Below are 72,089 nucleotides of genomic sequence, written 5' to 3'. Positions count from 1 at the left end.
AAGTGACTTAGCATGTGTAGTGAGATAATAGCTCAATATCTCTGTTAAGCCCTGGGGGTTCCATTGTCCTGAATGTTGTAATAACTTGTAACTCAGCAGTCTCATCCTCTCTACCCCTATGTGTAATGGCTGAGGAAATTCTGTTTCACTGTATCTGAAGTCATGTGCTTGCACATGGAAACTTATACCCAGAATAAAATTTTGTTCATCTTAAAAGGTGCCACTTCTGGTGTATAGCACAGATTGCTTCCAGCAATAGAGTCCTGGGTTCAAATACCAGGTTACAGTCCAGGGTTCAGACTACCCCTTACCACCTTGATCCATCTGTTTCCACAGGCCTAGGTTCCTGCACAGTGTTTCTTAATTGTAGCCTTTAGCCACCATGCTTACCACAGGGTTAGGCTTTGAGGAAGGTAGGTCCCAAGAGTACAACACTGCTCTCTTGGCCAGGAATGTCACAGCCCTGCTCCAGAGAAAGACACAGTCCTTTCTAACTTCTCAGGCCCTGCCAGCTTCCTGCACTCAGGAGGCTGTTCCCCCCCCCCCCTGTATTCTCCTTCCTCCTGCCATTCTTACTCCTTGGACCTCTTGACTTACACTTGAGTGCACCTTTGCTCCCAAGAAAGAGATGAATACTCCCAAGGCAGTTTTTACACAAAAACTAATTTAAAACTATTTATTTTCTGCAAACAGACCTTTTGCGGAAGAAGAAGTGCACTCCATGGCACAGACCATCTAGGGAGCATGGAAGTCATTTGTGGGATCCAAGTCTTTACTGAGAACTATATGAAAACTGAGAAAGATGCAAACAAACCCACAAAATGGCAGAGCATTTTAGAGTAGGAGGTATAGTTTTTCAGATACCCTCTTTGATTTTCTTGTTTGCTTGCTTATTTTGCAAGTTAAAGATGCACCCCCACAATATTTGAATTCCACAACAGGGAATTGTCAGCCTTTACAGAAATTTCTTTTTAAAATACAAATCACTTCCTCCCTTGTCAAAAATGAAGCAAGTATGGAGGAACTGGAAGCTCACATCACTTATCTCCTGTAATGTTATGAGCACCTTCCAACAGATGTCTGTGGAACACAATGACATTGTATCCTGCTCACTAACACAATGGAAGTGACTGCTGGGAAAGAATGCATTTTTACAGTGACCAAATAATGTATTTTGAGGGCTGGCAACATGAGATATCTTTACAACAGAAGTTCCTCCAAGGAATACTTCTGGATCTGCTACAAAAAAGCCCTGTCAGAAACAGTCCTTGTGCAGACACAGTATAGTGACATTCCAGACCTGACCAGAATTGTGCCACATGCAGTCTGGTCTAGATATGTACCTGTTTACTTGTCTGTAAACCTTTCTGAAATGTGCTTCATCCTGGGCTCATAAACTGAAAGCATTATGAAAGAAAATCTTATTACATTTTGGTCATTTAAGTGTATCAAGTTGATATAATAAAACAGAACAGCAATGGAGAAAGAGAGAATGAGATTTAGAGCATCATAAAATCATAGAATCATGGAATCACAGAGTTGGAAGGGGCCATACAGGCCATCCAGTCCAATCCCCTGGTCAATGCAGGATCAGCCTAGAGCATCCCTGACAAGTGCTTGTCCAGCCGCTGCTTAAAGACTGCCAGTGTAGCTGATTCCACCTTTGCACAACTTTTACTGTAAGAAAGTTTTTCTTAATATCCAGCCAGTACCTTCGCGCCCTTAATTTAAACCCATTATTGTGAGTCCTATCCTCTGCTGCCAACAGGAGCAGCTCCCTGCCCTCCTCTAAGTGGCAGCCCTTCAGAGACTTAAAGAGAGCAATCATGTCCCCCTCAACCTCCTCTTCTCCAGACTGAACATTCCCAAGTTCCTCAGCCTTTCCTCATTGCTCTCCTCTGCACCTGCTCCATTCTGTCCACATCCTTTTTGAAGTGAGGCCTCCAGAACTGCACACCATGCTCCAGGTATGGCCTGACCAATGCAGTGTACAGCGGGACTATAACATCTTGCAATTGGGATGTTATGCCTCTGTTGATACACCCCAAGATCACATTAGCCTTTTTTGTTGCTGCATCACACTGGCTGCTCATATGTAACTTACGGTCCACCCGTGCCCCAATATCTTGTTCACACACACTGCTACGAACCAAAAAGGGCTAAGCTAAACCATATATATAAAAGTACAAATATTTATTAAGGTGTACACATGTTAAAACTTTCCTGATTAAAAATTACTTTGTCTAAGATCAGACTATAAAAGCTTATCCACTATACATACATATGATGGGTAAATACTTTACAACTGAAGACCAAACACGTTCTGGTCCCTAAGGGAAGGCCTTTAGTGGTCACTATTATCTATATATTCTAGACACACATTCAAAGACCTGTTACAGAGTTTTAGTACACATATAATTAAACCGGATGTTGTTTCCTGAAATTGTTCAAAGAAAAATAGAGGGGAGGAAAAGAAAGGAGAAGAAACTTCATTATTCTGTCCAAATGTATAAAAGAAATTATTATTGAACAAAAAATGATTCTATCAAAGATAAAGTTACCTTGTATACTTATAATTGGACTCTGGTATTAGTGATGGGCCATATGTATAGCCATATCACCTCCACAACTTATTCTGAATTAAAAAGTGAAATGAAATTGTAAAAAAAAAAATGGTCAGTCAAATTGTATAATTAATTTCACCCAAATTGAAATGAAAATTATTACATTGGCTAACAAACCTGGTAACAGCAGTTTTGTAGGTCTGAATGTGTGTCCCTTCATCAAGGTGAAAATTCTATTATTAGCTGCTGCACTGGCTGCAATATATATTAGTGAAACCAGGGTGATGCAATCACCAATTAGCATTGCACAATGCCAGCCAGGAAAAGTACTAGATGGGAGGGGGTACAAAGGAGAGGGAGATAAGGAGCAGCATGGGGGGGGGGGAACAGGTCAGCATACCGAATAGACAAAAAACAATTACAGATGTTCACAAACAGCAAGTCCAGTCAACTTCCTCATTCAATCCAAAAGGCGCCCATGTTTGTAGTTGGTAAATCCAAAACAGCTCCTTTCTCAGGAGCACTCTGCACATGTTCGGGTTGGTAGTCTGTACAGTCTCGATGATCCAAAATGTTAGCTGTTTATTCGTATGTCCAGGGGTCATTTCGTAGAAAAAGAGGTGCAGGAGCTCATTAGCATAACTCATTAACATAACTTATGTGCATGTGCCACACCCCCTGACATCACCGGAAGTGTGTCAGAAGGCAACACCCACCGCTCAGGCTCCACTGGACTGTTTTGGATTGCTAGCTATTGGGGGGGGGACATGCAGATCTGTCCTTGCAGAGGGAGAGCTTGTACCTGAATAAAACTTGGTCTTGAAGGTGCCACTGGACTGTTTTGGATCGGGGGGCTGGGGGAAGCTCTGCAACTTACCTGGCTGCTTCTTGCTCCTCGTGGCCTAGGGCTGCTGGGAGCAGGGAGTGGGGCTTGTTGCATGTGCTCGCCCCCTGGGCTCTTTACTGCCGGAGCTCCGCTCCTGTGCGCTCCTGCAGGAAATGACCCCGGCCTATGTCCCAAGTCCAGAAAATGGTTTACTAACGGTGCAGAACATTTATGCAATCTAATGCAGCTTCGGTGTTCACATATTCTGACTTTTACAGGTCTAGATGTTTGACCCAAATACAATTTACCACAAGGACATTGGATACAGTAAATCGCTCCTTTGCTTTGACAGTTGCAAAACGTATTAATAAATAAAGTTTTCATTTTGGCAGTGTTTTGGAACGACTTCTTAGCCTCAGCACAGTTACAGTTAGAACATTTACCACAAGCAAAAAAACCTTTAGGAATCTGCCTCCCCCTCATACAGCTGGTGTCCTTGAAATTTTTCCAAACCCATGTCAAATCCATGAACTGAATGGCGACTGTATGATTATGATCTATGCCAATAAAGATTTTGAACTTGAACCTCCCTCCATTCAGATGGAATGCCATTGACAACTGAGTGTGGTTCTCCAACCAGTTCTCTATCCACCTAACTATTCTAGAGTCCAGTCCACAGTCCTCCAGTTTACTCATCAGAACATCATGGGGAACCTTGCTGGAAAGCCAGTCAAATCCGACTCTAGGGTTGCGGTGCTCATCTCCGTTTCAAAGCCGAAGAGCCAGCGCTGTCCGAAAGATACCATAGAAGTATAAAAATGTCACCTGGATTTTATAGGAAAAATCTGGAAGTGGGAGACTGGATGCCTGTCTAGTCACAGATCCTTCCTGCAAAGACCTCATGAGGTTTGCATGCCTATACATTTCTTTGACGGACAAACCTCTAAGGATTATTCTTCCATGAAAGAAAAAGCTTGCATTCAGAATTGGTGCCAAGTTCTATATTCAAAGACCCACAGATGCTGGCTAGAACTGTATATAATACAGATACATACTTATGCACACATAGTTGTAGGCTTCTATAGCTCTCCCTAATTTACCACTTTCTCAGTTATTGGAAGTTTAAAACAAAATGTGTCAGCATCTACTCATTAAGTCTGATAGGTCTGAAAGCTCCATTATCACACCTGTACAGGGTTGCCAGGTGGGGGGATTCCTGATCCTTCCTTGAATTTTTCTGGTGCACGTGCAAAGCGTGCATGCCACAATGACATTACCCGGAAGTGACATCATTGTGTTTCCAACGTTGGGGGTGACGCTCTAGGTTTGGGGCAAAACTCTATGGTTTTTTGGGCCTCAAAACCATAGGATTTTGCCCAAACCCTGATGTGTTGCCCCTGATACCAGAAACAAAATGACGTCACTCCTGGGTGACGGGAGTCCCCCGCTCCAGCTAAAGGTAAGACTTGGCAACCCTATGTGGGGAGGGGAAGGGAGAGGAGTTTGTAAGCTGCTCTGAGACTCCCTTGGGTAGTGAAGGGCAGGGTATAAATCCAATCTCTTCTTCTTCTTCCACACTTCTCTGCTGTTTCAAAACTCTTTAACAAGATTTAATGCTGGTATGATTGGGTGATGAAGGAGTAACTAATTCACATTAGATGACCTTGAGCATATGTCTAGGGCAACTACATATTAAAAAGAAGCAAGTCCCTGTACATTTCAAAGTTGCCAGAAGACAGAATTTTGTCCAATGAACCTTATGACGTACTTAAGGTGCAATCATAAATATATATGCTGAGAAGTAAGTCTTATTAAGTTCAATTGGACTTACTCCCTAGTAAGTGTGTTTAGGATTACAGCCTTAATCAGCCTTATTTGGCTGTACAAGAATGAATAGGATCCTTTTCTGTTTTTCATACACCTTTTGCTTACAAGTGCATTCTGAATGAATGTAAACATTGAAACTTTAATTTAGTATGTTGTGTACAGATAATTTTGGGTGGGGTAGTCGTAGAAGGATCAGGGGTGGGGTCAGCGGGTGGGGCCAAAATCTTTTATCTTTAAATGTTGGCAGGCATGTGTGTAAAGCTAATCAAAGTATCTGAACCTAGAACTGTGCTATCCATAAAATAGACATACTGTATATACTGTGTGTGTTCCAGTTGCTAACAAAGCACCCATGTTATATCTGTTTCCAGGGGTGGACTGGCTATTGAACTCACAGCGAAAGTTCCTAGGGAGCCACTGGTAGACAGGAGCAAGCAGAGCTATAGCCCAGTACCTCTGCCAGCATTGTAGAGACCACTCAGCTAAGACCAGGTCAGTGATGCCCACACTGGCTACTGGTTCACCCGTCAACGCCTGGTGAAGGGACAGGAGAAGGCGATGGGTAAGCTGACACCCCTTTTGGATGCTGCTGGAAAGGTTCAAGATGAGTCATCTCTACAGTACTCACTTGTAGCATCTCAGAGGCTACGCAGCCTGGTTTGTTCCTGGGGCATTTTACTTCTCAGGCCACCAGTGTCTGTTTCTGTGGTTGGATTAAAATGTTTCAATGAACAACTATATATATATATATATTTGCAAAAACAAAACAAATTCCTCCCAAATCCCAAACCTTGCTACTCCAATAATCAGTCAAATTAGGATTCTAACAGTACTGGGTCAATCATGTAAACCTGCACATACACACTGAAAAAAGTTAGCCACCAACCATTTCTATTTCTGTACATATATGCCAATTTAGGGAGTCATTTTTTAAAAAACCCTCCAATTTCATTATGTTCCTTCAAACAATCAGAAATCATGAAGGAGGAGGAGGAGGAGGAGATTGGATTTATACCCCGCTCTTCACTCGGAGTCTCAGAGCAGCTTACAAACTCTTTTCCCTTCCCCCCCCCCCCCACAACAGATACCCTGTGAGGTAGGTGGGGCTGAGAGCGCTCTTTCCAGAACTGTCCTTGAGAGAAGAGCTCTGACAGAACTATGGCTTGCCCGAGGTCATCCAGCAGCTGCAAGTGGAGGAGTGGGGAATCAAACCCGGTTCTCCCAGATTAGAGTCCATGCACTTAACCATTACACCAAGCTGGCTATGTTTGGGCATTAATAATATTTTAATGAATAGCAGCCCTTCACATTCTCTGTCTGCATAAATTTTGTGGGGATTAAAAGGTCTTCCAATACAGAACCTATGTAAAGAAAATAATATTGGACACAGTATTAGCTTGGCAGGAAGAAAAGAACAATCAGCAGTATCTGTTAAATCAGTGACATGGCAAATGAGAGAGAAGGAAAGCAATCAAGTCCAAGTGTAGCAATCGCAGCTAGCTCATTTGAACTGTGATTGATGCTGCAACTGGTTAAATGGACCAACCAATCAATTAATTATTGCAGCTCTAATTCTTTGTGTTTTGTTTTAATAAGATTGATCCTTTGAATTAAAAGACATACATGGCTGCCAGTGCCATCCATTGATTACTTATTCTGAAGCAATCTAAGTGAAACCAATGGAACTGCTCTGGGTGCACTGCAGCCATTGTCCTCAAAGACCTAAGGCAGGGGTGTCAAACATGTGGCCCGGGGGCAGATCAGGCCCCCACAGGGCTTCTATCAGGCCCACAGTTGAACTGGCTGTCGTCTTCTTCATCTTTGGTGTACTTTGGTGTAGTGGTTAAGTACACGGACTCTAATCTGGGAGAACTGGGTTTGATTCTCCACTCCTCCACTTGTACCTGCTGGATGACCTTGGGCAAGCCATAGTTCTGGCACAGCTGTTCTTGAAAAAGAGCAGTTTCTGTCAGAGCTCTCTCAGCCCCAACTACCTCACAGGGTGTCTGTTGTGGGGAGGGGAAGGGAAAGGAGTTTGTAAGCCGCTCTGAGACTCCTTTGGGTAGTGAAGGGCAGGGTATCAGTCCAATCTCTTCTTCTTCTGCTGCTGCTGCTGCTGCTGCTGCTGCGTCATCGTAGGTTTGCAGCTCACAGATACACACCTGAACAGCATACTCAAAATTGCAACAGCACAGACATTTTGATGCAATAATTCAGAGCAAGAGGTGTCAGTTCTCAGACACTGTTAAATAAACAAAATGTTGCAAGAGTGCTAATGTTTTAAGCATGTTTTTATTTTAAGTAAAAAAAACACTTTATGTTTGTGTCCTTTATAAAGTTTATATCTCCACTACCTGGCATTACATTTTATGACACACATGGCCTGGCCCAACAAGGTCTCATTTTTGTCAGATCCAGCCCTCATAACAAATGAGTTTGACACCTGTTATTCGCTAAAAGCAAGCTGCCCAAAAATGTAAACATTTTTATTGTATCCTGCTCATAATCCCTAAGGTACTAATTATTTCACAGCCTTGAGAAGACTACTACTAAAGGGAATGCTTTAGTTGTGTTAAATAGTGGGTTCCATGGATGAACAGACCACAAGTCTAGTGATCAGCTCTACTTTATTAGTGATTTCAGCAAGAACAAGACTAAACTCCCGGGCCACAGCCCTGTTTAAATAGTATGCAATTGCCACACCCAAACACACCCCACTCCCAACATAACATTACTTCTTGATTGGTTACTACCAGAGTTCTGGTGGGCTATTGTTCTTGGTCTCCATACTCAGCCAGTCTCAGGTAGAACAGTCCTGGAATGTTTCAGTCCCAATACATAACATCTCTCCCACCCCCCAAATTCCAAAGCACCTTAACAGAAATAGTCTTCAGGGTACACTGGTTTGCGTCGTTCCCTCTGAGAACACCAGGGGATGGAGACGATGCCAGAGCTGGGCTTGGTGAGGCAGGAATCGCTCTGGAGTCCTGCGAGGCAGGAACAGAGTCTGGAAGGTCTATAGTGGCCTGTGCAGGCCTTTCCTCTTCCTGGCAATCCGGCTGCATGCTGCTGTGGGGAGGGTCGCTCTCGATCAGCAGTGGTGGTGGCGATGGTTCCAGGGCTCAATCCTCCTCCTTGGTGGAGGACAATTCAGGCTCCTCAGGCAGCAGGTGGTGGCACAGCTGATATATGTGCCTGCATAGAAGCTGGCCCCTGTCCATCGATGTCCGGTGTCCGGTGACTTGCGTAACCCTTGCCAGGATCCACACGGGGCTACTGGAATAGTTCTACGTGAAGACAGGGTCACCCAGACAGAACCCACGAGTGGCCTCCTGGCTCACTGGAGTTTGGCACAACTCAGGGGCTCGGTCCGGATGCAGATGGTTCAGCCGTGTCGTGAAGAGGTGGCCCATTAAGAGTTCCGTGGGGTTGTGGCTGGTGGACACACTCAGGATCACTTGATGGCCGAACAAGAAGACAGCAAGCTGGCGGTCCCAGTCCCCGTGGGTGAGCCGTTATAGCACATCCTTGGGAGTCTGCACCATCCTCTCAGCTTGTCCACTGGTAGCCGGGTAGAAAGGAGTGGACCACACATGCCTGATGAGGTTCTAGTCCAAGAACTCCTGGAACTCTCCCAAGGTGAAGGTGGTGCCGTTATCGGTCACAACCATGTCTGGTAGACCATGGGTGCTAAAAATCTGTCTCAGGGCCCAGGATGAAGTAGATGCAACTGGCATGACTTCCAGCCACTTGGTATAGGAGTCCACCAGGAGTAAGAGCAGGTGCCCCTGGAACAGGCTGGCAAAGTCCAAATGCACCCATGCCCACGATGTGTGGATGGACTCCCACTGGTGAACGGGAGCCCTCGGAGGTTCGGGGCACGTCTCCTGACAGGCCTGGCAATGCTGTACCCAGGCCTCGATTTCACTGGCCATTCCTGGCCATCATACGTAGCTCCTGGCCAGCGCTTTCATCCTCACAATTCCCAGGTGGGTCTCGTGCAGGGCTACCAAAACCCGTTTACACAGCGGTGTGGTAATCACTACCCGGCTACCCCATAGGAAGCACCCCTTGTAAGCTGATAGCTCATCCCTGTGGGACACAAACACTGTGAATTCCGGGGCCACCCGACCAGTGGGCCATCCACTCCCCACCCAGTCCAAAACACGGGAGAGGATGCGATCCCTGGTGGTGTGGTGGGAGATGTCTGCTGCATGCAGAGGGCGGTCCAGCAGGTCCTCCATCATCAGGATTTGGTGCGTGGGGGCCGGGTCGACGGAGCTGAGTGGGAGGCAGCTAAGAGCATCCCCGTGTCCCATAGACTTCCCTGGCCAGTGTTGCAAGACGTATTGGTACCCCCTCAGAAATATGGACCAGTGCAGGACCCTGAGCGACAGCATCTGTGGCATCTGGTGGTAGGAGGCGAGGAGACTGAGCAGGGGCTTGTGGTCAGTTGCGATGGTGAATACAGATAATCGTGGAACTTCTTCACTCCCGCCACAATCGCAAGGGCCTCTTTGTTGATCTGGGAGTAGTTCTGCTCGGCTGACAACAGGGTCCTTGAGTAGTAGGCCACTGGTACCTCTCTCCAGTCTGGCAGGCGATGGCCCAGGACTACATCAATGCCATAGGAAGAAGTGTCACATGCCAAGATGACTGGCAGCATCTCATCGAAATGGGCGAGGACATCGTGTGAGGTGAGTAGCTCCTTTACGGCCTAGAAAGTGGTGGACTTCCACTGGCCCCACACCCACGGGGCCTTCTTGTTGAGCAGGCGGTGGAGTGGCTCCACAAGTGCGGCTTTATGGGGCAGAAAGGAGTGGTAAAAGTTCAGAAGTCCCAAGAAGGCCTACAGCTTGGCCTTGGAAGTGGGAGTGGGTGTGTTCGCTATGGCACGAACTTTGTCAGGGGCTGGATGGATGTCATCAGCATCCACGGAGAATCCCAGGAACTCTACATGGGGGACCCCCAGGAGGCATTTCTCTTGCTTCACCTTCAGCCCAGCAGTTGAATTGCTGCAGCACGATATGTAGGCAGGTGGCAAAGTCCTCTTCCGTGGGGGCGGCGATCAATACATCATTGGAAAATGGCTGGACCCCAGGGATGCCTTTCAAAAGAGAGTCCATTAAGTTCTGAAAGATTCCCGGGACCACGCTCACTCCAAACTGCAACCGCTTGATTCTGAAAGCACCCAGTGTGTGATGATGGTCTGTGCCTCAGCTGTTGGCTCGTCCACTGGGAGCTGCTGGTATGCTTGGGCCAAGTCCAATTTCCTGAAGACCTTGGCCCCCGCCAAAGTCGCTAGGACATGGCTGACTACAGGCACTGGGTAAGCGTGGTCCTTCAGCGCCTTGTTGATTGTACATTTGTAGCCAGCGCAGATGCGGACGTCCCCATTTGGCTTAATTGGGGTTACGATGGGGGTCTCCCAGGTGGCATGGGGAACCGGCTCTAAAACTCCTTGCACCACCAAGCAGTCCAGCTGCACATCAATTTTGGGCTTGAGTGCGAGCAGAACTCTCTGGGCCTTGAGGTGGATGGGCCACACATCGGGGGTAAATTGGAGCGATACAGGAGGACCTGTGTATTGGCCAAGGGTCCCATTGAAGACAGCAGGGAACTCTACACACACATTACTGAAGTCTGAGGGCTGCATGTACTGCACCCCCGTTACTCTGAACCCCAGGGGCACAAACCGGGACAGTCCAAGCAAGCTGGTGAGCCATCCCTCAACCACCAAGAAGTCCAAAATTCCCTCAAACTGTCTGTATTTCACGTGGAATTTGCCCCACCCCTTAATGACCACCTCGTCTGTAATATCCTGGGTTCGAGATGCATATAGTGATCAGCTCACAGTTTATTAGTGATTTCAGCAAGTAGAAAGAAGACTGAGAATCCCTGACCGAAGCCAGGTATTTATGTATGCAAAAGATTACACCCCAAACACACACACACTCCCACGATAGGCTATTTACACTACATTGTTATTCCTTTGGTTTACTCTAAGATCCCTGTCTCCCTACTGGTCCATTCTAGGATCCTAGTCAGCTATTGTTATGGATCCTCAAGCTGTGTCCGGATTCAGCATCAGCCGAAGTATGGTCTAGGCTCAATACATTACATCATCCTTTTGAAAGTCCTGGAGAGTGAAACCAGCAGGTCGAAGGCAGGGACCCCCCCTGTGGACAGAGCCTCTGGAGAGTCTCTTCTGAGATGATGGAGATGGAGGACCCCGTGTCCAGTTCCATCTTGCAAGGTACCTCCTCTATAAGCACAGTCACTTTAATTTTATCAGGGGCGTCCTGGGGCAAATTCAATACCTGATGTTGGTGGGCGGCGGTGGTGTGCAGATCTGCTGATTCCTGGTATGTGGCCGTGCATCTCCAGGCTCCCTTGGAGCAGCAGACGTGGGCGATGTGGCCTGTCTTGCTGCAGGTCCTGCAGGTAGCATCTCAGAAACAGCAGGAGTGACGCTCGTGGGCTTCTCTGCATCTGGCGCAGGGTGTCGATGTGACGGTCTTCACTGGACGAGCGGCGGCGGCAGAAGGTCGCGAGTGGGGTCGAGTGGGGCGGCGAATCTGATGGGTCTCTTTTTCATCTGACGCCTCAGAAGCCGAGGGGATGGAGGCCTGGTGTGCAGCGAGGTCTGGCGGTCTCGCTGAGATTTCTTGAAGGTGCTGGCCTTGTGTAGTGCCTTTGCTAGTGTGAGGTCCTCATGGCCGATCAGCTTTCGGCATAGTTTCTTCTCTCAGATGCCCATCATGAACCGGTCGAGGAGGGCATCGTTGAGACTTGGGAACTCGCATGTGAGGGCCAGTCGGCAAAGATCCGCCATGAAGTTGGCGGCCATCTTGTTGGACTTTTGCTGGCACATGTAGAAGTCCATGTGGCGTGCCATCTTCGTGGGCTGAGGTGCAAAATGGCTGGTGAGCGCTGCAATGAGGGCATCATAAGTGGCTACCTCGAACGTGGTGGGCGCGGTGAGGCCCTGGACTAGCCTCAAGGTTGCGATTCCACAGGAACTGAGCAGGAGAGCCTCCTTCTTCTCTTCTCCCTCGATGTCCTGGAACAGTATGAAGTTTTGTTACACTTTACTTTATCAGATATTAATCTGAATTTGCTTTGCCCTTGAAAACCCAATGTGCAAAATATTTGCTTTCCCAAAAACGTACAGCTTTCAGTCAACTTGAAGGTAAGTCTAACTTTGTTCAATGATACTTTTCCAAATAAGTGTACATAGAATATGAGCTTCAGTTATAACAGAAACCAGAGGGAGAACAACTACTTGGAATCTCACAGAGGACAGCATAAAGAGCAATGAGCTTTAAAAGATATTAGGAGATAATGATACTAGATATACACTAGAAAACATATTCTAATTAGCTCAGGGCCAGACATCAGTTAAGAGCACACACTTCAGATGCTGAGAATCTCAGTTTTATTCCCTGGCACTTCCATTTAAAGGATCTTGGGAATCAGGTTTAAGAAAGACCACTGCCTGAAGCTCTAGAAAATCACTGCCCAACACAGGAAATAGTGAGCCAAATAGGTAAGGTGCAAAGAAGTTTCAGCCAAAGAACAAACTGACCAAGGAAGCTATAGAAGCTCCTTCATTAGATAACCAGGTGTCTTGTGGTGCTCTAAAGGCCAGCAAATGTTTATTCCAGCATAAGCTTCTGTTAGGGTTGCCAGGTCTGGGTTGGAAAATACCTGGAGACTTTGGGGGTGGATCCAGGAAAGGGTGGGGTTTGGGGAGGGGAGGGGCCTCAGCATGGTACAAGGCCATAGAGTCCACCCTTCAAAGCAGCCATTTTCTCCAGGGGAGCTGATCTCTGTCAGCTGGAGATCAGTTGTAAAAGCGGGAGATCCCCAGGCCCCACCTGGAGGCTGGCAACCCTACCTGTTTCATCCCCATAGGCCCAGGCATCCTAACTACAGGCCATATAAAGGAAGATCTTGTTAAAATAATCCTGGTCCATTTGTGACTTCTAGTAGAACTTGACCCTGCAGTCTGTATTACAAAGCCCGTGTTCTTTTTCATTGATACAAGTTGTCATTCTCTGATTCTTTGTAACAAGATATTATGATTTGAATACAATCCTTTCTATTCAGCATAGTTACACCTATTTAGTTTCTAAACCTGCTGCATACCATAGCTTAATTTATAGTAGAGTTTAAGAGAGTTGAAATGCATACAATAAGGACGGAACATTATTTTACTGAGTTCTCAAATTCTGTTCATGTTCTTGATAGGTGTGTATATAGCATGAGTTTACCACATGTGGTATTGAACTAAAGCTGATGTATCTTACAGCAGACTGGCAGTGACTATAATTAAAACCTCAGGGAATCAATGTAGACACTGCTGGCTGTTAAGTTTGAGCAATTCAGACTGCATCATTTTGAAAGGGGGGAAATACTCCAGCTAATATTAACACAGTACAAAAATGTCAAAGATAGGAATTCATGAGGGGGCCATTGTGGTTGCTACTTGTTGGGCCAAGTTAATTCAATTTCCTACCTTGAGAAGACATTCCATATTTATAACTTGACTGGTAAAATCTCTAGGGAAGAAATAACTGAGCTTTGCTAGTTTTCTTCAGATGCTAAGTGAATTATGTCTACACACACTAGGGCTGCCAGCCTTCAAGTTGGGCCCTGGGGGTCTCCCGCTTTTACAACTGATCTCCAGCTGACAGAGATCAGCTCCCCTGGAAAAAATGGCTGCTTTGAAGGGTGGACACTATGGCCTTGTACCATGCTGAGGGCCCCCCCCTCCCCAAACCCCACCCTTTCCTGGATCCACCCCCAAAGTCTCCAGGTATTTTCCAACCCAGACCTGGCAACCCTAGCAACAGGCCAGTGTGGTCTTGTTCCTTGATCAGCAGATGTTTTCCCATAGAGATTAACAAATAATGTTTATTCTGCAAATCACGTTACACTTAAAAGCTCAAATATAGTTGTTGATTTAAAAGTTTACAATCATAGTTCACTTCTGCTCTCCGCTTGTGGATAGTGCCTTCCTGACACACTGAGCTGAATCCAGATTAAATTACTTATGATGAATGGTATAGTCCTTTGCCGATTTAGATGGGAACAAAGCTGAATGGATTTCTGAGAAATATGCATAAAACTGGGCCTGGCCATAAGTCCCACTGAAAAACTGAGTTTCAGTGAGTCTTACAGCACAATTATATGCATTTTTACTCAGAAGAAGGCCTCACTGTGCTCAGTTGGGTTTACTCCCAGGTAACTGTGCACAGGCTTGCACTGTTAACCACAGCTCATTAATCCCAGATTATCACTGCTAGCATCCAGCAATTCAACTACAACAATAAGAAGTTAACATTCTGGAGACACGGCCCCAGTTGTGCAACTAGAACAAAGCATGCAAATTAACCGTGTATATATATATATATATGGATAATATATTCCTATAATGAAACAGAATTATATGAGCAAGCATGCTTCTTACATTACTGCTCAGTCCCAAGAAGAAGCCTTAAGAAGCAAAGAACAGTGCCTGAATGGGGAACCACTTGAGAACCTAAGTGTACAGGATTAAGCCCCTCAAGCCAGTCCAGGGGTGAGGGGTAATCCTATACTTTTACAGTACATTAAACAACCCAAGAGGTAGGCTATACCCTTTCAGGTTTTCAGAACAATATGCCACCAGAACCTCTTTTCACTAGTCCCTGCCTTTCCTAAGGGAGAGATTCCAAACCCTTAGTTAGCATCTGGGATTTAACACAATAGCAACTCACTCAGAGATGCACACTCTTACCAAGGTAGCATATGTGGTCAGGGTTAGCCACCAGATTTAAACTTGGAACTCAGGTACAACATCAGAGACCATTTAGAAACAAGAATAATTTTTTTATTCAGTACAGAGCTTTACACAGACTACCAGAGTTTACCAAAATAACAACCCTAAAGCGATTTGTCTTAACTACACAGTAAAAGATACATATTTACCAAGTTCAGGAATATCCAACAGTCCAAGGGATTTTGAAGGCAAAATCCATCTTTGCTCAACCATGTGGTCCAATTCACAAAGCCAGTCCTTTGTCCCTCAAGGGCTGCATTTCAGGTGCAATAAAACAAGTAGAGACAGCAGGAGCAGAGAGCAAGCACACGGCAGCTCTCTCATTGGGATCAAACAATTATAGTCCAATTCCAGTCACGATCAGCCGTCGCCATGCAGCCAATCATGAGTGGACATAGGTGTGTCCAATTGTTGGTTGCCATAGCTGCAACACAGTTTGGAGACTTCACCTGTAGTCAGGTGACCCAGCTTCTAGCTACTTCATTTAGTACGTGACTTGTCGCATATGGGGCTAGAAAGTGTAGCCATGAGGTCTGGCGTTTGGCATGGAAGTGTGAAAGAATGTGGGTTTATGGCATGGCTATTGAGGCCATTCGGCTTCAACAGGAAACAAGACACAGCATGTTATCAGAAAGACATCACAGGAGAAGGCATGGATTTTTAGAAATCAATATTTCTATACACTAAGTAAGAACATAAGAGAAGCCAATGTTGGAGCAGCCCAATGGCCCATCCAGTCCAACACTCTGTCACACAGCGGCCAAAAATACCAGGTGCCATCAGGAGGTCCACCAGTGGGGCCAGAACACTAGAAGCTCTTCCAATGTTGCCCCCCGCCAAGCACCAAGAATACAGAGCATCACTTGCCCCGGAGTCCCTATCTTTACCTTGTGGCTAATAGCCACAGATGGAACTCTGCTCCATATGCTTATCTAATTCCCTCTTGAAGCCATCCATGCTTGTAGCTGCCACCACCTCCTGTGGCAGTGAATTCCATGTGTTAATCACTCTTTGGGTGAAGAAGTACTTCCTTTTATCTGTTCTAACCTGACTGATCAGCAATTTCATTGAGTGCCCACGAGTTCTTGTATTGTGAGAAAGGGAGAAAAGTAATTCTTTCTCATCCTGCTCTATCCCATGCATAATCTTATAAACCTCAATCATGTCACCCCCCCCAGCCATCGTTTCTCCAAGCTAAAGAGCCCCAAGCATTTTAACCTCTCTTCACAAGGAAAGTGTTCCAACCCTTTTATCATTCGAGTTGCCCTTTTCTGCACGTTTAGTTAGGAAATTAAAAAAGTATTGTTGTTTAAGAAAGCAGCAAGGTTATTCTTAAAGTATTTCAAGGGTTCTAAGAGGCACTTTTTGGGGTTTCCCAGGAAGTATGAATTAGGTTAGTAAGGAGAAGCCTGGGAAGAGCTCACTTGGAGTTTACAGCTACTTTGGTCTGAGTGCTGATACTCCAGCAATGGCAAGTGGAAGCTTGTTTGAGGATCAGTGAAGCTAGCTGGGATCTGAAGTACTCCTTAAGCTAACAGTGAATAACTCGAAGCAAAATGTAGACGATTGGAGAAGTTCAGCATTTAAATCTGTTTAAGGAAAACTGAACTGAATTATGTAATTCCTGGGGGTTGGTATTTTATTACTGATAATATTGTTTTTGGGTGGTTTATTCATTTTACTACCTGTTTATTGTTAATATAAATTATTTCAAATAAAATTATTTTTGGAATGTAAATGTGGTGTCCTTATAGTTTTCCCTAGAGTACACATGAGGTTTATATTCTTCCAAAAGGATTTGCACAGGAGTCTTTGTGTTTCAAGATTTGTTTTTACAATTTTGAGGTTTTTGATTCCCTACTTGGGGACAGGAAGGTATGTTGGCTTAGACTGGTTGGCTTAGACTGAGTCAACTGAAACTGAATCTGACGAAGATGGAGGTCCTGTGCCTGAGCCGGGGTGGTCTGAGGGTAGGGACCCCACTCCCAACCTTCGATGGGGCACAGTTGGTGCCAGCGTCGGAGGTTAGGAGTCTGGGAGTGCTCCTGGATGCCTCTTTAACAATGGAGGCCCAGGTAGCAGCCACAGCCAAGTCAGCCTTTTACCACCTTCGGCTGATCAGGCATTTGGTTCCCTTCCTCAATTGCAACAACTTGGCAACAGTGATCCATGTGATGGTCACCTCAAGATTAGACTACTGTAATGCTCTCTACATGGGGCTGCCCTTGCCCCAAATCTGGAAGCTGCATCTGGTGCAAAATGCTGCGGCCAGGATGTTGATGGGTCTCTCTATGTGGGAGCATATCCAGTCTGTGCTGAAAGCATTGCACTGGCTGCCAATAGCATACTGGATTCACTTCAACGTGCTGGTTTTGACCTTTAAAGCCCTTTATGGTCAGGGTCTGGCATACCTGAAGGACTGCCTTTTCCCATATGTTCCCCAGAGGGCACTGCGTTCAGGGGCCCAAAACTAGCTGGCCCTCCCAGGCCCCTAAGATGCTAGACTGGCGATAACCCAGTCCAGGGCCTTCTTGGTGGTGGCTCTGAACTGGTGGAATGAGCTCCCAGAGGAGATCAGGGCCCTGTGGGACCTTTTACAGTTCCGCAGGGCCTGTAAGATGGAGCTCTTCCACCAGGCTTTCGATTAAGAACATAAGAACATAAGAGACGCCAATGTTGGATCAGGCCAAAGGCCCATCCAGTCCAACACTCTGTGTCACACAGTGGCCAGAAATACCAGGTGCCATCAGGAGGTCCACCAGTGGGGCCAGGACATTGGAAGCCCTCCCACTGTTGACCCCCCCCAAGCACCAAGAAGACAGAGCATCACTTGCCCCAGAGCCCCTATCTATGCCTTGTGGCTAATAGCCACTGATGGCCCTCTGCTCCATATGCTTATCTAATTCCCTTTTGAAGCCGTCCATGCTTGTAGCCGCCACCACTTCCTGTGGCAGTGAATTCCATGTGTTAATCACTCTTTGGGTGAAGAAGTATTAGGAGTTGCCTTAAACACCAAGGAGTGACCCTGTGCCCTGGTTTTACCACCTTCAGTCCATATCACTGCATAAATTACTCAAATCAAATTGAGCCGGTTTTTAGAATACCACCAGGACTTATCACCAAAGTAGTGCTACGGTTGGATTTAGGAATCTCTGCTCTGCACTTTGTTTCCTGCACTTTTGAAAATGGATACTGATTGTTTATGGATGTTTTATGTATGTTTTTAATTATATTTATATATGCATTTTATTTAAGCTGCCTTGGCGGGAAGGGCGGGGTATAAATTGAAAAAACAAACAAACAAATAAATCAATCAAATGTGAAATCAGGGCTTCTGAGGCATGGATGGAAGTAGCGTGACAAAATTCCTGGGGCCCTATCACAATGAAGGCCTATGGAGCTGGAAGGGTCATGCAATTTGTTTTCACAGGGTGTCTAGGGTGGGTTTGGGTGGTATAAGGAGGCCCCATAAGGAATCTATCTGGTGGCTCTTGGCAGCCCTGTGTAAACTTCCTCTGTAATAAAAAGTACTTCAGCAAATAGCTAAGGCCATTTTAGGTGAGTAGCCATGTTATTCTGTAGCAGGGAAATAAAACAGGAGTCCCGAGGCCCCTTAAAGTTATCCTAGCATTTGAGAGTTAGAGCTCACTGAATCAGATACATGAAGAAGTACATCCATTAGGTTATGCTACCTTTTGTTAAACCTGGCTGAAGTAAAGTCAATTCAGACTTTGTATATGGTGGACTATATTTAGTAGATTCTTACCAAACAGCACAGTTCTAAGAATTTTTACTAAGAAGCAAGTCTCACAGAGCTTAATGGAATTGACTCCCTCAGAAGCAACTTCACCAATCCATTTGGTAAAACACAAAGTATGGGATACAGGCAAGTATATTTGATATTAAGAAGAAAATGGCATTGTTTACAATCTACTTAAGCATCTATCTTATTTCAGGTAAAAAAAGTGTCCTGGAAAGGTGGTATTTTCTTATAGATTTTACATTCATTAATGAAACAGAACTGACACTCTTCTATTGTTCATATCATTTTATTCTGTTCTATCAGTCCCATTTTATAGGCTTTGCCACATCTGATCCTTGATGTCGTTGCTTCAGTGTTTCAAAGATGCAAGATTTTAAAAATAAGTTTACTCTGATATGCTGTGAATTGTATACTTGTTGGAGAATTAATGTGAAGTAGTATCTGAGCAGGGCTTGGGAAGACTTGGGTACATCCCCACTTAGCCATGAAGTTAACTGTAACCCTGAGTCAAGCAATCTCTTGTGGAACCTACTTTACAGGATTGTTCTAAAACTGAGAGGAAAACTATATATCACCATACACACACATATATAACTCCTGAACTCCTTGGAAGAGGGAGAACATAAGAATTATAGTGTTTAAAATTACTGTTTAAAATGAACGTTTTGAGGTTTGCTTTTTTCTGTGTTTCTAGTTTGGCAAACTTAGTGATGTCCTGGTATAGACATGGCTTTGGAGCAGATGGTCTAATATAATGCAAAGAAGGTATCTTTTTCTGGCTGCTGCATAGGATTGCAGCCTGAAAAGACAGCATATGTACAGATGGGAGTAAGACCCACTTAGTTCAAGAGGACCTGGGCATGTCTACTCAAAAGCAAGACTGGGATTCTGTGTAACTGTAAATTGTGCATGCTGAAAGCCTAATGGTCGAAAGCATGAGGGTGGGGGGGACTTCCCAACAAAAAGTGTGCAATGTGGCATTCTACTAGCCCTCATGGATCTGAGAGTAAGAAAAATATATTCAGGATGTAACCTCCATATACCCAGGACATTGGCACCTTTCTGTTAGGAAATTGGATGTCTACCTACAAATAAAACCCAAGCCTGTTCCATGTATACTAAAGGTAATTGAAGGTTGGCAGAGATATAAACATCAATATCTCTGCATATGAATAATATGGAACTTGTTTAATAGATCCTAGTTAACCTGAAATTTGCATCCCCATTGTACCTGTGTTTAACCCCCCCCCCCCATAGCAGCTGGGGAGGGGTTTGTGTAGGGGAAATAGAGGTGGAAGGAAGTTACCCCCCCAGCTCTGCACACTCCATCCATACCAGTTCCCCTCCAGCTCCTTTAAAACATACATAATCTGCACCTTGTGGAAGGCACCAAAGGTCTTTAAAAGGTGACTGGGAGAATCGGGTTCTTTTACTCAGACAGATCCCGCTTTTAGAGGCTAGGGCCATTAAATGACTTCTTCCTACTGTCCTACACAAAGGAAGCAGCTGTGGAAACACGGCAAGCAGGGATCCCGCACCAAGGGGCCACGTGCGGCACCTCTGGCTTCTCTTCAGCCCACCCTCTCGGTTCTCTGCGCCTGGGACTCAGGCAACTGGTTGGCGTTGCGTGGGCAACGGAGCAGCAGAAAAGGTGACTCGGCTGTTCCAAGGGCGCAGTGCCAGCGGCCTCATCAAGGCAGATTCCTTCCAGCGCTTGTTCGTGCCCTGAATCCCGGAGAACGCCTTTCTGAATCACTTTTCCCTCTTTTCTTTGGCAAGGAAAGGGTTGAGTCCCTCGAATAGTATTTCCAAGCCTTGGCAACTGCCCCTGTGCCCTTTGTCCCGTCACGGGGAGCTATCCATATCCACCCACTCGACCCGCCGGGAAAGGGTGCCTGCTAACTTGCTGCTCTGCTCGCTTTGCCAAGTCTTTGCTCCCTAACAAAATAGTCGTGGTCAATGGTGAGTTGCTGGAAAAGTGCCGGGGGCCTAGGCTACGCTTGTTTTAAAAACACGCCGGTGCGCTTCCTTCTTGTTCCGAGATGTGGGAGGTAGGTCCCGCACTCTGTGCATGTGCAGAGGCGCGCCGCCTTTGGTCCCTTTCCAGGTCGGAATCTTGGCGTCGAAACTGGGTTCCCGAGCCGAGCCCTGGCTGTGGTTATGCTAACATCCCTCCCCCTTCGGTGTGGCCGGCTCAGCCTCCCCGCTACTGCTGGGCAGGGCTTCGCTTCATTCTCCGAGTGACAGCAGCGGGCTAATTGCATCAAAAGCTCCCTCCCTCCCTCTGCCTGGAGGGCGCAGGAGCCTTTGGCGCTCTTGCCTCCTGACTCTCTGTTCTCGGCGGGCCTTCTATGCCTGCCGTCGAGCAGCAGCCCCTCGGCACTCTCCAGGGGGGCTGCCAGGCCCGCCCACCAGTCGAGAGGCGGGGCAGGCCCCCAGTCTGGGCGCCCAGAAGCTTGGGATAGGGGGAGGGGGGAGAACGTGGTCTGAGCCGCCCCACCGGGGGGGGGGGGGAGGTGACGGATAGGGGCAGGGTGAGGCTGAGAGAGGGAGGCAGCCTGTTGCTTCGGCAGAGCTCCGGGACTCGCGAGCGGTAACTTGGAGAGGTAAGTTCCTTAGTAACCTTTTCTCCCTGTAGGCTGCGGTGGAGCTGGACTCGCTGCGGCGTCTCCGGGAACTGGATCTTTCGCGGCGGCGGGGGAGGGGGGAGATTTGCTTCGGATGGAAAGCGAGAGGGGAGGGCGCTGCTGCTTCCTGTGTGCTGTTCCTTGGACCCGTTCCCCGGCAATCGCCAGGGCGCCTCGTCCGCTCCAGGCTTCGTTCTGAGCGCCGGCTGTCGTCGAGCGCTTGGGAACGGCAGGGACAGAGAGCGATTGTGCCCCTCGGGCCAGCAGCTGCAACTTCCAGGGAGAAGGTAACGACTCTACGGGGGTGGGGGAATAAACTGAGCCGCACTTCTTTTCTCTGAGGAGGACCCGAGTGTGGCCGGGCAGAAGCCGGAGCTGGCGCGCGCTCTGTCTCTCCCCCTCCTCTCTCTCCGCCTCCTTGTTCGTAAAGAGCATTCGCAGTGCTGTCCCTTGAATCAGCCTGAAGCAATTAAGTGGTGGAGCCGCGATCTTGGACTCCCACGTTGCTCTTTGCTGGCATTCCTTTCTCCGGGGCGTGTGGGCAAGAGAGTGGGAGGTAGGGCAGGTAACAGCTGTTCTGTGGGAAAATGGCCACACCCACCCCGCGATGCGTGGGGGAAGGGACGACCTTATCCAGTCTGGTGGGACAGAGATGGGCGCACGGGCTGATTTGAAGTTTAAAAGTTAATAACGCTTCAGCGTTCTAATATGGGATGCCTCACGTCTTTATTATATACACACACACATATACACATATACATACTTATTTAGAATATTTTAACGCCACCCCTCCAGGAACTTGCCTTACTGGTGTCCCCTGCATGCCCTTGACTGCGAAGGGGAGGTCCTCCGGAGGTGGGGAATCCCTCTGTTGTGTAGCAAACTCCTCCGACTGGTGTGTGAGTGTGTGTGTGGTGGTGGGGAGGCATAAGGCTACAGAGCGCCTTTTGTAAAGGCTGTGTGGTGAACTGCTTTCCACACTGAAACTTGAGCCAGAGGGCCTGCAGTAGAGTGTGGCAGTATCTCTGTTAAAAGGAATAGGTAGTTTCAGCCATGAGTCTCCCCCCCCCCCCATCCTTCCCCTTTCAAGGGGCATTGGGGCAAACTGCTATATTGATGTTAGGAAATTATAATCTCTCCTGTATGCTTTTTCTCTAATGGTGTTCTGTAACTTCTAATTAGAGATGTTTAGTTTTTGTAGGTAAGCAGGATGGGACTAAATAGTATCTTCAGGTAATCTGGGGTTGATTGTTAAAAGGTGGGTAGTCAGAGATGGTCTCCAGACAAAAATCATGTTTCCTGTTATGTCACATTTTTCAAACTGCTTCTAGCCCATGTATTCCGTGGGATCAAGGTGGATAACATAAATAGGAAGAGGCAGTCTTGATAATGAAGAAAATATAAGATGACCCCTGCCTCCACAGTCTTTTTGTGCAAGGAGAGACGGTGTAGGTAGAGATGCTGTTTCAAACTGTATTTTATACAGAAAATCAAAGTGGCAAGCCTTGTGCCTTTAATGTTGGGAAGTATCTACTGCTCTGCTCTGTTGATCTGTCCGGTGAAGGTGAATTGTGTAAAGGTCTGGTTGAGTGGCATTTAAGTTGGATTTTCATGATTATCTGGCTCCACAGATTTTGGTAACCCTGGCAAAGAAAGAAAGAAATTAATATGCTTTACTGGGTTTGTAATGCTAGATTTCTAATATATCTGGAGAAGAAAGACCATCTGTGGTTTGTCCTTACTTGGTTGCAGAATAGGTCAGAAGTTCCTCTAAGGAAATGTCAGAGGAGCTTTGCAGACTGTACAAACCTATCAACCAGTTAAACAGCTTTTTGTGCCAGCTATGTTTTCTTTACTTGTTGCACTTAATAAGATCTATTTCTTTGAAGGGCTCGTCAGAGGGAGGAGGGAGAAAGCCACAAGCTGCTTCAAACATGCACTTCTGAATTTCTCCAAATGCCTTCCTAAATTGCTAGGAGCCTTTTTATATTGTAATGTTGAAGAATGTCCATGGTTACTGGTATAGACCTCTAAGACAGCTTCTTATCTTGCTTGGAAAACAGCATGTGTTCCTTTGGCTAGTCTCTCTTGCCTCCTCTTCTCCCATAAAATAAAGCATTTTCAAGGTATGCTTCACAGAGTAAAATAACAATTGCTGGATGGAACTTCCTGTTTCTAGGTGTGAATTGATCTCTGGGTGGAGCAGAAGTGGAATTCTTTCTAATGCATTGCACAATCAGATCCGTTGTGGTTCAGGGGAGCATTTTTTGCCTCAATTATTATGTCTGAACTGTACTGCAAGGGTGCATGTCACCATGGGTACTGGGATTGAATAGCTGCTGTACGTCACTTCAGATGTTAATTTCTTGTTCTTTGAAACTGTCTTCCTTAGTAAAAAAAAATATAAACATGGCTCATATCCCTTCAGTGTCCTTGGTCTAGGCAGGCCTGCTGCTCCTGAGACAAAAATGAGCAATCTTCCATTTGCCCTCTTTTTGTGGCCAGCTGTTCTGAGATGCATTTAGTACCTCTGTGCCTGTATTGCCTGGCATTTAATCCAAAGGGAAACATAGCAGCACTGCCCCCATGCCTTAACTGTAATGCCTCATTTACTATAGGTTAACTGAAAAGCAGTTGTTTTGAAACCTGAAGAGAAAGTGAAATGAAAGAAATAAACACAAATTGTTGCCTATAGGTATCAGGTAATTTATCACTTACTAAACTCTTAGAACAAAGATTGAGTCCAGTGGCACCTTTAAGACCAATTAAGTTTAATTTTGGGTATAAGATTTTGTGTGCATGCACACTATCTGATGAAGTGTGCATGCACACAAAAGCGTATACCCAGAATGAAACTTTGTTGGTCTTAAAGATGCCACTGGACTCAAACTTTGTTCTGTTGCTTCAGACCAACATGGCCACCCACCTGAATCTAAACTATTAGAGGTTAGATTCTTGTAGTTTTCCATCTCTGCTTACCCAAGGTTGGATCTTCTAGACCAAAGATGGAGGGGAAACTCCTGGGCACTATTTTAATCAAATCTTAATCAATCAGAACTTCATAACTGGGTCTTCTATTAGTAGACCTCTGTAGTGGTATCCCTTTTTTAAGTCCCAAAGGCAAGCTAAATGAACCTTTCTAATCAGGTTTCTCTTTCATCAACCCCCTCCTGACAAGGAAAGTAACTGTTCAGCCCATTCATCTATATTTGCTTCTTGCCATATGCTAGCTTCAGGCACAGTCTGGTTAACTGAAGAAACACACCTGATACAGGAGAGACAATGGGAACTGACTGGCTTATAAAAATTTTAGGGGTAATTGAAGTGAGTGGGGTTAGGGAGCTCTAAAGACATTTCAGACATAAATTGCAATATTCATAATGTTGTTTATGAGTGGTGCATGCATATATAATTACTTTTGTCTACGTCTTGTATTTTCATGTGTTACTTTATGCACATATATACCATTAATAAATGGCACTCTGCATAGATACTTTATACTGACTCTGAATGCATTGCCTGGTTGGCCTCTTTGTTTATAGCAGAAGATACATATGTTGTTTTTGTTGTTCAGTCGCACAGTCGAGTCCGACTCTTCGCGACCCCATGGACCAGATCCCGCCAGGCCCTCCTGTCTCACTGGCTAAATTAGTAGGTGTTCTACAGAGGTGAGTGTTCTTGTAGGAACACCTGAAGTGGTCTGCCTGCCTTGACCCGTGAAGTACCAATTCACAACAACTTCAGATGGAAAAAAGCATTCCTTGCTAAAGTGTTCTGATGTGCTCCCTTCCTCCTTTGGAACTGTATACAGAACTTTTCTATTACTATTTTAATATTCTAATCATATTTTGGGGGGTGGAAATTGCTGTCAAGTCACAGGTGACTTATGGTGACCTCATGGGGGTTTTCAAGGCAAGAGATGTTCAGAGGTGGTTTGCCATTGCCCACGTACACATCACAACCCTGGTATTCCTTGGAGGTCTCCCATCCAAATATTAGCTAGGGCCAGTCCTGCTTAGTTTCTGAGATCTGACGAGGTCAGGGCATTCATATTTTTAGAGGTTTTTTTTATAAACTGTGTATTTGTCTCTACAATCCTCATTTTCCCCCTCTGTTACTTTTATAAGAATATATTCCTCACTGGAGTAGGCGGACTTAACTTTTGTATAACTGTTAAATTGAAGGGCCTATTGCCCACTCAGAACAATGGCTTTTGGATCTATTAGTGGGAAGAAAATTTGGCAAGACTTAATGTAACATTTTGCAATGTGCTGATGGATACTGCCAGTGTACCCAATGCACACAGCTTTGGGGCAGGAGGCTGATGAAGCAATTAGTACCTGAAAACTCAGTTCTGATTGCATGAAATCATGGTACAAAGGCATGCTGGATTTGGAATAGGTATGTGCATCTATATAAAGGTTTTGAGCAGGGCTTTTTTTGTAGAAAAAGCCCAGCAGGAACTCATTAGCATAATAGGGCACACCCAACAGCAGAAATTCATTTGCTTATTAGGACACCTAACCCTAACCCCTGACAGCACAGCTCATTAGCATATTAAGCTACACACCCCATGTTCGCAGAAGTGTGGTCATCCAGACACACTCACCTTTTGCTTCTTATTCTGTTTACCTTATTTGTTGTCAAAACCCAGGGCTTTTTTTGTAGCAGGAACTCCTTTGCATGTTAGGCCACACACCAATCCTAATGAGTTTCTGCTGTTGGGTGTGGCCTATTATGCTAACAAGTTCCTGCTGGGTGTGGCCAACTCGGGAGCCAGCCGGAACTCCGTTCCTGTGCGTTCCTGCCCAAAAATAGCCCTGGTTTTGAGGATGCTTGTGGACTATGTAATCCTCCATAAACCATACTGCACTCATAAACTGCCTTCTTAATATACCAGCAGTGTGCACAACAGATTATCAACACAGTCTGCTGGAACAGAATACAGAAACTCATGCAAAAAGGCCAAAACAAATCTTTTTCTGTTCACCCAATGACTACCAGCTTTCTCTGATTTTCCATGCTCATGCAAGACAAATCCCTTTCTTTCTGTGTGGATTTTAGTTGAGAATGCATATGTGATTTATAAATTAAACAGATAACTAGATTGTTTTTAATGTACGTTGAGTATTTCCAAAGGAAGCCTATTTTGTCTATTATCACAGACCTACAAAATTGTAACCAAGGTGTGGCAAAACATTCCTCACACTTACACTTAGTTTTAAAAGGGTGTTTTCAAAAGTTGACAGAGGTTGCATACTCAAATGGTGTACCATCGAATGTTGGACATAGCTCCTTGGCCAAGTGCTTCATATCTGTGAAGATCTTGTTGGTAGATGATTCCAGCATTATTGCACAACCAGATGAACAGCCATGAGGGGTTTGGGTTGGGCTGCTAAATAAATTTCATAGATTAGAGTGATCCTTAACATAAATTGGCTTTCCTTGCTGTTAAAAAAACAGCAACACCTTTATACTGGCATTAGGTGGATATTAATTAGTAATGATTCTGGTGGGAGGCAAATGGAGGTGAGAATGCTGGCTGACTGACCCATATCTGATCCATGGCTTGTGTAGGTGTGATTTTGTTCAGCATTGACCGCACAATACCTCCTGGATTACTTAGCCAGTGACAGGGCCAATAATGCCAAGCTGTGCTGAACTATCAACAGTCTAGCATAGGATTAATTTAGTTCATTGAGAGAAGATTTATAATAGTGTCGATCATAGTGCTTGTTTTAAAATAGGGCATTGTCTTTTTAAAAAGTGCTTTTACTCCAGATCTTCACGAACTCAGTAATGCTTTTACTTTAACCCATTGTAGTAATGCAGGTGAACTGCCATAGTATATTAACAGTTTATTTGTCAAGGTATCGGCAGCTTCTGCATACCTAATTTATCGCAAGTTAAGGCAATAGCTATGTACCACAAAGTATGAAATAGCAACGTTCAGTGAATAGAGACTTGGTAAAAGATCTTAAGGAGGTTACATAGAAATCAGAGTTAAAAATTATTGGGAAGTATATTGGGCTAGTATTCAGAGTCCAATGGGATTATGTTTAATCTCCAGCCATTTTCATCAGGCACTTTACATGAGTAAATCCATACAACATACCTACCTATTGGAATCTATCAGTCTTTAAGGTGTCACAGGACTCGCTTTTGTTTTAAAATACTTTTTAGTAGGTCATTATTCTTCCTGTTTTACAGATAAACTGGGGGGTGAACAGAAATCTGAGCCAATTGCTAACTAAGGTCTCTGGTGAGCTTTCTACTTCATAGCTTATGCTTTTAACCACAGACCTTCTAATGTGTGCTTCAACTCATCTGGTGTTCATTTTCAGCTGCATTTGTTCTTTGCTGCAGTCCTGGTGTCTTCATATTTTCATAGCTATCTCTAAGCTTGACATAATCACATGCTAAGTCAGGCAACTGGTCCCTTACCTCTCTCACTTCGATCTAGCCACAGTGATCCGTTCAACAATTACCTCAAGGTTAGACTATTATAACTCACTCTGCGTAGGGCTACCCTTGAAGCTGACCTGGAAATTACAGCTGGTCCAACGTACCTGTGAGACCATATATGTCTCCCAAAAAATACTACGCTCACAAGATCAAAATCTGCTAGTGATCTGAGGCCCAAGAGATGTCCGGCTGTCCTCGACCGGAGTCAGGGCTTTTTCGTCCCCAGCTTCTGCCTGTGGAGCTCTCTACTTGGAGACATCTGTGCCCTGTGGGACCTTGTACAGTTCCGCAGGGCGTGTAAAACAGAGTTGTTCCACCAGGCCTATGGTTGAGGACAGCAACAGTTTTCCCATTTCATCCGGCCCAGGAACCCACCCCTTGGAGGAAGTGACCACAGGCAGAACACCATCTAGGGTGAAAGGTTAATGGTTTTACTGGAAACCAAAACTGATGGCTGGGTTTTAATTTAATTAATTTATACTTTCAAATGTTTTAAACTGAATTGTATTTTAAATATGTACACCACCATTCCAGGGGAGGGCAGTTTAGAAATTCAGTAAATAATAATAAATAACAATAATACTTAATACCTATTAATATTTAACACATTTTAAACATTATTAATATTCATGTATTGAATATTAAAAGCTAAGCACTTTATAGCACAGGAACCTTGCATCTCAGGCCTGCATAAATTTACCTTTGAAGTCCACAGTGGAGAATATTCTGCATGATCGGAAGTAATCACTCCCAGTGTTTGTAGCTCTAACAGAGTTCGACCCGTAATTTTGTTTTGACCATAGGTTCAATTAACATATTGCCAACACAATACATTTAAGGGCATTCCATTTCCTCCTAGAAAACCTTTCTAGAGTCATAGCTTCAGTATCCTCCCCACACTCCAGCTGCATTCTTCAGACTGCTGTCTCCTTGTGGTGCCTGCTTATAGGGCTGCCCATATGGTCACAGCTTTTTCTGTATTATGTCCAGTGCCCTGGAATGGCCTGCCAAATAGGTGTGGCCGTAGAGGATCCTGTCACTCACTGCATTTGGGAAGGAATGTAAAGTGTTTTATTTCAGAAGGCATATACTATTTTTTGACAGATGCAGCTGTATTTTGAACCTGTGTGCTGTTTTCATCTTGTCAATGGACAGTCATTTTTTGTGTCCTTGCATCTTTTGTTGTTTGAGTCAAAGGGGAAAAGGTGGGATATAAATATATTTTAAATAAAACAAAACAAGATTGGATGAAAATCAAGAAATCTAAAAATAGCATTAGGTGTAGATTATCATCCTTTAGGGAACATTCTAGCCTTGTGTCTTCTTTATCTCCTTTAAAATTGAAGTCAAGATTATCTTGGCCTTAACAAATTCAATAAAACTGGCTTGTATCCTACCACTTAATTAAACAAAGTTTGAAGCTTCCACTTAAGTTGGAAGAAGTTCTTGCAGCATAAGGTAGGAGACCACCCATTGGGCTTAAGAATATTTTCATGGGATGTGCAAAAAATGCATATAGTTGTCTTTACTGAAATGGCAGGGCAGAACTATTTTGTGTACTTTTTCAGTTCAGATAAATGTTTCTCCTCACTTACTACCTTTTAAAAAGAATTGTCTATGCTAGTTCATCTGAGAAGCTCAATACAAATGAATATTTTTTATTTTCAAGGTAAACACTTCCATTAACTTTCAAAAAGGTTTAACTGAGAGTGTGATACTTTTTAAAAGTTTTAACTGAGTGTATGATATGCAGTTTGTCTAGCCTGTGGTTAGCAAAATGATTGCTGTAAAGGTGATAATTGTGCAGGTGAGTATTCTGAAATGGTTAAGCCTCCCCCCCCCAACTTTGAGGAATGTAGCAACTCAAAACAGAAAATCACCTATTGTGATTTTTCTTCCATAAACTCTTCTTTTCTCACTTTGTTGTGGGATTGTCTTGTTGCTGTGCATGCTTGGCGGTGTAGTCTGTGAAACAACATTGCAACTCAGCGTTGCCTATGTTGAGCTTAGAGGAGGAGTACTCCATGTTCTTGATAAAGAGTAGGTGATTTCCTGTGTTGTAGGAAGATGATGTGGTGCAGTAAATTCCTAAGTGAATGCATACATCTATATTTACCTCCTATTTCCCCACACACACACACACACACTTTTATTCTGTTTCTCTTCTTCTCTGGCTGCTGAGGATCCCTCAAAAATGCTAATTTTGCAGGCTTAGGTTTGTGGCAGATATTTAAGTTTGGCTATAGCAGTTACTGCAGACTGCTGTTCTAGTAAATCATAGTAAATGTTCTGGTAAATCATAGTTGTTGGTAATAGTCACACAGAGCTTGTTCTTCGTAACAGCCACTGTTTTTTGCCAGTATCTAAATAGAGTTGTCATGGTCATGAACAGTGTTCCCAAACTAGTAACATCTTGAAAGTCATCATCTCTACTTATAATGTGAATGACAACAGGCTATAGAGGCTGTAGGCTGAAATATTTTTAATAAGACCGTTAAAGAAAAAAGACCCGAACTGTGCAAACTGCAGGCCAATATTTTGCCTCTGGAATGAAGACGTGATTCTCTAAGTGGGAGAAATACATGCTCTGTGGCTGAGTAGGAGCAAACATGCTAGTTAAATGGGGGAGAGGAGAATGATGTAAGCCACATTAAGTGGAGTGTGAATGAATTATATCCACAAATATATGGTGCAAATAAGCCAAATACAACTTTTAATGTTTGTGTGTATCAAGAATGGTAATTATCATACAAGTGAGAAACTGAGTGACAGCTGAAAGGTTTTGGTGCAAGGGATGTAGTGTGAAGCTAATAATTATCATATTTCCTCTTGCATAATAATTGTGAGATCTTTCCTCTTGAACCTATGAGCTCAGTGCTTTTCCAAAACAGTCAGTGTTATTATTCAATCAATGCACCCTCTGAATGCACATGATTGTGATGTTTAAATATATTCAGTGCTTTCATGTATATAGACCTTGTTTTGCAGTTATGGGATATCTCACAGAAGCTGTATTGCCAAGGGGTATGCATTTGGGAATGACTTCCTATACCAAGATCCTGTCTTCTATTAGAAGTGAATGTAAATACTGTTAGGAGGAAGCTTTAGGCACCTTTCTACAATGTGTGCCTTATTCTTAAGCATTATGTTGGCACAACCATTATTTGAAAGCAAAGTGGGTTTGTCAGTGGAACAGTTTAGGGAATTACAGCATAACTTCCTATTTAAAAGGATTTTAAAGGGCACAAGAACAGTACAATCAAGTTGGAAAAAAAGTAACATAGATTCATGCATCCCCCCATCAGTTTAAGACTTCTTCAAATAAACTTTCATTTATTTAAAAAAATTATAACCTTCTAATTTTTGCCCAAGGTAACGTACAATATATATATTGTATAAATATAAATATAAAATACATAATGGTGTAAAACGCATTACAATAGCCCACATTACAGTAGTTTGGTGAGAGGGTATGGTGTTGTGGCTCAGTGTGGTTTTACCAGCTGAGCCTAGAAGGGAAGATAGTTTTCAAATAAGGTGTGACAGGGGGGCAGGGGGAAGCGGTACCGGAATCCCAACTATTTTTACATAGTATGATACTGGTCATATAACTATCTAGGATAGGCACAGTAGTCCTTTCTTGTACATCAGCTTTGCTAACTGGTGTCACTGCCTTCTGCTCAAAATTCAGTTTCAGGTTAGTAGTATACTTTGTTTACTAAGTGTTTAATGTATTCATTTATACTTTGTTTACTAAGTGTTTAATGCATTCATAGTGCTTCCCCCCCCCCCCCTGTATAATTGTGCAAAACAATAACACATTGGGAAGAAGAGTCTAGTCTTGCTTCCATCCAACCTTGACCTAATCTTTATGTATGCAAGTTATTTTTTGATGGGAGATCAGGAGGGAAAGACAACAAGCCGATTGCACACCTGCAGCCTGAAGGGGGTATGGTCCATGAAAAATGTTACTACTTAGTTTTTCCCAGGGATCATTTCCTGCAGGAGCACACAGGAGCGGAGCTCTGGTAGTAAAGAGCCCAGGGGGCAGGCACATGCAACAAGCCCCACCCCCTGCTCCCAGCAGCCCTCAGTCAGAGCAAGAAGCAGCCAGGTAAGTTGTAGAGCTCCCCCCCGGTCCCCCTCGGTCCAAAACAGTCCAGTGGCACCTTTAAGACCAAGTTTTATTCAGGTACAAGCTCTCCCTCCTCTGCGAGGACAGATCTGCACATTCCACCCCCCCCCCAATAGCTAGCAATCTACGAAATGACCCCTGGTTTTTCCTAAATATATAAATTGGACCTGAGAGAAATGTAAGAGAGCATGCTTTGAAGTACTAGTTATGCAGTACACGCACAGTGTCCCATCCCAGAAAACTGTTTAGCCATCCAGGCTGTTGCTCTGCTCTAAGGTCGGTCTATCCTCAGAAAGCTAAGGATGCCATGCGTAGCCTGCAGGGGAAGAACTGTCACTGATGTGGGACATGCAGCCATCAATGTTATACAGCCGGAAAGTGGTCTGTGTGCTCTAGGCCTCCTGGCCTAATAATCAGAGTGTGCATTATGGATTGGATCCAGTGAACTGTTAATGTAACAAGTTTCTGGAGATCTGTTGCCTTTCTCTCCTGAAAACCTATTTCTGAGGGCTGGGGAAACACTCAAGAATAGATTGGGATAAAATATAAAGGGCTGCCGTTTAAGGGAATATCAACAGAAATCAACCCCTTCCATTTCTTGTGCAAGATCTTCTACAAACAAAGCAAGCGTGTGTGGGGAGCGAACCATGCTTTCTTGTTTCAGCCCTACATCACACTATGCTGCTGAGATTTCCGTAAGCCTCAGGAGCAGCTTTTTGAAGGGCAAAGCATCTGTTCCATTCATAGGATCCAACCCAAAAGTATGTTGAGGGATAGTGGAAAGAATATTGTTACACATACTGCAACTATGTGTACCTCTCTCAGGAGATACTCCTCATGTATTTCAGACGTTGGCCCAAAGGGTTTTCATAGGGTTGTTCAATTCTGTGTGGCTTCATGCATGCTTTAGATGTTGTCTCTCTTTGAGAAATGGATGATGCATTTGTGTTTAATGTGGAGAGTGCATCTGGGCTCCATCCCATGCTGTGGGAAACGTCATCGAGGTTCCTTGAGGGTGGTGTCCTGGCTGCTCGTTCTCTTCCACATGCTGTTCCCCAGAGGCCTCCAGAGTTGCAAAATAGACGGGTGTACAGCTATTGGCTCTTAGGCTTGCCACTTCTGGATGGCTCTGCTTTTCATGTTTTGGATTTTCGCCTTGGAGGAAGCAATTGAATAAACTAGTTGACAATGGCAGAAGTGTGAACAATGACCCTTCCACCATCAAAGCAGAGGAACTGGTTACAATGAGGCAGGGGTAAAGGACCCCCTCCCCTTCCTTCCCTTTCTGTCTAGTTCCACTTGTCTAGTACACACATCTTCAGGTTAAGCATACCCCCAAAAATCTGTTTTTTCTTCCATTATAAATGTAGACCAGAAAGCAGAATTATAGGCTGTCACTTTTGCAGTGCATTAGTTCGGGAGATGTCTTACAAATGTGGGGCTATTAAATAAATAAATAAATACAGCAGGTAAGCAGTTCGGTTTAATTGTTTCAGCAAGGGACACACAGTTATAGAGAGTTTTTGAATACATAAGGCATAACTGCTGTGGATGGCTCTGCCTTAAGAAAACACAGTTGTAAGTGGAGCAGGCTCGTAGCTACAGCGGGGGTTTGGGGGGGCTCCACCCCCTTTCTTAAAGGCACAGCCCCACAAGCATTTCTCATGTAAATGCTTTTTTCAATCATTTTAAAACATTTGAAAGAGGCGTGTTCTCCTTTAAGCAGAGTGGGCTGCTGTAGTTGACTAATTCCCGCACTGAGCAAGGGGGTTGGAGTAGGTGACCTCTAGGATCCCTTCTGTGTAAAAAACCTGGTCTCCTTTAAGAGAGTTTTTCTGCCTAAGGGTTAGCTTTCTTGACTATAGAAGTCATCACCCCCACTTGCTGGTTTGTTATCAGAATTGTTGTTTAGGCAGGCAGAAGTGATTATATTGCAGCAGCTGAGAACTGTCATCTACAGTGGTTGACAGCTTGCAACTTAGAGATCTATCCTGGTAAACAACTTTCTAGTGGCTACATGGCTTTTCTTTCTGCACAGAGAATTTCAGCCCCACCAGAAAAAATTTGCCTCACAAGCCACAAAATGCTGGCTGAAGTGGAGTGAATGAAAACAGTCAGGGTTGGCCTAACCTTGAGGCAAACCTAGGCGATCACCTAGAACAGCAGCCAGATTTTGATTTGTTGAGGCCTCCTATCTCACCTCAGGCCTTGCAAGAGGATGAAGAGGAGGAGGATATGGTAGCAGCTGTTGGACAACCGTGGTTATGGTCTATCTCATTTCTGCTGTGGGCAAGTGAGTTGGAGCCAAAAAACTGGACATTGCATGCCCTGAAAATGTGGTTCCTCTTACTGTACTTTTGATAAAACTTTTAAACTAATCCTATTAGAACTGACAGACAGTACTCACCTGCTGTAAGTTTTGTTAATTCCACAATTATCTTGTAGTTAGTTATAGCACTACATTCTTGTTGTTAAGCTTCTTGTTACAATTTGTTATATTCTCTGTAATTAAAAAATAAAAATAAAAATTTGAATTGAAAAAAAATGTGGTTCCTAAGCCAAGCTGGGGGCAGCTATGGAAGAAGAAGACGAGGAGGAGGATTTATACCCTGCCTTTCACTCGGAGTCTCAGAGTGGCTTACAAACTCCTTTCCCTTTCCCTCCCCACAACAGACACCCTGTGAAGTAGGTGGGGCTGAGAGAGTTATTTCCAGAACTGTCCTTGAGAGAACAGCTGTGACAGAACTATGGCTTGCCCAAGGTCTTCCAGCAGCTGCAAGTGGAGGAGTGGGGAATCAAATCCAGTTCTCCCAGATTAGAGTCCGCGCACTTAACCTCTGCACCAAACTGGCTGATTCTGGGGAGGAAAGACTTGGGAAAATGCTTCCGCTTGCTTGAGCTCTCAGTATGAAAGATGTGGCTGGGCTCAAGCCTGCCTGGAAATCATACATTTGTTTCCATAGACAGAGCAGGTATGAGCTGGCTAGTGGCTTCCTCAAGGCTCAAAACCATGTCGCAAGCAACTTATTGCCCAATTTGCAAAAGTATGTAAAGCCAAGTTCTAAATGTTCACACAAATTGATAGCCTAGTGCAAAAGGATTCCAACCCAACAATGATATTAGGGTTAATGAATTTTTTAAAAAGCAATAAAATATATGTTATTGTTATGCTGTTCATTTTGAATGCAGTGAGTAAAAGTTCATTCTAGACATATCGCTTGTTTCTCTATTGAAGGAGAAGGCACCAAAGTGATAGCTTGTGTGGGGTGCCAAAGAAACCTTGTGCCAGCCCTGCAAATAGTGCCTGTACGGCAGGCTTAGTGGAAAATCGACTTGGGTACATGGCTGACGCAAAAGCCAATTGCAGAGCATTTTCCAAACTAAAGGAATTGGTGGGGAAAAAATCTAAAATGAGAGACTGAAGAAAAACATGAACCTTCACAAAGAAAGAATCAATCAAATTGACTTCTTGGCCAATAGATGTGTTTTACAGTACTTCACATTCTAAAGAATCAGTCAAAATGGTGTTTTTTTTTTACTTGTTGAAATTTTTAGTTCTTTAATTCTATAGCAAAATCAAATATGCTTGTGATCTGGATTCAGAGTACATTCATTTTTATTTAAAATGCGTGATTATTCTGCTCTACTTGGCTCCACTAGTTCCTTGGCTCAGTTTGTGGTATCATTGTTCTTAAATGTCCTTGGAAACATGGCAAATATCACAGTGAAAAACAGGGATTTTATACTGCTAATATAAATGTGGGCAGGCAGCTTTTCCTTGCAGTCAAATTATAGTTCAGCTGCTTCACAATGAGGATGAGGAATGTATAAATCAATTTCTAGTAGTGATCAAATGCAGAAAAGCCTCAGAGCTTGTGCTATAACGAGAAAAATGTAGGTTAAATACTGGGGGGACAATCTGGCATTGTTTATAAGCTGCCAGTTAGGAGACTAGAACAGCATAGCCCTGTGTAGCTTATACAAGGTCATTTGGATAGGTATCCACTCAGGGAGGGTTTGGTGGTAAAATTATTAGTGCCACCGTAGGCAGATAAGCTACTACCCCTTCCATCTTAAAACTCTCATACACTCACAAACCTGTCTTCTGGCTTTCACAGGAAAGCTTTCTATTTTAGAATGAGAAATGTCCAAAACACACATGGCAAAATTAATTCTAGGCACCACAGTGTTGGGTTGTCCATGTGGAAATGAGTCAATGTAAGTGATGCCATCATATATCATGAAGTTTAAAAATATCACGACTGCAGTTGATGAGGACAGCAGCTTGGAAACATAAGCTAGGCACTATAAATGGTGAGAAATGGTGCTATTTAGGAGCTTGTGGGAATAGTGCAAGAACAGGTGGCAGTACACTTTTAGGTGCTGTTCAAAATAATGAATGATGGTGATGACAGTGTGTCTTCCTCTAGCTATGGCATGCTTGCCTGCAGTTTCACAGATAACCATTCCAGATGGATTAAAAAAACAGGGGAAGCTGGAGGAAGGTCTGGTCTCTCAGTTATCAGCCTGCTCTTTTGTCTTGAAGGCAAAATAAAATATGTTGCTCTCTGTCTAGTGAACAACTTTTGTGAAGATGAACTGATTGCAGCCGTATCATATATAGAGATGCAAAGGCCTGGAAAAATCTAGGATAATTTAGGGGCAATGCTCCCTCTAAGCTGTGGAGTCTTGTGAGCAAAAATTCTACTTTGTGAGCTACGGGCATTAAAGCTGTGAGTGAGCAATTTGGCTACTGCATAAATTCCTTCCTGAGCTAAGACAAAAATGTGTGAGCCAGAGGCTAAAAAACTGTGAGCCAGCTCACACTAACTCAGCTTAGAGGGCACACTGCTTAGGGGGTATTTCTTTTCCCAAGAATTTTTCCAGTTTCTCCCACCGAAAAAATGGAAGTTTAGGGAAGCATTTAAATAAACGTCTATGAAATATTTTCTCTTTTAGACTGAGTGTAGTGCTCTTAAAGACAGGGTTTTACTCAGTCAGAATGTATAGTATGAACATGATTATGTAAGACTACAGTGTTCATTCTGTCTACTGTAGATATAGGATACCTGCAAGAATATATTTATCTCTGAATTCTGCTTAATGTTGTCCACAATTAATATGCTGTAATATGTATAGTGGCAACACCATGTAAGAGTTCAGTGTTTCCATATTTTTCACAGCATGGCTATAAATGGGTCCCATGCAAGCAACCTCCAGAAGTGCTGGAGGAACAGAGGCAGTGTTTTGAACTGCGAACTATATCCCTTTAAATTGCAGACATCCTATCTGATTCAACATGCATTCTCTTCAAAGATTTATCAGTTTATTACTGGGATTTTTGAAGATGAATTCCTGTACTTCTGTAGCATTCCTTGGCTTTACTCTTCTTTGTCAGTGGGAGATATTCCTGTATTATGTATCAGTCAAAGATCCCTGCATGTTTTACACGCTGCTTTGTCTGGGGATCTGTAAGGCAAACCATCTGATGAAGCAGTGCGCAAAACATTCAAGCATTTTTGAATGATACATAATACAAAAAATGTCCCACTGCGTCATCCTTGCATTTTTCTATGCATTCATGTGCCCCCCCCCTTACTTCTCTTTGACCAACTTCTCACCAAGATTTCTGTTTAGACAGAAGGTCAAAAGACTTAACTATCAACCATGCAGGAACATCCCGTCTCTAGTTCCAGCTCCTGCCAACCTAGCAGTTCGAAAGCAAGAAATTGCAAGTAGATAAATAGGTACCACTTTGGTGGGAAGGTAACAGCGTTCCGTGTGCCTTGGTGTTTAGTCATGCCGGCCACATGACCACGGAAACGTCTTCGGACAGCGCTGGCTCTTCGGCTTTGAAACGGAGATGAGCACCGCAACCCTAGAGTCGGACTCAACTGGCTTTCGAGCAAGGGAACCTTTACCTTTACTATGCAGGAACAAAACTTTTAGAATTGTCCTCAGTTCACCAACTCCACAACCTGCATGGTACTGGCTTTGACTCATCGCATGGGACGTATACTTATATTGCCTCCCAAGGCGCTAGTACAATTGATTATATTCTGGTCTCATCCTCACTCCTACCTCATGTCCTCCACTTCAGTGTTGAAGACAGGCCTGAGAGCGAGCATAGTCCACTAAGTCTAACTCTAAATCTCATAGAAAACTCATTGACCAACATGTCAAAGAATACAATTGATGGGACTCGCTTCGGAGAAAGCAGAATTAGATGGTCCCTATAGCTAAGCCAAAACATCGAGGAGCTTATGGCAAGTGAACCCCTCTGGTCTTTGTGGCAGCAAATATTGAATAACAACCCTAATCAGATTCAATGCTACGAAGAGATATTAATGTCACTTAGACCCCATCTTATACGGAAGAAATCTCAAACCCCCTGCATAACATCCTCGAGGGGATGGTTCGACCAGGAGTGCAGACAATTCAGAAACAGGTTTGTCTGTTTGTTTATAGTCAAATTTATACCCCACCCTCCTCGCAAAGCAGGCTCAGGGCGGCTTCCAACCACAAACACAACAATATAGAATAAAAACCTAAATAATACAGAATTAAAACACAGCATTTAAATAGTACCTTACAAAATATCAGAATACTGGCGGCAGTTAAAAATCAAACGAGTAAAGTGCTTTCCGACAAAGTGCTTCGATGTTATTCCACATAAAGTGTTTAGATGTTATTCTGCTTGCTCTTGAGGCAGCTGCTCGATGTTAACATTACGGGCCATGCACTAGGGCGGCGGCCCCTAATTGTATGCCTGGCGGAAGAGCTCAGTCTTGCAGGCCCTGCGGAACTGTGAGAGGTCCCACAGGGGCCTGATCTCCTCTGGGAGCTTGTTCCACAAGGTAGGGGCCGCCATCGAAAAGGCCCTGGCCCTAGTAGCAGCTAGCCTGGCCTCCCTTGGGCCAGGGACAGTCAACCGATTTTGACACCCAGACTGTAGTGCTCTGTGGGGTATATACGGGGAAAGGCGGTCCCGTAGGTATAGGGCTTTAAAGGTAAGAACCAGCACTTTGAAGCGGATTCGGTATGCTGTTGGCAGCCAGTGCAGTGTCCTCAGCACAGGCTGGATGTGCTCCCATCTAGGGAGACCCATCAACAGCCAGGCCGCGGCATTCTGTACTAGCTGCAGCCTCTGGATCCACAACAAAGGCAGCCCCATGTAGAGAGCGTTACAGTAGTCTAGTCTCGAGATGACTATTGCGTGGATCACAGTAGCCAGGTCAGCATGGTCAAGGAAGGGAACCAACTGCCTAATCAGCCTCAAATGATAAAAGGCCAACTTGGCAGTGGCGGCTACCTGGGCCTCCATGGTAAGGGAGGAATCCAGGAGCACTCCCAAACTTTGAACCTCCGGTGCAGGGACCAGTGAGCCCCCCCCAAAGGTCGGGAGTGGGATCCCTACCCCCGAAACACCCCGACCCAGGCACAAGACCTCCGTCTTCACTGGATTCAGCTTCAACCGACTCAGTCTGAGCCACTCAGCCACGGCCTGCAAAGCACCATCCAGATCATCTGGTCTGGAGTCCAACTGGCTGCCTAACATCAGATAGAGCTGGGTGTCATCAGCATACTGGTGACATCCCAGCCCATGACACCATGCAACCTGGGCAGGGGGGCGCATGTAGATGTTAAATAACATCGGGGACAGCACAGCCCCCTGAGGCACACCACATTCAAGTGGGTGCCTCCAGGACTGCTGTTCCCCTAGCACCACCCTTTGTCCCCAACCTTGAAGAAAGGAAGCAAACCATTGCAAGGTGAGCCCCCTAATCCCCACGTTGGCGAGGTGGTGGACTAGTAACTGGTGGTTGACCATGTCAAACGCAGCTGACAGATCTAACAACAACAGTACCTCCGTTCCGCCTCGATCCAGATGCCTCCGGAGGTCGTCAGTCAGAGCGACCAGCACCGTCTCCGTCCCATGACCCAGACGTAAGCCGGACTGGAAGGGATCTAACACAGAAGCGTCATCCAGAAAACCCTGCAGATGTATCACTACCACCCTCTCCAGATAGGGCAAATTGGAGACCGGCCGATAGCCAATTCGGCCAGGTCTAAAGATGGCTTTTTAAAGAGAGGATGGACCATCACTTCCTTGAGTGCCCCAGGGAATCGCCCCTCAGAGAGGGACTTGATTTCTCTGGCAGCCCTGTTTCTCCAAAGGGGGACCACCTACCGACCAGCTAATATCAATGAGAACAGCATACAAAGAGTTGCTGAAGCAAAAGAAGCAGGATTTTTCCAGATTGCTGTGGAAGGAGCTTGACCTTGCCGCCCGAGACAAAAATGAGCCACAGTTTTGGAACCTGGTGTCCCTCAGCATGGGCAATGCTATGCTCTTGATTGAAGCCCAGATTAGCATTAAAGACTGGTTTTCCCACTTTAGTCGGGTTTTTGGTAGTTATACCAAGACGTTCATCATAGCTGAGCCTCCTATTCATCCTCTTATCCATTCAGATTTTCCTCCTTGGCCGCCAGTTTCAACTAAGGAGGTCAAAAACCTCATATACTCCCTCAAACATGGCAAGGCCCCAGGAGAAGACACGATGCCCCCTGAGCTTTTAAAGCAATTTCCTGACTGGTGGGCACCAGTGTTGGCAAAGGTTTTCAGTCAAATTAATTTATCTGGGCTTATCCCAGTCGGCTGGAAACAAAGTATAGTTGTCCCAATATTCAAAAAGGGCAATAAAACAGATCCTAACAACTACGGACCTATTCGCCTGTTGGATATTGCTTCCAAACTTTACAGCAAATTCTTACTGAGAGATTTGGAAGACTGTAAGGTTGACAACCAAGTCATCCTCCCAGAACAAGCAGGATTCAGGAAGGGCCAAGGCACCATCGACCACTGCCAGACACTGTATCGCATAGCTACTGACTGTGTAAAGGGCCCTACCAGTCATTTATATGCAGCTTTTGTTGACTTAGCAGCAGCCTTCAACTCAATCAACAGAGAATGGCTGTGGTCTAAACTACCAACATTGACAAACGCTTGCTGTACCTAGTAAGGTACCACAATAACACATAGTTGAAGGTAAGAGTGGGTATCTCAGGCTCATCGACGGATAGTATCCCTGTAACCAGAGGTGTGAAACAGGGCTGTGTTCTTGCCCCTTTCCTTTGCAACCTCTATATTAACGACATCATCAAGAGGCTCTCCAACCCAGAAGTTTTTCCACCAAGACTTGGCTCATAGAAAATTTTAATTCTTCTCTTTGCTGATGACATGGTGCTATTGTCTATAACTCAGACTGGCCTTAGAAGAGCATTGTCGAGATTAGGTGACATCTGTAAAGAAGAGCACTTAAAAATAAACTACTCAAAGACCAAAATGATGGTCTTTGGAAACAGGAGGTGATCCTTTCGCTGGACAATTGATGGCATCCCGGTCGAGCAAACCCAGACCTTTAAATACCTGGGGATCACCTTCAGCGACGCACTCTCTTCGAAGGCTCCTATAGAAACAACAAAAATAACAACTCTCTGCTCATTGGGGGCAATTTAAAAATTTTACCGTACAAAAGGGGGCTTTCTGATAGACCCAGCTCTTAAACTCTTCCAGAACAAGACAATCGCCCAACTCCTTTATGGTGTCGAGGTGTGGGGTTGGAATGACTCCACCACCACCAGCCTGGAGAGAATCCAAAATCTTTTTATGAAAAGGCTGCTATCAGTTCCAACAAGCACCCCAGCAGCATTGTTAAGAGTGGAACTGGGCCTTCCCTCTCTACGGGCCCATGCCCGTAAAGCTTTTTATAACTATTGGCACAGATTGAAGAGAGCACCTACTGATCACCTTTCAAGCAGTTGCTTCCTTGCTTGCCAAAAAGACCCTAAATGGCTATCCAAATACAATAGCATATTGCAAATCTATAACCTTTCCAGATGTAATCCATGGGCCTCTTTGGACCGACTTTAATGGCAGGGAGCAAATATATACCCAGGACCCTGCCCAAGACCGGTGAGTCATACAAGAGACTAAATCCTCACCCTGGTACAAACTAATCAAATCAGACAATCAAAGGGCCCAATATTTAACCAAGATCTCATATAGCAACTTATGCTCTGCACGAACTTCAGTCTGCTTTCAATCAATGCAATCAGCGATGCTTGAAGGCCGCTATGCCAACACACCTGCTGCCCAGCGTTTCTGCCTGTGTGGAGGCTCAGCGCCAGAGGACCTGTGCCACTACCTGTTATTTTGCCCACTCTATCAATCCCCTAGGAAGAAATTTCTAGGCCCCATTTTGGCCACCCTAGGCACTAGAACAGAAACAGAAAAAATTATAGTTTTACTAGCAGATGTAGAGGCCGAGATTTCACACAAGGTGTCCCTCTTTGCCCTCGCTGCAGATTAGCTCGATTACTAACAGAGACCAGGATGGAAGAGTTGGAATCATTAAAATGCTCTATTGTGAATTAAATTAGCTTTTTATTTTTCTGGTTTTAGTAGTTTATATCTTGCTCTGTCATTGTAATGGCCTATGGCTAAAGGCAATAAAACTGAACCTGAACCAAGATTTTTGGTGTAGAAATGGCCCTTCTCCCCACGTCAAAGATGTCTGTGTCCATTGGGGTTACAGCACTTGGCTAAAGCTCCTCTAAAACTGGATTAGGCAGTTCAGACAGGAATGGATTCCATGGGAGAGGCTGGGAAACACTGGTTCCTAGCTCCTTTCTCAACCAGGTGATTCCTCCAAGGGAGTGACTCCTTCAAGGGAGTGCCCCCTGGACAAGGAAAAACATGCATTGCACATGGCTCTTACTGCTGTGCAGCACAGCAACACAGATCTACTATTCCTTTTCTCCTTAAAATGTGCTGCTCTATAACTGCAGGTTGGGGTATAAGCGTGGGGCTTCTCTGAAGGACGGTGAGTAGCACTTGTTCTTGTATGTACTGTTTAGATAGCTACACATAAAGACTGCACCGGAGTATTAAAAGCTTACCTTAGTTCAAACTACATTCCACTAGCATTTTGTATAGTTAAAATCTTAGGGCTTTCCCTATCCTTCAAGCAGTGAGAAGGGTTTTTTTTTAAGTACGTTTGCTCGCTGTGGTGCTTTCAGTTCTTGGGTTACTTTGATAAGCCAGGACCTCTCCTAATAGAAAGTGGCATGGAAGATAAAGGACTCTCCTGCCGCTTTGCCCTAGATATGACTGGAGGACTGAAAAATTTCTTGTCTTTGAATTTATTATCCAGTCAGCCAGTTGGGAAGCTAACAGAATCCTCTGTTGGTTCTATATTAAGCAGGGTTGACCCTGGCTAGAATTTGGATGGAAGACCTCCAAGGAATACTAGGAATACATGCAGAGGCAGGCATGGCAAACCACCTCTGAATGTCTCTTGCCTTGAAAACCCTACAGAGTTGCCATAAGTCAGCTGTGACTTGACGATTACCACCACCATGGAACTGCAATAGTGAATTATTGCAAGTGTGTGTACCGCCTTCTCCTATGCATGAGTGCAATATTCCTCAGCTGTGAAGAGTAAACAAGTAGTGATTAGCCACTGAATTCCATATCCTATGTGAATCCATGTCATTCTGGGACCCTTCATGCCATCTTGGAAATCCTTTAAAATGAATTGCATTCATTCATGCTGAATGTAAGGGTCTAAACTAGATGGCCTCTGAGCGCAGAGTCCTAGGGTTCTTGTTTCGGTGTTGTGTGTGGATGAAATACTGGATAATAAAAACTCTTTTCATCTGTACAACCTTGTTTCTTAGTTGCCGCCCTTGCAAAAGTATAAACAGCTGTCTTGGGTTGAGTGTGACCCTCTGGGAAACTTCTCTGTTTACTACTGTCCACTGTGGAGGAGTCCAGAGATAGTTGTCAACAGGCTTCTGTTGGAGATATTTCTAATACACCCAGAGAGTGCCCTGGGCACTTGAGTGGAAGTATCGAAGGGCGGTGCATAGGGAGGAGGTGGCTCTGTTTTTTGTAAACTTAGAGAGGTGCGTGATTTATATCCGGGCTTCCTGGAAGGTGTGTGCTCTGTGCCAGCACGGTCGACAGCATTGCTCTTCAGAAAGCTATGAGCTGGGGCCCTTCAAATAATGAAAAGTTCTTTTCATTTTAATATTTTGTCTTGATTGACACTTGCATTTTGCGCAGTATGAATGATCACATGTTTTAATTAAATCCAGAAACACAATGTCTGCAAAGTATGGAACAAGATGGTTTTTTTAAATCTATATATCTAATAGCCAAGTTGCCCCCTCTGTCCGGATATCTAAATCCACACATCGGGGGACAGAGAGATTTTCCTTCACACTTGGGGCAGTCCACAACCAGGAGCTGAGCCCGTTGTTGCCGCGGTGGGGGGGGAGAGAAGCCTGGTGGGCCTGACAGCTCACAGCCGCACAGGGCTTGCCACTGTTGTTGTTGTGGGTGGCGGGGAGAAACCTTGGCAGCCCGGGAGCCGTGGGGAATACACCAACCCCACGAGTATCACGGGTCCTGCTTCTTGTTGTCACCTAAAACCCATATAAATAACTGAATCCCTTGGAACTGGAGGCTCAAGGCTATATTTCTTGTGACTTGGTTGTGGCATTTTATTTATTTATTTATATTTACATTTATACCCCGCCCAACCTGTGAACAGGCTTTGGGCGGCTAACAGGAGACGGCCGACAGGCTGATACAAATAAAACAATAAAAATATTAAAATCCCTTAAAAAACAATCTTGACAATAAAGACAATACAGCAGAGTAACCTTAAGATGAATGGCGTTGTATCTGCATTCTTTCTGTCTTCAGATCTTAAAATCAGTCCCACGGTCCAGATGTTCGCCGGTGAGGCTCAGAGAGGGTTGTGTATTACAGTATCTTTGTGTATTTGTGTATTTGGCAGTGTATTTGGTTGTGTATTAGTAGTTTGGTTCATGAAGAGTGTTGGGTATAGGCCAGAGACTGTGTGATAGGTATACTAATAGAAGTGATGTCCTTGTGTCTGAGGAAGGGGGTTCTTGAAAGGTCCTTGTCTGATAAACTGGATCCTCTCTCTGCAGAGGAGTTAACTTTTTAGTCTGAGATTAATGCACTGAAAAAACAGCAGTCTTGCAGCATCTTAAAGACTAACATGGCTGTTTCTCTGGAATTTGTCACCTTTAACTTTGCCTATTAATAATTACCTCACAAACATTATGAAGTTTAACTTGGAAAGGATAAGTAGTCTGCTGACCACAGGTATGAGTCTGGTAGCTCAAGTGTTCTCCTTTTCAACTTCACTCTACAGTGCTGTGTGTAATGGAGCCAACTGTGCAGAAGTTTGCAAACACCTCTAGATATCAAAGCACAGCAAAATGCAGCTGCATATGCTAGCTGTAATAGATTAAATCAGCTTGGTGACTTATACTGAGAGGACACGATATAAATTCTACTGAAAGCATCTCTGTGCCCTTTGCTTACCACCCTCTGACTCAAGTTTCTTTCTGGATAGACTAAGACTATACCATAAAACATGCAGCTATTTTCCACCTCTGCTGCAGTGTGGGATAGCCAATCTGGTCCTCTGATCACAAGGCTGAAAGAGTCTCATTCATTGCTCCCTTGGCAGTGGAAGACTCTGCACTGTTGTGTATGACTCCCTGCAGCCCCAGAAATGCTTCTGTTTAGCATTCTGGCTCCACAGAGTGGAAAATTTGTGGTCTGGTTTTTCCACCCTACCCCTAAAGCAATCTTCTAGCCCTTTTTGTTTAAAGAAAGGAATTTAAATGTGACAGTTATTGAGATAACTTTTCCTGTTTGTGTGTCACAGGAATTCAGTTGGTGAGGCACACTTGCTATCTTTTGCTAGATCATTAAAAACTTGTGACCCGTATTCAAGAGTCAGTTAAACTGAAGAAGATTTTATGGAAGCTGTTTATTATTCTCTTTAAAAACATTGGGGGTTTTCTTGACTAAACTGCACAAGGGGAAATTTCCACTCTTATTTAGGGTTTGAAGGTTTCATGATCTTCATCCCCATTTTTAAGGCTCAGAGCAATGCTAAAATTGCTCAAATGCAATGGGACTTTAATGTCTCCTATGTAAAGTCAAGCCCTAGTTCTCGGAGGAGGTTCATGTATCCCAAATAAATAGTGTCTTCCCCCCATTTAGAGTATTCTTCCTGTGCAAACCTATCTCACAATTCTCTGCTATATTTGTGGTAGAAAGTAGCTCTTCCATAAAAGTCCCTGAATTTAACAAAGTGATTTCTGGCATTTAAAAATGTTCCCTGGCTATCTGAGCGAGAGAATAGTACCTCAGGATGAGACAAACGTATATAGGTTATCAGGAAAATGAGTCATTCTGACTTTGCTTCATGATGGCACTTAAGCGATGCCTTTCCCCGTCTCAGAATTATGGGACTCGGCACTTGGGCTGCCATGCTCCTGTGATAGTGTTCGATTGTGGTAAACGTAACCTGCTATGGCTGTTGATGCTTGTACTGAACTATTTATCTTAATGTTTTCTCAGCGCAGCTCCTGTATGATATGCTTTTGTCTGTAGGGTTAGTCAACACTTTGTGCTGGATTTCAGGTGTGGCTTCTGTTTTTTTTTAATTAGTGCTAAATATGCTCCCAATTGATAGTAGCAACTCTTCTGCTGGGTGGCAAAACACCTTTTGGGATTGCAAGTAGCTTGAGACTTATGAAGAGTCAGAAATAAAGAAATGAAGGGATTGCATGATTGGGTGGATATATAACAACAAAAATTTTTTAGGAGGGGCTCTTGGAGTACAACATGGGGGGGACACAATGCATTGCAAAGTGCTTGTTCCTATGCAGAGATGCTAATAAGGAAAGGACATGGTCTGAGGCATGGACTGCACAACCCTTCCCCATGTTTCCTGGGGCAAAAAGCTGGCCAGTAGTTCAACAGATACTGTTCAGTGCCTTATCCCTTAGAGCAGTGATGGCAAACCTTTTAGAGACCGAGTGCCCAAACTGCAACCCAAAACCCACTTATTTATCGCAAAGTGCCAACACAGCAATTTAACCTGAATACTGAGGTTTTACTTTAGAAAGAACAACTCATACATTAATTTAAGATGATCCAGACAAAGTAAGGAAAGCAATCCCAAATGCTTTCATTTACTTAAAATTATTTGGCAGAGAATTTGACACTTTAATGATGGTCTGGGCCTGGCTGGGGCGATGGCACATGTGCCCACAGAGAGGGCTCTGAGTGCCACCTCTGGCACCCGTGCCATAGGTTCGCCACCACTGCCTTAGAGTCTTCTATGGATGGGAAGCATAAAACCTAACTGAAAACAAGTGTGATCAGGCTTGTGTCCTGGCTGTGCCTTAGCTAGCAGAGGAAATAAGGATGAATCTTTGGGACAGATGGGAGAACTGGGCCCAATGCCCGGTCTGCGCTGCCAGGAGAACCATGTTTGTCTTGGCCCCTTCCGGTTGGGGAGGAGCTGTTGCTTTGTTCAGCTGTTGTGACCAGGCCTTTCCCCCGGCTCCGTGCTGTCATGCCACCCCAATGCTTCTATTTTAACTTTGAGGCATCTTCTTACATTGGGACTTGGCAGTTCTTCAGCCTACTGAAGTGAGACACCTTGGAAAGCAGGGGGGAGCTGTTGCTTCTATATTGGGGATGCCCCACCCTGGATTCCACAAAGAAGGGAAAGTACATGGTGGTGTGCAGGCGGCTGTAGTTCTCACAGAGATGGACTACGGACATTTGACGCAGACCAGCTAAAACTAGCGAGAAGGCTGGTCTTGTCTCTGCCTTTTCCAGCACACTTAGCAAGCGGAAGAGTCCAGGAAACTCCCCAGCAGCCCCTGGCACCGGGTCTTCTTGCATCTAGGTATGTGAGGAACCAAGCTATATACTCTGTAGAACGCCTGTGTAAAGTGCTGTCAAGTTGCAGATGACTTACGGTGACCTTGTAGGGTTTTCAAGGCAAGGGATATTCAGATGTGGTTTGCCATTGCCTGCCTGAGTGTAGCAACCCTGGACTTCCTTGGTGGTCTCCCGTTCAAATACTAACCAGGGCCAAGCCTGCTTAGCTTCTGAGATCTGACAAGATTGGGCTAGGCTGGGCTATCCAGGTCAGGAGACTCTGTAAAATATGGGACTCTTAATTGATTAGGAATAAGCGAGCCCTTCTAGCAGTGGCTGAGCCTACTGACTTTGTTAGTAGCTGGTTTCTGTTGTTAACAGGTAAGCGAGAATGTTCAATGGTAGGAAGGCAACAGTTTTTTTTTTTAAAAAGCACTTTCCTGTGGTCTAAGAGAAAGCTGATATGGCAGGGAGACTTAACCACATAGGTCTAAGTCTGCCTTAGAATCATGGAAAACAAGTGCCACAAGGGGATTAAAGAAAACCTGATCATTTGGGCTGTATGAGCTCTTCCTTGCCATCAGAGCGAGCAGATAGCTTTTGAGGGCGTGGGGGAGCTTTTTATAACTAGGAATGTGCAAGGGGCAGTAGTGGCAGTGAAGTGTGTCTGTCAGTCATTAACCGTGAACTAGTCTTAATGAGCTGTGTCTTAGTAAGGTGGCACTGGAAATCCCACTGTCACAGAAACATGGGAAGTTGCACTTGCTATATATAGTGCATAATGCTTCAGTGGTGGAAGTAGGTCATTGACACAGTCGTACTCCATTTGCACAGAGCTCATAATGAATGGATTGCCAAACGCCCAGATTATCATGATGGGGCGCATACCCAGAGGAGCGAGCCCGCTAGGATATGAAATCAGCCCCTGTGCCAAACAGCAGCCCTTCTCCTGGCTTCTCCTGATAGGGCCGCAGCCAGAGGATCTAAATTTCCTGTGACTTTAAACCTCGAGTTCTTAAACCTGCAAACTGATTCACCACGTAAATTTACTTGCTTTGTTTTAGTGAACAATTGGATATGGGTTTTTTTCTAGGCAAAACCTTTTGTTATTGGGTAGCAGGATGAAGAAGAATGGTTAGGAGAATGCAAATAATGTTTGGTATGGGCCACTGGGGACTATGAGGCAGGGATTAATCTGCTTGGTTGATGTGTTGGGCCTCTTGACTACAGGAAAGCTTTCTCAAATTTTCTTTGCTTCTGAAGTGTTCTGTAACACTGCCTGGATTAACTGAGTGCATTTATGTTGCTGAGAACTAGACTAGGAGCATGTTAGAGTTGCCAAATGTTACTCACCTCTCTGGCGGGGGACTCCTGCGCGGCTCCCAGAGCGCGCGCGCCGCATGCACGCCACAGGGAAGTGATGTCATGACGCCGGGCACGCTGGGGGCGGGGGCACGACCATACAAGGGCCGTGGACCTGCCCCCAGCGTGCCCAGCGTCATAACATCACTTCCCTGTGACGTGCATGCTGGGGCGGGGTTCCCCCCGGGGCCCGATTCCCCGGCGTCTGGGAACGGGCCTCTGGGGCAGGGGTGATTTCCCCCCCCCGGGGGGATTTGGCAGCCCTAGAGCATGTCCATGGAACAAGAAAATGCAAATTTGAACTGTAGGTTTGCCAGCTCTGGGTTGGAAAAATCTGGAAATTTTGGGGTGGAGCCTGGGGAAGACAGGGCTTGGGGAGGGACCTCAGCAAGGGATAACACCATAGAGTCCACTCTCCAAAGCACCCATTTTCTCCAAGTGGCACCTGGAGATTGGCAACCCTATTGAACTGCCAGGTTCTGGAAAGAAACTGTCTACAGGGCTACAGACATTTCCCAACCTGACAATAGGTCAGGAAGCTTTTTCAGAATTTGGAGAGTGTCTTCCTTGTCACATGGTCCTTGGCTTTTATTGCGTGTGATCTATTTAATCCTCCTGATTTCATATTGAAAAGCTCAAGTTCCCTTTCTCTCTTTTGGTACAAGCGTTATCCAAGCTGGTGTTCTAAGATACTATATTTAATAATGTTCTTCTGCCTTGGAAACCTCTTTGTTCTAATCTTTAGCAGTATTATATAATTCAGTCACAGTCTATAGCATCTTCAAGAAGAACTAGTGGCATGAGATCACGTAGGCTGAGGTAGTACACAGTCCACTATGCTTATCTTACATGTTTTATGTGAAAGTATCACCGATTATACCTCTCGAATTTTTTGGCCTTTGAACCCTACAGTTCAGTTTTCTCCCTCTGTAATTTAAAATCTGCATATTTCGCTTCATGCATCTGATGAGGTGGGGTCTAGCCCCATGGCGTCTTATACTACAAGAAAGGTCTGTATTAGTCTGTATTAGTCTTAAAGATGCCACAAGAAAGGTCTGTATTAGTCTGCATTAGTCTTAAAGATGCCACAAGACTCAGTTTTGTTTACTGTACCAAACTAAGATGGCTGTGCCACTGGAATCCTCCATAGAATAGTTGGGGTCTGTTGGAACCTTGGGGGTTTGGATGCAAAACCATCCAGTTCCTTTAAATAAGCAGCAGCAGTGGTCTCATCATCAGAAAAACATTGTAAGACTGGCCATCCCAAGATGAAAAGCTGGAAGCTTCCTCCCCAAAGAGGTAAAAAGCCACCCACTTTCTCAAGATGCTTCTTAAACTGCAGACTGATAATCAAATCTGAAGTGAAGGCAGCTGCTCTGTGGGCTTGCTGTGGTGCAACAGAGCCTTTATATATTCTGTACAGGTCCCAGGCTGGCCCGTCCCACAATCCCTCCCACGTTTAAGGAAAGAAGAGTTTGGCCTGTAAATGGCATCCTCCTAAATCAGCAGGCCTTAAGGTGACATTGGTGCTACTAGTATGTGAAACTACCAACCCAGTTGTCTCATTGGTTAGGTATTTCTCCCGGCTGTTGTTCAGTGTTGCTAAACTAGAACTATTCTGTTTGAGATGAATGATTCCCTGCCTGCAATATCTTGGCTGAATTCCAGTCTCCTGCCGCATGCACAGCATTTGTTTGTGTTTCTTCACAGCTGCAACAAAATCTGCAAAAATTCTCTGCTGCAAGGAAACTAGAGTGATGTCATCGGAGGATGATACTGGTGGGGAAGCATCCGGTGGTAGTTTCTGGGAGGTAAGAAAGGACTAGGGCTCCTCTTGGGGCAGGGAAGGGAGTACCGAGAAACAGTGGTCCATCCCTCATGGCTTCTGTACGCACCAAAGAAATGAGTACCAAATAAAGCCTGGAATGTGTGATCAGAGCACAACACCCTGTCCCTGGTGACTTCTCCTCCCATTCCGTATTCCTGCAGAGAATTTGGGTGGGGACTTAAGTGGGAGCCATTCTGCAGTTCAGAAGGCTAGCCTGCATTGCCCCTGGCTCCGAAGACAAATCTGGGAAGACCAGAAAAAGGACTGACAGTATTCTCTCATTTCAGCCTGGCAACTACAAGCGGACAGTGAAGCGAGTGGACGATGGCAACAGACTGTGTAATGACCTCATCTCCTGCTTCCAGGAAAGAGCCAAAATCGAGAAGAGCTATGCCCAGCAGTTAACAGACTGGGCCCGCAAATGGAGGAATACTGTGGAGAAGGGTAAGATGGAAAAGAGGCATGTCACTCAGGTGTGGGACTGGCAGCCTCTTCAAGGGATGTCTCCTTTCCTTTCCTTTCCTCTGACCTACAGGTCTTGAGTAGTATATATCAGACCTAGATGGTAAGGCAGAAGAAAGGAAGAATTCAAGGCAGAGAGAACAAGGGCATGCCATACAAGCTGCCTGAGTTTTCATGGCCTGAACAAGGAATTTAAGCTAAAAAAAGAATGTTTTCTAATCTATAATCTATTAAACATTTAGTAACTAAAATATCTGGAGGAGAATCATTCCACTGTTGCATAAGGGGTTTAATCCATTTACCTCTAGCCTCATTATACTATGGACATTCAAACAGAACATGAGTCACTGTTTCTGTCTTGCCTGAACAACAACCACAGTATCGACCTGAGAACAGTATCCCTAACATACTTCCTTCAGAAACTGCAGATGGTAACGCATTTAATTTTGCGAGCATAATTGTGCGTCTATACCTTGGAATTGTGAGAGTTGACAGATATTTTGGTATTGCGAAGAACAGTGGGATACCCACATAGACAGAAGAATCTCAGCAGATGGTACTGTTATTACCAATCTCCATAATCAGCTGTTGTACAATAGTTGTACAAGCTAAAGGCCATCCTAATGCCAAAACTACATTCTCTGGACTCCCCAAAATATTCATTTTTTCTGCTATAGCCTGATTTCATGAACTGGAGAAGTTATCTGATTACATATAACGTAATGAGCTTTTATCCTCTGTCAACATTATTTTGAGCTCGGATTTAAGGCCAATATCCAGGCTCTGGCTTCAACAGAATGCTGACCGAGTTCCAATCTAAGGGCTCTTCAAAGGAAGAAGGCAGTGGCAAGGAAAGCTGGTAGACCTAGATAGTACTAGACGCTTGTGATTTTTCCCACCTAACTTACCTACCCCTGTCCCCAATCAGGTAAAATAAGCAGTTGAATAAATAGGGTTGCTCTGAGACATCTTTCTAGGAACCAGCACTTCGGAAGTGTTTCTCAGGGACTTGTCTTGCAACAAAGGGCAAGTCTTACAAATGGCATTCAACAAGGCTAGTTGTTGAATTAATTCAGTTTTGCAGGACTGCCCCCTTGAAATTTATAGGATGAATTTGGGGAGGTGGGACAGGCACTGCTCCGTATGAAAATGTAATGGCCAGTGGCTTCTTTGTTGGACTAAATAGACTAAATAATTCAGCCAGCATGTCAACAAGCACAGCAGAAAAGCTTGTAGAAGGGATCAGAAGCATCCTTTTACCTAGCAATGCAGCAGGGCTGTGAGCAGTGCTCCCTCTAAGCTGTGGAGTCTTACGAGCAAAAATTCTACTTTGTGAGCTACTGGCATTAAAGTTGTGAGCGAGCAATTTGGCTACTGCATAGTTTGCTCTGGAGCCATTCTTCCGAAGCTGAGGCAAAAACGTGCAAGCCAGAGGCTAAAAACTCAGCTTAGAGGGAACACTGGCTGTGAGTGAGGTTGATGAATAGGCAGTGAGGACACTTAGTTACACTTAAGCAGTGTTGATCACTTGTACACTTGTAGACCCATGGCCAATAGCCATTATCTATACTTGCTCCTCCTGCATAGCTTTTGAACACACACACAAATGAAGGTGACAGGCTGAGGTCACACACACACTAAATAATCCACTTTCAGTGCACTTTCCGACTGGATTTTGCCAGTTCACACAGTAAAGTCCAGTTGGAAAGTGCACTGAAAGTGGATTATTTAGTGCGGTGATCGCAGCCTTATTCTCCATCAGATCACTGGTCTGTCAAAATCAGTATTGTCTGCTCTGACATAAGCTCTCCAAGGTTTCAGGTAGAGAGGCCTTTCACATCTAACCCAATCCTATTGATTGGAGAGGCTGGAGACTGAACTCTTTACTTCCTGATTGCCAAGCAGATGCTGTCCCACTGAATCACAACCCCTCACCACTTCTTTGGGGAGCAGAATACAAACCTACCATGAGTATTTGGAGGACTGATGGTGTTGGTAAGGCTGGTTTCTGAACCTGGCTGCTGGATTTGGCATCCTTACATTGCCATGATGCTTTGGTTGGTTCTTCTAGGCCCTCAGTATGGCACACTGGAAAAAGCCTGGCATGCATTCCTGACTGCTGCAGATAAGCTCAGTGAGATCCATCTAGAAGTACGGAATCGCCTGGCTGGTGAAGACACAGACAAGATAAAGGCATGGCAGAAGGAAGCCTACCACAAGCAGATGATTGGTGGCTTCAAAGAGACAAAAGAAGCAGAGGATGGATTCCGCAAGGCTCAGAAGCCCTGGGTGAAGAAGCTGAAAGATGTGAGTGAGGGGTGTGGGTGAGAGGGGGAAGCAGCATCCAAGACCATGAATATACTCTGCCTAAGAATTGCGTTTATGCTGTGTCTTGCAATTGAATAAGCTGTATGGCCACTTAGCCATTGCATGTATTGGGCCTTTATGTTATAGGCAGGTGTTTCTGAGATCCTGACTCCAAAGCTTGCCAAATTTGGATGAGCTCGTGTAAAGCACAGCAGTCTCTTTCATCTGTGGGTATTATGGGAGGATGTCCAAGTTAGGAAGTGTTCTTTGTTAGGAAAGGCTGCAGCTCTCGGCATTGACAAAAAGCAGTTCTGCAGCTGTCTGGTACAATATTTAAAGTGATATCTGTGTTAGGTGGAAACTTCAAAAAAGAATTACCATGCTGCTCGGAAAGAAGAGAAGACTGCACAGACACGAGAGAATCATGCCAAAGCAGATTCTACCGTCTCACAGGAACAGATGCGTAAACTTCAGGAGCGTGTGGAGAAATGTGTGCAAGAAGCAGAGAAGGTACCTGATGTAGGAAGCAGGATTTGGGCTGAGGAGGAGTTTTAAAACACTGTGGGAGGAGGCAAAGGCCAACTTGGTTTTAGACACTGGTAGCTGACTGATTTTCTATGAGAGAAGGGGAAACACAATGCCTCAGTGAACTGATGTTCAGATTCTTGGGCCTTATCCTTGGGCATACCTTCAGCAGACAGAGAGTGCTCGGGATAAGACATTGAGGGGCTGGAGGCGCTGTTGTAAAGAGAGGAGGAGGTAAGTAGAGGATGGGCTGGGTGCCTCCCCTACATTGTGTGGGAAACTTTCCTGTGGGAGCAAGGGCTAGATAAATGAGCCACTGTACCCTGCTTCTCTGGCAAAATCAGCAACAAAAGATTTGCTACAATGGTCAAGTCACAGGCCCTTGTGCTTTTAGCTAAAGGGCAAATTTAGGCTAGTGTCGTACACTGAGGAGGAGCTGAGTAAGCCTGTTGGCTCATGACTGTTTGTTTTTCTGGCTCCCTGTAGTGCAAGGATCAGTACGAGAAGATGCTGGAGGAGTTGAACCGATACAACCCTCGCTACATGGAAGACATGGAGCAAGTTTTTGAAAGCTGCCAGGAGGCAGAGTGTAAACGCTTGTGTTTCTTCAAGGAGATGTTTTTGGATCTGCACAACCATCTTAACCTGTCTACCAATGAGAGGTGTGTGTGTGTGTGTGTGTGTGTGTGTGTGTGTGTGTGAGAGAGAGAGAGAGAGAGAGAGAGAACAGTTCTGTGCCCTGTGGATTCCACCGTGGCAGGGGAAGAGTTGTTGTTCAGTCCAGGAAGGCTAGCTGTATATAGAGATCTGTCCCATTGTGCATAGCACCATGCTAATGTAGCCGCTCAACAGAATTGTTGATGCCTTCTCCCTGCTTCTCTTCGTTGCAGCTTCCATGCACTTTACCAGGATCTGTATCAGGGAATAATGGCTGCAAATGACCACGAGGATCTGAAGTGGTGGCGCAATGTCCATGGGCCGGGCATGGCTATGAACTGGCCTCAGTTTGAGGTAGGATATTTCTGTCTCCGGCAGGATGCACTACAAAACCTCTCCTCCAAAGCATGTGTAATGTTGCCTTCTTTCATTCTACCTGAATAAATACTCTGCTTCTAGAGGAAAAAATGCTTTTTAAAAAATACAGCATAATATGCACAACACAGTGCGTGCAACCTAATAAAATGGTGGGCTCCGGAATACAGTCTTTATTTCCGAGCCCATTATTGTAAAAAGTATGTGAATGGCTCAAGTGTGTGTAAACAGAGCATGCCCTGGGTGGTGCTGATGGCCTTTGAGACCTACACATTCTTTAGCTGATCAGTGCTGTGGGTCCAGCTGTATCGATTTCTTGGCTAGGCCTGAATCAGCTGACACACTGTGTGTCTAGGAGGACTGGGGCATGTCCTATGAATTCTTTCCCTCGTATTCATCCCCACATCTCCTGAAAGCCAAACTGGTTGTGACTGTGACTGAATTTCTACTAAAGCATATTAGGGCCAGGTTGGAAAGGATATGTAAGTTTTGTCCATACTCCTCTACCCCACAAAAAAAACCACCCTCTTTGGCCCCAAGGTGAAGAACTAGGGCTTCTGGGCCTCCTGCTATGGTAGTAGGTATTCTACTGGCAGCCCTCAAAGTGGTGGCAGAAGGAAAATGTTAAAAAGTGACTTTGCTGATATCTGTACGATATATCCAGGGAAGACCCAAAAGTGACATTGGGTAGCTCTAGGAATTGCCCCAAACCCTATGGCTTTACTTCAGGGCATCCCTGGAAGTGATGTAGCAACATCAGTGATGTCACATACCACCTCATGTCCCCAACCTCCAACCCTCCCACTGCTTGCCAGGCATGGCTGGGCAACGCTATAAAGAACAGTAGGAGTGATGGTGGAACACACAGATTGGGAGAGAATTCACAACCACCTAGGCCTGGCTCTAATGCAGCTTGAAAGCATACTCACCGTCTTTAATAAGCATTTGCTGGTGACTCATTTCTGACCCTTGGGCCTACTGCCATCCTCCCTAGTATAACCCTGAGTGATAGTCTCTAGAACTGTCTGTTTTGTGTAATCTTTGCATCTTTTTCATTTGTGTTGGGAGGAAAGTATTCATTTAATTTTTTAAAAGGTTTTTGGAGCTGGGGACCAAATATTTTCTCCCTTCTAGGAATGGTCTCTGGAGACACAGCGACCAATCAACAGGAAGGAGAAAAGTGGGAAAAGTAATGAGGATGTGACCTTGACCAGTATTGTGCCAGCCGGGGATGGAGTCAAACAGACCCCTCCACAGACAAAGCAAAGGTAAAGGGAGCAGCTTGTGTCATTCAACCCCAGAGCAGGAAAAGCAACACTACTGGCAAGGTATATGAATTGTTGAGAATGGAGGATGGGAGACATTTTGCATGTTTGTCTCCCTCTTATGGCTTTATTAATTAGTGTTCTCCAAAGTGGAGTCCTTGCAAGTTGTAAGATACATGTAAAAGACGAATGGGACGCATCCTGTAGTCTCTTGTTGGGGCCAGCTGGGAGGGACACAGCCAGTGCTGGCATCCTGCATCTCTCGACTCCCCCCTGATGCAGCTATACTTTGATTTGTTCTATCCATTAACAGCCTCGTAGAGTGAGGATGCTGGCAGGATATTCCCACCCAGCTGTCACTGACCTTGGGAAATGCACTCTTCCAGCTGGAACTCCAGTAGGTCTGGATTCTCGATCTGCATTTGTTTCCTGCATTAAAAATGTTAGAAGTGCTTGGGTGGAATTTCCCTTATGGTCATGTATCCCTGTATTGAAGCTGGTAACTGCAGGCTTTCTGGATTTCTAGACTGTAATGTGGAGACAGACACATGAATTTCTGCTCTCCTGTACTACTCCTAGCTTAGAGCTCATCAGTGTAAAACCTGTTACGTTGCCATAAATGACATTTGGCACTAGAAGCAGAGAAATGTGGCACTGAGCTGTTCATCTGCCTTTCCCAGTTAAAGGCCTTATTTGCCAATCCACAGGTTTTCACACCGAGAAGAGCAAAACAGCCACCTCTATGATACCCTGAGGGCCTCAGCATGTATGAAGTTAGTATAAAGATTCTCCAGGAATGATCTGTATACAGGCTCTCTCCTATCTTTCTTTTCCTTGTAGCATCTTCTTGCCTTTTAGTTAAGGAGATGAGCACTGTAGCATACTCCCTTTTTCTCCAAATGGATTATACTGCCGCTCAGCCCTAATCTGGAACCACTTGGCATTCGTTATGGTGGTGCTGATCTTCACCAGATTTGCTTAAAGTTACATGATAAGTGGATCTGTTCAATGCTTACCATCTTGCTAGTTTTCTGATCTTTTTCAGACAAGACACTCACCTTTTCCACCTGTCTCTTATATATATCTTAAAGTATTCTTTTACTCATAGAAAACTGCATGATTTGCATGGGGTGGGTGGGCACATTTTTATTGTGAACATTTAAATTACCTTTCTTTTCATTCTCCCTCTCCCCATAAATGTCTATAGTGGGGGCAAAGAAGATATCTCGGAGTGGTCAGATGAGGACACTCCAAAGAAGTGCCTGGAGGTCAATGGGCATGAGGAGGACATAAAGGTACCAGGCGTACGGGTGCGAGCACTGTATGATTACGCAGGACAAGAGGCTGATGAGCTGAGCTTTAAAGCAGGTACAGATGCACTAACCTTCTAATTTGCCTGCCATTCTTCTCTTGGGCTGATGGATGGAAAGTTCCCTTTAAGATCTGGATGGGCCCTGGACTCTTCTCACCAGGTTTCTGAGAGAATCCTACACAATCATTTTATTGAGCTGTTCAGGAAAGGAGCTGGCAGTCTGTGCTTAAGGGTACTGCAGAGGGGTGGCTTAGTAGTGAAATGCAGAAGTATTGTTTGTTCCCCCAAAGCAAAAGTTTATGGGAAAGGCACCAATCTGGCTGAGAGGATAATCTGCAAAGCAGCAGTGGAGTCTCTCTAAGCTGCCATTCCTGAGTCTTCTCGTGCATAGCCAGGACAAATTCTGACAAATTATTCTCCTGCATATTTCCATGTAAGAAAAAAATTAGTTCTGTCAAAATATACCAGTGTTTAGTGTAGTGAAGTGACTTTACTTGCTCACACTGCTGGAGGCACAACCAGACTTCAAGAAATGATCTCCAAGCCTGCTGCAAGTTCGAGCTAGGAAGCTTCCAACAAAAAGAAGTAAACTCTAGAATCGGGGTGGGGGGTGGGGGCTACTAAACACAAGGTGACCTTTTAAATGTAAGCCGCATGTGCCTAGTTAGGTGGAGAGGTATCATTCATTCCAAACAGTGATGTGATAAGCTGAGCATTATCACTCCTTTGCATTCTTGGATTTCTGGGACCATGGTAGTTGTTAGTGTTAGGTTTGCTGTGTGACTAGTGGCTCCACAGTGACCTTAAGGGACTGACTGCTATGTGACTAGTGATCTGACCCCACCCAAAGTACAGTAGAAGATGAAGAACATGTAAGAATTGTATCTGACAGCTTCAATATATTGAGGAGTGAAAAGGGACCATCTGGATCTTGGGAACATCTTTCTTTTTATTCCTGCTTTAACTTTGTTATTTTTGCAAAAATCTGACTCTCTTCTTGCAGGTACTAAAATCTTTTAGACCCAGCAGTGGGACTGCATGAAGCCTATGTCTCAGCTGCTTAGTTGGTATTATTAAATGATGGAGTACCACAGGAATCTCTAGCATGAAGGTCAAAGATGACTGTGCGAATAAAACCGAATAATTCCTGGTTGCTAGTTGTGCACACCAAGTTCTGCCAGTATGTGGGCATGGTTTGGAGTGAACTGGGGGTGCCAAAGTACAAGATGCTTTCCCATCTTCTCCCACAGGAAAAGATAAGAAGGGGAGGGGCGCTGAGCTATTTATATTCCTGTTCTGAAAGTGATCTGTTGTAAAACTAGTATACCTGTCAAAGAATAATTCAACATTTTCTGTTTGGATTGTAGGCTTCATAGCATATGCTTAATTTGGTCACTCCCTCTTTTATGAAACTCAGGTTGGCACATCATCGAAGCACACTTATTCTATATAAATGGTATCATAATTTGCCTCCATATTAAGTAAGGCCAATCGCTTACATTGATGGTCCAAAAGATAAGCAAGTTCTTGTTGCTGTTTTCACTATGTACTATTTTTAAATCGACATTTCCTTTCAAAAGTGGAGGAGATAAAAATGGTGGTTGTCTTGCGATTTTTGTGGCATGCAGAGGTCAGGATGGTGTTGTGCCTCTTGCAAGTAGCCCTTAATGTCACTAATTGCTGTGTGTGAATCCTGCATGGCTGTTTAAAATGCCAGAGCTGACTCTATAGGACTGTAGCCAATTGAAGAGGCACAAAGATACTGGAACTGAACCCAGCTGTTGCTGCCTGAGAGCTGTTTCTCTAAGATGCTCCTCTGTAGAATGGTCTTGTTGCAACAGACCCACTGTAAAACGGCTGGGGTGGGTGGGAATAGAGGCTGACACTGATGATACTTGGAAAGGGACTCACTGGATTAAATTGAACTGACTAACCTTCCTTAGGCTGGAGGAAAGCCTCGGACTTTGTTCAATGCTTACTATTTCTGCCCATGGTGTACATGTGCTGGAAACTGTGGAAGGCAGGAAGAATATGCTCATGACACTTTAGTGAACACCTGGTCAACAGATAAGAGTGGGTTGGTGGGTCTTTGTTTCAATTATTCTGAGTCTTTTTTTTAATCTCTAGGCGAAGAGCTAATGAAAATCAGTGAAGAAGATGAACAGGGTTGGTGCAAAGGCCGGCTTCAGACTGGTCAGGTTGGACTGTATCCTGCTAATTATGTTGAGAAGATCATTTTGTGATTGCTTACTTCCCCCCCCCAACCCTTTTAAGGTGTGCGTCTTGCGTGCAATTCTGCCAGAGGCCACTAAATCATTGGCCTTCCACTCGCATTGAAAACCATGTGCAGCATGGACTGCTTGAGGGCCCTCTTCTCTTGTAACCAATGCTTCATTTTAAACTTCTAGAAATATGGTGATTTTTCTAATAAAGATGTATACGATTTTCTGAATCTGAGTGTTGTAAGGGATTGATGGTGGAACAGGGACACTACATGGCAAACGGCTTGAAAACCTTTTTTTGCTTAAAGAAACAATGAGAAGACAACAACAGATCTCTTGTAGCTGGACAAGAGGATCCAGCCCTGGTCCTTGAAGCCAACAGTGATTGTTTTAGAAACCCTCTGCAAAAATGGCAGCTCTTTTGAAATTTACTCCACAACTCAAACCCAGCTGGCCATTTTGGCTGCATACCCACCACTCCTGCTGGAAATACAGTGATCACCAACCATGCATCCATAACCTATTATCAGCTTTTATTACTGTCTTGCTGAGTTTTCCACCACGCTTTCAGTACAGAACAAATGAATAAGTTGCAGTACAATGCTGTGCAGAGTTAGTCCAGTCTAAGCCCATTGACTTTAATGTACTTAGAATGGAGTAACTCTGTTTAGGGTTGCATTGTTGGACACCTTCCCTAATTCCTGTGGTGTCCTGATAAATATTTTTGAAATTAAATACCTTGTAAGGATCCTGAATTAAAGTGAGATGTACTGCAAGATCTTTTGTAGGTAGAGTTTCTTGGTTTCTGTGCTGATAGGGGAGGAAGGCTGGGGGGAAAAACCACAGGAGTTATACAATATAGGAAAGGGGCAGAAAAACACACTACAAAGAGAGGAAGATGACAATCAGTGCTCAACTTCCTGTATGCTGCAGAAAAACTGTCATGGCTTTTGGTGGATGAAAGAGAGACTCGATTTGGGACTATCGTGATGAAATTCCTTCTCTGGGTAAAAAAACAAAAATGTGTTGCAAAGCTTACGTTGGACAAAGATTCAGGAACTGGCTGAAAGAATTAGAAAAATGCTAATAGGAAGAAAACGACTTTGTGAATAAAGATGTGGACAGGTCTGCACAATCTGGATCAACTGGTTTGTAAAGTCAACATTTTTCTAGATGCTTTCCATGCCTCTTATTATTTAACAATTAAGTTCTTAAGGTCTTTGTGATGGTACTGCTGTTTTCTGTGTTGTAAGAAAATTCTTTAAGCTAATTCTTATGGTTTGTTTTTTATTCTAAAACTACATTTAAAGCTTAGATTGCAACAATATAAAAAAGCTGCAGTAAGAGAAATCCAGACTTACTTATTCTCTTAAGAGGAAGACACATCCTTTATATTACATGCCCCTTTAACTTTGGAACTTTATGCTGAAATATATAGGGAATAGAGATTTATGGCTTTACCATTCTGACCTATGGGTATGAGCCTATATTTTCTCCATAAGAAATAAATGCATACAACCCCATCTTATCCTTATTTACACAGAAGTAAAATTCCAGTCAGTTCAATACGGCTTATTCAAGTAAGTATGCGTAATAGTCCTTAGTGCATTGCTGGGAAAAAGTGAACAAAAGACACCAGTGAAGCACAACAGATTATGAATATCTGCAACTTCAGAGTCCTCTGCAGGTATCCCAGCACCAGTGTTGTAACTAAACGTGCTTCAGACAAACTGTTAGTAACAAGTCAGAGATTTTTCATTCATCAAAAAAACCTAACATGGTTGAGTTTAAGGAACACCAAGATAACATAGGTGAAAAGATTCTTTGGTTCATTTATGCCATAAATTCTCCTTTTCATATAGTTAAACCTTTCATTGACATGGTTGAAGGATAACGTCCAGGCCACACTCTACCTGTTAGTGCAGACATCAGTGGAAGATTGTTAGATATGTTATAAAAGAAGGAACTTAGACCATGTACAAAGAATGTTGATGGGAAGTTTGCCAGTTACAGCCCTCAGTGTACACAATGATCCAGTAATATGTCCTTGTGTGACAACAGAAAATGGGATTGTATATCTTTCAGAAACTAGAGATATATCAGGAAATGCCTACAAAACAGAGTATTAAAAGTGATGGCAGTAACTGGACTAAAATACATGCAACTTTGTCACTGACAATGCTGCAAACATTGCAAAGCTGAACAGATATCTAAAAGAGAAAAATGAAGGATTTAAAAACCTAATCTGAAAGGCTGTAGTGCCCATTTAATGCATATTTTAAATAAAAAGTACTTCTGCAATTTTAACATTTTCATTTGTTCCTGGAGAACACTTTCATAACAGTGATTTTACTTCCACTTCATTTAAAAGAACAGGAGAAATTCTCCCGCAAGAAATGCAATGGAATTGCTATGACCTGAATAGCCCAGGCAAGTCTGATCTTGGAAGCTAAGCAAGGTCAACTCTGGCAAGTACTTGGATGGAAGACCTCCTTGGAATACCAGAGGTGGCAGGTGGGGGGGCAGGCTTTATTCAGCCACCTCTCTGAATATCCTCCAGGCCCCCTCAGTCACCAGAGGTCGCCATGACTTCCAGGTGCACTCACATGCATGCACACACATATGAAAAAATACCCAAAAAAATCCAGTTCCCCTTCCAAGAAATGCAATGGAGTTCAGTGGTTGGTTGAATTAAAAATTCATTAAGAACCGGCTTATTCTTTCCGAATTGTGATGAAATTTTTGACAAAATAGATGGAACTGTTTCAGCCATTGGATTTAACAGATGCTCAGTATACTAAAGCCTATAACTATAGTCATGGACAGACATCAGAAAGATAAGCTGCTACATTGCTGATGCTGCTGACATCTGGAGGCACTCCAAGATACTAAAGAAAGAAATGACTACCAATAAAGTTAAACTATAGGCAATACAGAATGGAACACTACACTTGCTGTGAAGATTTCTCTTACTTGAAGCAGAGGAGGACACGCTGGGTGCGTTCAGACGGGGGATTTACAACGGTATAGGTGCCGGTTCCAACCGGTGTACTTACCGGCTTTCAGACGGTGAACATCTGCCTCCCGTCCCTAACTGTTGTAAATCCCTTTAAACCGTTGCACTCTGCCACTAGGTCCCCAAGTGGTGGTATACTGAGTGCAACGGTTGCTTTCGATGTACCCCTCCGTCTGATCGCTCTCTGATCGCTCTCCACCGTTGTCTAGGCATTTCCGTCGGAAGCCTGAGGCTTCCGTTTCCCCCCCGCCATTTTTTTAAAAAAACTGAGCGATATGTCTTTGCCCTGAGCGTTTGTCCGGGACTTCAGGGAGGCCAGTTTGGTCTTTAAACTTTAAAGGTAAGTGTGACGACTCCTTAACTGGGGAGGTCTGGGTTTACTTTAAAATGTTCTTTCTGTTTTGTTTTTACTGTATATATCCGGCTGCCACCAGGAAATTTTAAAAGGATTTCCAAACCTTTATGCTTTCTCTATTTCTGGGTAGGTATGTCGAGGGTTTTAGGCGTTCGAGGTACTATGTGTTTCCTGGGAAGAATTGATTTAGTACTGGTATCTTAAATAAAAGTAGATTTATTAATATTTCACACACTTTTCTCTCTTACTGACAGGGATCTGGGCATGTAACTTAGTAACACTTTTTTCCTTCAGGCCACATACGGTTACTGTTTCTTTATACTTCAACTTTTCATAACACGCACAAGACTTCTCTCTCTCAGACCTTAAAACGAACAAACTGCTTAACTCTTTTACTACACAGAACCAAATTATCCCACACAGGGATGAGTCTCCTTCAACTCCTATACATAGCTTAACTGAACTTCAACTGTCTTCATCCACAGTCATATCTCTAACAGTCACTCCAGATAGACATTCCAATCATCCACACAGCATCCATTCCAAAACCCCGCCCCCTCTCTGTCACTCACCAATCATACCACTTGCCGGTTTCAAGCACTCTAGATTATCACACAGCCAAGCAAACCAAACTTTTAAAGACACACACACAGAGTTAAACATGAAATCATTACAGTAAGTCCTTACCTTTAAAGTTTAAATGTAATGTGGGGTGTTTTGAGCATGCACAAAGATCGCCATTCTGTGAATGGCTGCCTATGCGCATGCTCAAACTTTGTTTTTTATTTTTTTTAAAAACACAACGCCGACACCAGCAGTGTGTGAGCGGGCATACACCGATGGGAGCCGCAAAATGGAGGTAAGTGTGATCGGGTTTCAGCCCGCCATTTTTATGCCGGCTGAAACGCCGCGTCTGAACGCACCCTCTGAGACATTTGGATACTCTGTTTCCCAGAGTCCCTGAAGGCAGGAAGTGGGTTGCTGTTTTCTGTCTTCAGTAGGAAGGGAGTGCCTGCCACCTTCACTTCGGAAACTTCCACAGCTCAGTCCCTGGCTGCAAGGTGTGTCTCCCAGAGACCAGAATACCTGGTCTTTAACTCGGGGGGGGGGGGATATTATTCAACTGGACTACAAACAAAGAAGAACAGAACAGGGAAAATAGTCAACTGTTTTGGGGAAAAAACACGAAAAACAATGAAGAATGTCAGCATTGAGGTTGGCCTGGCAGCCATACCGTCTCCCCGGACAAGTCACAGATATCTCATCGATCAGGGTGGGTCTGGAATGTTCTCTATTTCAAGTAAAAGGAACCTTCATGGTAAGTCCAATCTTCTGTTTTCACTTGAAGAAAGGAGGACATTCGAGGTGTTTGGGATCTTACCAAGCACTTCATTCAAACAGGAGGGAGAACCACCAACCAATCCTACCCTTTAAAGTCCCATGACCTGTTGTAGGGCCCATCAGCCAAAAGCTGCATTGGATGAGGCAATGGAGTCCATTTTATGATGCATAATGAATGTGGTCACTGATGCCTGAGTGGCCAACATGCAGGTGCTGACAATGGAGGCATTTGTATTGAAAGCTACTGCCAAAGTAGCTGCACTCTTTATTTAATGTAATGTAATGCTCTCTGGTGCTTGCAGATCTTAAGAAGAATATGCTACTGCTATACATTTCCTTATCCACGTGTTAAGGGTAAATTGGAGACCTTTTGCCTTGATCACAGGATGAAGGGCTACAAACAGACAGTCCGACTTTCTGAAAGACTTACTGTGCCTAATGTAGATTTGTAGAGCTTATTTAGGATCCAAATAATGCCAGTTCTTCTCTTTTGGGCGGGATGAGGACTGATGAGCAGTGCATTTACCTTTGGCATAAAGGTGAGGTCAGTACAGAGTATTGGCAGTTCCAGATGTGATGTCCCCTGTCTCAGACCTCCAGACTGAGTGGCAAGAGAGGCTAGATAGCTAAAAAGACACACTGACCTTTACTCTTCTGCCACTGTCCCCTTTGAAATGCAGACTGTGTTTTCAGGGACCATTTCCCCTTCCTTCCTGTCTTTCACTCAGATGAAGACAAGCTCTCTCCCTGCACGCACCGAGAGAGAGACATGCTGTCCTCTCTTGGCACCATGAGGCAGATGGCCCTCTCACCACTTCCATCTTTTAGCTAGTAAGTTTATCATTTTCTATTCTTTCCTATCCAAAGTGTACTTCACAAATAAAGAGAAAAGTATTTCTCTTCTAAACTTGCCACATTGCTCCGTGTAGCTTTGTAAGCCCTTAGCTGTGGAAAGTACACCCACCTCTGACACCCATCAGGCCAACATAACATCCACTAAGAATAACACCTTGACGGTAAGTAACTTCAGTGGAACCCTTCTTATTGGTTTGAATGGAGCTTTGGCAAGGGCTTGCAATACTAAGTGTAGTCTCCAGGAGGGAAAACAGTGTATAGCTGGAGGATGTGTGAGGGAACCACCCTGCAAAAAATGACATTAAGCTAGGGCATTGAGACAGAGCAAATCCTTTGATAGGGGACAAGACAGTCTATGAAGCAAGTTTGAGCTAAGTCCTTGAGATACACTATCTTCTAGAAATGACATGATTTGAGGTAGACTTGAGGGCCCTGGATCACTGCCTTTCCTCCTACACTGCCTTAGATAAGCCTTCCAGGGGCAGTCACACAGGCGTACATTTGTCTTCTAGTAGAAAAGATCATGTTTGTTACCTGTTTGAGCTTTTGGCAAGATTTCCCACTCAAAGTCCAAGCAGTCAGTTTGCACCAGCTGGGATAAGGATGGGAAATCAGACCTTGTGTCAGCATGTCTGGTGACACTGGAAGCTTCCATGGTCATTGTACAGACAGAGACTGGAGGCTCAAGAACCGCAGTCTCCTGGGCTGTGCTTTGGCTATGCAGATCAGGCTCATGGCCTCCCAGTTCAGCATTCTCAAGATCATGGACAGTAATTGGGATGGGAGGGATGTGTACAACAGGCCCCCTGGCCACAGATTGACATCTGTATGGCGATGGAACAGAGAAAAGACACAAGGGAACTTGGTGTTCTCTGCTAATGCAAAGAGGTCTATTGTTGGCTGTCCAGATTTCTTTGTCAGCTGTTAAAATAGATGGCTCTTCAGTGCCCATTCCCCAGGGTCCAGATGACTGTGACACTGACTGAGCCAGTCCACCTGCATACTGAAGGAACCCCTTATGTATTCTGCCTGCAGATAGGCTAGATGAATCTCAGCCCAAGACAGCAGAGCTGCTGCCTCCTGCTGGTGGTGCCTGGACCTGATGCCTCCCTGACAGTTTATGTCAGCTTTTGCTGTTGTTTGGCTGTCTGAACAAGGACAATGAGATTGATAATCTGATCCTGGAAGTGGACTAGGGTCAAATGAATAGCCCAGAACTCCAGTGAGTTTATACCCTGAGAGGCCTGTACCTCATGTGCTCGTTGAGGAACTTGAGATGCAGGATGGCCCTCCAGTTCCCATTGCATTTTGGTACCATGAAGAAGACTGAGTAGACACCTGAGTGTTTTAGGTACGATGGAACTGGTTTGGTTGCTCCAAACTGCAAGTGATCTGTGAGTTTAGGAATCTGTTCTGTGGGGTCCAGATGAATTTAATTGAGTATCCATGGGAGATGGTCTCTTGTGCTCATCTGTTAGATGTAGAGAGCCTGGGCAAAGAATTGTAGTAGCCCTCCCACCAGCAGCTGCCTGGCATCAGTTAATCTATGGACACTTCATTGTCTTGCCTGGGGCAAGGTTTTGACCAACAGTAGATTAAATAGTCTGTATCCTTGTCTGGATCTGGACCAGCAGGACTTCTTTAGCAGTTACAAAAAACTGAGCAAGAACTGATGTGACCAAAAGGACTGGGAGCCATATTGCTTGGATTTCCTGTCACTTCTCTTACTTGAGAAGTGCTTGACTACCTACTTGTCTTTTGTCTCCACTAGACTCTGAGTGAGATGGTCACCAAAAATCTTTCCTCCTAGAAATAGCCCAGTAGCTAAATTAGTCTTTTTAGAGGCATTGGTGCTCCAAGTCTTAAACTACAGATTTTTGCAGGCTATGACTGCAGAGGCCATGGCTGTGGCTGAAAACTTCACGAAGTCCAGGATAGCATCTGAAATTAATGAAGCAAATGGCTCTTGGTAGCTTGTGGAACTAAGCTGACCAATGGTTCCTCTAGTGCGAATATTCCCTGAACAATTTTCTTAATGAAAGGACACAGGCCCTTGCTATGAGGGAAGTGGCTGCTAAAGTTTTTATAGATAGAGCCATTACCTCATGGGAACTATGGAGAGTAGTATTGCTTTTGCAGTCAGTGGTGTCCTTTAATGACCCCACACCCTCTCAGGGCATGTCCAGACTGGAAGACAGGCTTGCTACAGGGGTATCCATGTTGACATATTGTTCGGTATGGGGACAAGATGACAGCCTGGTAAGGTTAAATGGTGTAGATCATCCTGATCTGGCATGACAGCAGAGTGAGTCACATGATATGTCACCAGGTACAGGTTGCATCTCAGCTGCATCAGCCACAATGATGTCACCATGATTCAGCACTAGGTCCTGATTGGTGCTGTGTATGTATATATTGTGAACAGTGCTGGAGTAGTCATTCACTCTGGTGAATGCCTTGTATGCGGAGCACTCTGTAGGATTGTATGGTGATTTGGAGTCTGAGAGTACTAAGAGACTGTGTAAATATCTGTGTAAATAAATCCACTGTGAATAGTCAGCACTAGCCAACCTGGTACGTGTGGTTACTAGACGCTTCAACGCTAACAATCCATTGTGGGAAATTGGAGAAGCCCGTTGACCTTAGGAGAGAAGGAGTATAGCTTCCTGGAGTATAGCTATATGGAGCCTCTGGGTGACTGGCATGGCCCAATCCTCTTTGAGGGAGAAATGAACACCTCTCCTAGTTTCTTAGTATCAGACAGAACTTCAGTGTCCCCCTTTGGGTCAGCGAGTTGATCTGCCTTAGGGACCAAGAGCTTGAGCGTTTTAAGTTCCCCCACTGAAAAAAGCTGTGGTGGACCGCACTTTAAAAGCTTATGTGCTGTATAAACATGTAATGGACTGTGAAGGGTTAATGCCTCACAGAGCCAGAGAGCCTTGAGTGACAGGTTGCTCCTAAGGCATTTGATTGGCTAGCATCAGTGGAGAAGAAAGACTTGGGAACTAACTGAAGAAGAGATTGGATTTATACCCCACCCTTCACTACCCAAAGGTGTCTCAGAGCGGCTTACAAACTCCTTTCGCTTTCCCTCCCCACAACAGACACCCTGTGAGGTAGGTGGGGCTGAGAGAGCTCTTGACAGAAACTGCTCTTTTTCAAGAACAGCTCTTATCAGAACTATGGCTTGCCCAAGGTCATCCAGCCAGGTGCAAGTGGAGGAGTGGGGAATCAAACCCGGTTCTCCCAGATTAGAGTCTCCGCACTTAACCACTACACCAAACTGCTGAAGATAACTCAGTTTGAATTCAGCCCTGACTATGGAAAGTTTAGCTCTGACTGAAGACAGTTTCATACTGACTGAAGACTGGGAAGGTTGGCAAGGAGGAGTGGGTGGATCAGTGAAGACCCCCATTCAGGCCAGGAAAAGGGATAGATCTTCTAGAGAAGAGGTTCCCTGCCCAGTTGAAAGGGAGGTATCTCTGAAGAATGGAGTGATCTCTGATGTGCTCAGAGAAGGATTCTGGGTGCTTGTTATTGTATCCCTGCCTTCTGAAACCTGGAGAGTCAGTTAAATTCTAGAAAGTGAACTGGAGTGTTTAGGAAACACTGAAATAAAAGCCTCTCATTGCAAAGATTCTAACACTGTGTGAAAAGCTTCAAAACTCTCAATTGCTGGAAACATATGAACTATAATTTGTGAAAATATTGTTACCTCAAAATTCGTATTGATTTACCTCAGACATTTTACCCCAATCTTTCCCCCTCTACATTGAATAAAATATTTGATTTCTTTTTGAACATTATAAAGCCTCTCATGTGCCATTTCAGAAGTTCAGAGGATGATCATGTCTCTTCCCTCAAGTTCCTAGGCTGAGCCAACATAAAAATACAATAAAGTGAAAGGGTCATACAGCCATATATCTTCAGATGAGAAGAAAATAAATGAAGAGGATGCTCAGTCAGAAAGGAGGAAATAACGGAGGAAAAAATCCTATGTCTGAGTGAGGAAATGGGGCTAGGTTGTCATGAAGCCATTCAGAATACTGCTCCTGGTGGGAGAGGGTCATCCTCATCTGACAATTCTCCCTCATCCCTACCTAACTCCTGGTCTGATTTCGTTGAGAAAATAGTCCTCCTCTTGTCTCTGGGAAGAAACAGTGTGGGGATGACCTATGGAGTGCTTTCTAGCAGTCCTGGAAGGCCCAGTTTGGTAGAGGCAAATTGTTTTGGATCTCCTTGTGTTGGAAGTCAAGGACTGTTTTTGCTGTCTCCTGCCTCAGACTTCAGAGAAAGATTACAAGAGAGTTAGAGAGATAGAAAGGTCAGGACACAGAGCATCCTTTCCTTCTGTTATCTGAAGTCTAGATTGCTATACTATTCTCAGGGACTATTTGCTTCCTTCTGGCATCTTCCCCCTTGCCCACACTGCATCGCATCTTGGCAACATGAGAGCAGGATGCTTTCCTGTATCTCAGACCATCTAGTTTAGATTAGGTTAGAGAAACTATCTCTCCACTTTCCTGTCTAGTATGGAGTTCCTTAAATAAAAGGACTTATCAGTTTTCAAATACAATGAGGCTCAGTATTACTTTATTTTACATGCTTGCACACACACACACACACACACACACACACACACACACACACACACACACAGAGGGGCTCTGCTGTGTTAAACCTTGGGTGCTCTGCTAACCACAATTCCTAATACTTTGCAAAGCCTACTGTTTGGGAGGAACCCAGGGACAGGGAGAGCAGGCACTCGGCTGCTGTATTTTTCTAGTGGATTGGAAAACATGCTGCTCTTTGATCTCCCACTGCCGATTTACAAATTGCTCAATTCAAGCTTACAAGCCTAGGGGCACAGAGAAATCGTCCTCCCCCCTCCCCATTTTGGGGGATTGCAGGGATTCCTCCCCTACTTAGAAGTTAGTTTTTATACTCCTTTTTTCTCTACCTGAAGTAGTCTCAAACCAGCTTACAATCGCCTTTCCCTTCCTCTCCCCACAACAACAGGCACCTTGTGAGGTAGGTTGGGCTGATGGAGTTCTGAGAGAACTGTGACTGGCCCAAGGTCACCCAGCAAGCTTCATGTGGAGGAGTGGGGAATCAAACCCGGTTCTCCAGAGTAGCGTCCACTGCTCTTTAACCACCACACCAACCACTTCTGCAGAATATACCTGTTCCTCATTGTCTACAGCCCTGGCCAACTCCCCTTACCATGTGCAAGCATCTGCTGGGCACACTTGGCTTTTCATGCCAAAAGTTATATGGCCATCCACATCCTCTTCTGAGCCCAAACAAGAGGCTGTTCTTTGGAGGCTGGGTGGGATGCTAAGCCAGCATTTTACAGCAGTAGCTTCCTTGCAGGCATGAAGGAACTTTCATTATTTGGTGGTATTCATTCCATTCCGAAATTAACCAGGAGTGAAAAAAGCAGGAAAACTCGTATTTCAGTTTCAGTCTATGAATGAAAATGACAGCAGGAATTATGCAGATAATGAAATTTAGTTTACATTTAAGGTGGTTTAGTTAAAATTAGACTGTTGTGTCTGCAATTTATTTCTAATTAACATTCTTAAACTACCGTGGCTTGATGGAGATAATAATCAAAATTATCCATTTAAACTGTTATGTACGATTTTCTAAAATTAGGAAAAATCAAATTACCTAAATTACATAGAGTACACCCTCCTCAGCAGTGTAAACTAGACACATTTGTGTCCAGAACTGTACATTGCTTATGTAGAAAAAGTATTAATGGTAAACTTGATTTAAATCAGCTCTTTTACTTGGTGACTTGAATCATGATTTAAATGTCCCCCCTTTAAAGAAAAGGGCTTAGAATTCTCTGCCTGCTCGGGTCTCCTAGAACACAGGCACAGACTGTAGCACCGCTAATTGACATTGCTTCCAAAGGCCATGTGCCTGAGACCTTGGAGAACCACTGCTAGTCAGAGGAAGCAAAGTTCTGTTCATATAATGGTAGTCAAAATAGCACTGACCCTCATCCACTATGGTATAAAGCAGCAGTACATGCATCAAAATTTACTGGGTAGCAGATTATGACCCATTAATATCAATATGACATGAGCTAGGCAGTGACTCAGCTTTAAGACATGGCCGCAGTTGCTTGTATATTTTTTATTTCTATCCTCAGCCCCCCCACCCCCCGTACATTTAGTTTATTTCTATTTTTATGATGGACCAGATGCTGGAGGCCACACCCGCGGGTGATCACTGAAGATGTTAACCAAACTACAGCTTCAACTTACATAAAAAATTCCAGAGGCACTATTGGAATCTTAAGTATTGAGTGCGTAACATGGAAGTTAGGTGTGTGTGAAGAGGTTTATGGTTGATGCTATAGCCTCATGT

General features: G+C 44.4%; 1 protein-coding gene across 5 annotated transcripts; it reads left to right on the top strand.

The window, feature by feature from the left end:
- The first annotated feature begins 21,316 nt into the window (after positions 1–21,316).
- Positions 21,317–61,375, top strand: PACSIN3 (protein kinase C and casein kinase substrate in neurons 3). Of its 5 annotated transcripts, none has more exons than XM_015426410.1 (11): positions 21,317–21,412; positions 50,899–50,999; positions 51,304–51,460; positions 53,550–53,785; positions 54,140–54,295; positions 54,797–54,972; positions 55,201–55,321; positions 56,477–56,610; positions 57,315–57,380; positions 57,815–57,975; positions 60,047–61,375. In XM_015426410.1, exons 2-11 carry the CDS (start codon positions 50,946–50,948, stop codon positions 60,160–60,162), a joined length of 1,377 nt encoding a protein of 458 aa, XP_015281896.1. In that variant the 5' UTR covers positions 21,317–21,412; positions 50,899–50,945; the 3' UTR covers positions 60,163–61,375. The 5 variants fall into 5 exon arrangements, with proteins under 5 accessions (XP_015281896.1, XP_015281900.1, XP_015281899.1 ...); XM_015426414.1 differs by having other exon boundaries at positions 57,815–57,902; positions 60,047–60,072; XM_015426412.1 differs by lacking the exon at positions 21,317–21,412 and adding an exon at positions 21,594–21,720.
- Positions 61,376–72,089: the final 10,714 nt, after the last annotated feature.

This window comes from Gekko japonicus, unplaced genomic scaffold, assembly GCF_001447785.1.
Source record: "Gekko japonicus isolate JY-2015 unplaced genomic scaffold, Gekko_japonicus_V1.1 scaffold835, whole genome shotgun sequence".
NCBI lineage: Eukaryota > Metazoa > Chordata > Lepidosauria > Squamata > Gekkonidae > Gekko > Gekko japonicus.
The sequence above is the reverse complement of the archived record's forward strand: the minus strand, read 5'-3'. Positions and strand labels throughout refer to the sequence as shown.

Bases quoted from the DNA above. Each gene is read 5' to 3' on its own strand.
- PACSIN3 (XM_015426410.1), top strand. From the start codon at position 50,946: ATGTCATCGGAGGATGATACTGGTGGGGAAGCATCCGGTGGTAGTTTC. The intron at 51,000-51,303 runs GTAAGAAAGGAC...CTCTCATTTCAG, and splicing joins CCGGTGGTAGTTTCTGGGAG to CCTGGCAACTACAAGCGGAC. The intron at 53,786-54,139 runs GTGAGTGAGGGG...TATCTGTGTTAG, and splicing joins GGGTGAAGAAGCTGAAAGAT to GTGGAAACTTCAAAAAAGAA.